This window comes from Paramormyrops kingsleyae, chromosome 25, assembly GCF_048594095.1.
Source record: "Paramormyrops kingsleyae isolate MSU_618 chromosome 25, PKINGS_0.4, whole genome shotgun sequence".
NCBI classification, from domain to species: Eukaryota; Metazoa; Chordata; class Actinopteri; order Osteoglossiformes; family Mormyridae; genus Paramormyrops; species Paramormyrops kingsleyae.
The window spans coordinates 3,922,058-3,983,005 of record NC_132821.1 but is presented as its reverse complement, the minus strand read 5'-3'; the positions used below and the strand labels follow the sequence as shown (position 1 = coordinate 3,983,005).

General features: G+C 45.3%; 2 long non-coding RNA genes across 2 annotated transcripts; one reads left to right on the top strand and one right to left on the bottom strand.

The window, feature by feature from the left end:
* Window positions 1-575: 575 nt before the first annotated feature.
* Window positions 576-1,882, bottom strand: LOC111835562 (uncharacterized). The gene is made up of 3 exons (XR_002836256.2): window positions 1,589-1,882; window positions 1,292-1,392; window positions 576-1,048 (listed from the first exon to the last, which is right to left on the bottom strand). It is a non-coding gene; the product is annotated as an uncharacterized lncRNA (long non-coding RNA).
* A 15,103-nt stretch (window positions 1,883-16,985) lies between these two features.
* Window positions 16,986-19,188, top strand: LOC140582973 (uncharacterized). Its single transcript, XR_011985777.1, has 3 exons — window positions 16,986-17,389; window positions 18,190-18,282; window positions 18,535-19,188. It is a non-coding gene; the product is annotated as an uncharacterized lncRNA (long non-coding RNA).
* The last annotated feature ends 41,760 nt before the right edge of the window (window positions 19,189-60,948 follow it).

Here is a 60,948-nt window from a genome sequence, read left to right as displayed (position 1 = left end):
GACTCTACATGACAGGTCAGCTCCTTGCTCATGGAACAAATTGCTTAACAACCTAGTCGTAGGAACTCAATCATTAAAAGAGTGTCTGTATCTATAACAAATTGTTCAGTTTTTCCTCTACACAGAGTTGTCACATCAATGTTCACATTATTATATTGTAATGGGAAATGTTATTTGTGTTACTATCTGCTCTGGCCTGCCCTGTCCTATTCCGGTTAGGGCCAGTAGATGGCACTGCTGGTCCTCCTACACCCTCCTTCCCAACCTGACCAGGAGGACATTCCATGTCTGTCCCTTATCCCCTCATTAGTTGGGTATATAAATGCAGGCTTGCCACTACCCCTAATAAAGCTCCCCTTTGGAAATGAAATGAGAAGAGCTGAGTTCTGTCTTCCTGTCCTCACCTGCTGGCATAAAAATTTGTGGTTAAACAATTATAGCTTATTTTTACTATTATCTTAATATACTATTAATGTTAATATTGATAAACTACAATGGATTTAAGTGTATACAGCCCTGTTAAAATGCCAGGTTTTTGTGATGTAAGACAATTAGACCACAATAAATCATTTAAAAACTTTTCCCACCTTTAATGTGACCTATAACCTGTACAATTGAAAAACATATCTTTTGGGGGACAATATAATAAAAGAAAAAACGTACAGTAAGTTGAATAAGTATGCAAGGGTTAAGGGTCTAAACAAATACTTTGTTGAAGCACCTTTTGATTTAATTATAGCATTCAGTCTTTTTGGGTAGGAGGCTATCAGCATGTCACATCTTGACTTGGCAATATTTGCCTACTATTCCTTGCAAAAAATTGCTCCAGATTGCGAGGGCATCTCTTGTGCACAGCCTCCTTCAGGTAACCCCACAGATATTTAATTGGATTTAGGTCTGGGCTCTGGCTGGGCCATTCCAAAACATTCCTTTTCTTCTGGTGAAGCCATTGTTTAATTAATTTGGATGTATTCATAGGGTCATAGTTGATGGTATTAGGTCAATTAAAGGTGAAAATCCTCTTCATCTTCAGCTTTCTAGCAGACACCTGAAGGTTTTAGGCCATAATTTTAGCACTTGCCCCTTAGTTAACATTCAGACACATGTGTCTGAACAACTAACGGAAAAATGACATTTGATAAATCAAACTGGTCTGTTTGTCAATAATTACCAAAAACAATGCTATGCATGTCATCCAATTTAGTTTGTGGCTGATTTGTGCTGTGTATAAAAGACTAATTAGGGTCAAAACATTGCTAACATAGACATGACATTATATATCAGTGCTTACCAGGAGGGGGGCATCATACAGTCAGGCACCTTGGTGCTTCTCTCATCTGGGATGCTTTTTGGCTCCTGAGCACAGACATCTACTCCCAGTCGAGCTGTCATCTGTTCATCAATGATGTTTTTTTGGTTATTTTAAAGTTGTCCCAGTTGAAACGACTGGGGACAGTACCCATCTTTAATCGAGCACTCCATTCAATATAATCAGCAGCCGCAAAGTGCTGACTGCTGACCAAGATGCTTCCCTTGCAAATAACAAAATTAACCTTTTCATCTCTCTTGATAGCTTTCACTTACTTACTTCTTTGATCCTCAAGGGTTTGAAATTCATAAAAATTAAGGTAAAGCTGTTTCTGTTTTGAGTTCCCAGAAACTCTTGATCTTGGACTGCGCCATTGTTTATATACATCGAATGTCATCACAGGAAGTAGTTTTACCCAGAAATGTAAAGACGACTAATTATAGGGCATACAGGAAGAGTCAGATTACTGCAAAATTAAGAGATGCTATTCTATCCTAGTTTTTGCACCCGGGACTAAGTGAAGAAAAAAAAATCACCCTCCTTGTCTCACCAGCCAAGGTTGGGAAGGAAACTAGCTAGGTCTCAAAAGGAAAGTGAAACTCCTTATCTCACTGGCCAAGGCTGCAAAGGATAGGAAGTACAAGAGAAGATGACAGCACTAATAAAGGCAATTTATGGCAGACAGTCTTTGTATTCCTCAGTGTTAATAAACATTCCTCAGCCTTCTGTTTTGTTCCACCCAAGACCCCTGGAGCCACTTGGGGCAGATTCAGAGAAAGGAATGCTCAAAAAATGTGAAATCATGAACAATTCTGGACATTCCCTCTGTGGGGCACTCTCTTGGAGCACTTTTAGCCTCTGGCTCATCCCACCATGGTGCGTGTGCTAAGAAATGCTACTGAGGATCCTGCCAACCTGCCAACACCAGGCACTACAATAGCTCCTCCCGCTGTGTCAGCCCTCACCCCCAGCCATAACACATGCCAGGGCAGCATTGCATCTGTGAAGCAGTTAGCACTGGACTTTACTTTAATTGTGCATTTACCACTGGTACATTTTTTATATTTATTTCCTGATTAATATTCTGTTTACACTGTAAAAAGTGTTACTTAGATATAACTTGAAAAAAATAAGGCAACATTTTCCAAGCATTTTTTGCAAGTTTAGTGAACTAGTTGGTATTTTGAGTTGGGAAAACTTAATAATATGCATTTCGATGTATGCTATTAGATTAAGCACAATTTGCAGAAAACAGCCAAAAATTGATTTCAACCAATTTAAAAAAATGTCAGCATATCAAACACATCAGACTTAATTAAAATAAGTAATATTTACATGAACAAATAAGAATTCGAGTTGAATGAATTCATGTACTCTATCAATAGATTTTTATGAATCTGCCCTTTGTTTTAAGAGCTGAAACTGCTTCAAATAATTAGTTAGGATCAATATAACTTTAACAAATAATGAGAGATATCAATTTCCAGCATTTATTAAATAATTACCATATGCAAACAATGGCAATAGGCTGAAAAGTTGTTCAACATGAAAAAGTGCTGCCTTCACAGTGTGTGTATATAACATTTTAACATCAAATTAAAGCTTTTGACCTTATAAAGGGCAGCCAGAACATTCTTGAACAGACAACATACAGTTGTGTTCAAAATTATTCAACCCCCAATGCTGTAAAGGGTTTTAGGGAATTCAGTGTACATTTGTAATTGTGTTCAGAATGAAATCTTACAAGGACTTTTTAAAGAACCAAATGCAACTAAAATTACATCAATTGTTTTTGTAATACAGTATTAAATGTTTTTTTGTCATTTCTTCATTGACACAATTATTCAACCCCTTAAAGACTACCACTCTTAAGAACAGAGGTTCATTCAAGTGTTTTCGATCAGGTATTGAAAACACCTGTGGATGTCAATGAGCAGCAATCAAGCATAATAAGCACCAATTAGGCAGATTTAAAATGACTGTGATACTCAGCTCCTTCTAGACATTTACTGGTGTGTTTACAAACATGGTGAAGTCAAGAGAATGGTCCAGGAAGCCAAGAGAAGAGGTGATTTCTCTTCACAAGAAGGGCAATGGCCATAAGAAGATTGCAAAAATGTTAAACATTACAAGAGACACCATAGGAAGCATCATTCGCAAATTCAAGGCAAAGGGCACTGTTGAAACGCTACCTGGTCGTGGCAGAAAGAAGATGCTGACTTCGACTGCTGTGCGCTACCTGAAGCGCAAAGTGGAGAAAAGTCCCCGTGTGACTGCTGAGGAACTGAGAAAAGATTTGTCAGATGCGGGTACTGAAGTTTCAGCTCAGACAATAAGGCGCACACTGCGTACTGAAGGCCTCCATGCCAGAACTCCCAGGCGCACCCCCTTACTGTCTCCAAAGAATAAGAAGAGTCAACTGCAGTATGCCAAAAGTCATGTGGACAAACCACAAAAGTTTTGGGATAGTGTTCTGTGGACTGATGAAACAAAATTAGAACTGTTTGGGCCCATGGATCAACGCTATGTTTGGAGGAGGAAGAACAAGGCCTATGAAGAAAAGAACACCTTGCCTACTGTGAAGCATGGTGGGGGGTCAATCATGCTTTGGGGCTGTTTTGCTTCTGCAGGTACAGGGATGCTTCAGCGTGTGGAAGGTACCATGAATTCTCTTCAGTACCAGGAGATATTGGAAGAAAATGTGATGCAGTCCGTCACAAACCTGAGGCTTGGGAGACGTTGGACCTTTCAACAGGACAATGATCCCAAGCATACCTCCAAGTCCACTAGAGCATGGTTGCAGATTAAAGGCTGGAACATTTTCAGTCACCAGACTTAAATCCGATTGAGAACCTCTGGTGGCCATCGCAGTCACCAGACTTAAATCCGATTGAGAACCTCTGGTGGGACTTAAAGAAAGCAGTTGCAGCGCGCAAGCCTAAGAATGTGACTGAACTGGAGGCTTTTGCCCATGAAGAATGGGCTAAGATACCCGTAGATCGCTGCAAGACACTTGTGTCAAGCTATGCTTCACGTTTAAAAGATGTTATAACTGGAAAAGGATGTTGTACTAAGAATGAATGTCACTTGGGGGTTGAATAAAACTGATAATGATGTGAGCACAGAAAAGACATTTGTGGTTATTTCATTATAAATGTTATGTTATATTTGTCTGACTTACAAGTGCCTCTTTGATTTAATTGTAAACAAGATGACTGAAATGATCAAAATCAATGTCAAACTGGCCAAAACACTCAATTTCAGTGGGGGTTGAATAATTTTGAACACAACTGTAAGTAAGTATACAGAGCTGAGGGTCAGGTTTGAGTGCCTAGGCTAGAAGCTTGTTTTTAAGTGTCATGAACCTGGGGGTTGGTTTTGGGCTCAGTGTGTCGAGTCCCACAGAAAAAAGTCTTTGAAAGACCTCAAAGGTTTTGGCAAGTTTGGTTGGATACTGAAGATTAAGTGCATAAATCACCCTGAGGAATAGGCTGCATGCTTTGGCCAGCTTGCAAAGATCAGTAAGCACTGGGATTCCCTCAATGATGATGCCCACTGCATCTGGCTCATGGGAAACATAGATCCTCATGCTGGCAGTGCTCAGGTCCTCATGCACACTGGTCTCTGCTGTTCCCTGTGACATAGAAACACAATAATTAATACAAAAATCTCAAACTGTCTCATTTGAAAAATAAATTAAAATTATGTAATTTAATTCAGATAATGACAGCTTTTGTGAAGACCATTTGAAAAGTACAGACAATCCTAATATGAGATCTTGTACGCTATATGAAAAAAGGTGCAGTTCCAAGCACTTGGTTTTATTCACATTTTCAATTTATACATAAAAAATGGAAACCCCAGAAATAATAATAAAAAAAAACTTATAACTAGGAAGTTTTAATGCTCATTTATGGTGGAGTTTTCCCCCCATCTAATTCCATTATATGTGTGCGAGATATTGCTACAGCAGTTCTCTCCAACACTACAAGTAAGAGTAAAAATATGGAGTTTTGATTTTGGGATGTGAACGGCCCCTTTAAGAAAAGATGTCAGTAGCTACATTTCAAGTTCTGTATGGAAACCTTTCCCATCAATGAGTTTTGCACAACACATTAATGCAAATGTTTCACAATAAAATCCATAAAGAAGTCATAAATAACTGAAATGCTATAGAAAACAAAACAATGAAACACAAAACAGAGGCGCATCACTCTGTGGTGTTGTGCTAATCAGCTATCCCAGGGCTCCTGTTAAGTAGTTGCATGCTGCTATCTCTCTCCACCTAAACCTGACAAATGCCTGTTCCATCGGTTAACATAAAATCAACCCAATTTAAGCATGTACACCAGACCGATCCAACCAGGCTTTAAAACAATACTTACATAATAGTCAGAGATGAGCTCCAGTCCACTCTCTCCCACATACTGAATGAGACATCTCAGAGTTACATCTCTCTTTTTCGCAGTAGAGCAGGGGTGCCCAAACATTTTCCCTTAGTGGGCCAAAATGAAAATCTATTGGAGGGCCGCGGGCCAAATGTAATATTTTACACAAAATACAAACACTAATAGTAAAGTAAAGTACTTTTATTTATCAAACAGTTATCTAACCTTCCTTTCTGTGTAAATAACATTAAACAAAATATGACAAATAAGTCATATATAGGCATTTAGAGCACGTCTAAACTTTTGTAATCACATGTAGTGCAAAATGTCAAAGAGTGCATGTCCAACAGCAACACAACAGTAGCAACAATATAAGCAAAGACTCATGGGACTTTTTGCAAATTGTTAAAATATGACTATTTAAGAAGTGTGGAAATGTACATATGTGCACACTGCACAGATATTCTCTACAATACCCTTATAGTTGCTTGTATTTCAATTTTAGTCTTAGATATTTCAAATGTAATCAAAGCACCACGAGTGAGGACTGTATAATATACAGTCGAACCCACTTATCTCGACTTCGACCAGAGCATGTGAGCGGAGCGTGAGCGAGGAGCGGAGTGGGCGGAATTTGGTCAGAGCGCGGAGCGGTTTTTTAATTAAGGCTGGAGCGGTCGCTTTGTCTCGTTCCAATTTCGCTCCGATACCGCTCACAGTACAATTCTGAGGCGTGCCCAAATCTACCCAGAATTCATCTGTACAATTATCAAGACTGTTACACAAATTGGCCGAGATGGAATTCGCAAAGTATTTCACAAAGGAAACTGATAAATCATACAAGTGTACTATTCTTATCAAACGTACAGATGACAAGAATGTACAGCAAGAACAACAATGTGGTGAAACTGTTTCAGTGAGTAAAGATTCACTTTGGAATCACTTTTCTCAGAAACATGAGTGTGCTACGCGAACAAGCGGAAGCCAGAGCAAAACGCGTGCAAGTTTTATATGGTTGTAGCATATCAAGTCTACAAAGTAAATTAAAGTATAAAAGCCTATAAAGTAAATTAAAGTAAAAAAGCCTATAAAGTAAATATTGGTAATCAAATAAATTTTTTGTCATTGAAAGTAGGTCTAATAAGATTTTTTTTTATTTCACGTAACGTAAAATTTTATTTTAGAGACGTGCTGCATCAACAGAAAAAAATTGAGGAATTTAAAACGTGTCTGTATATTCTTTAGGCTATTAAGCCCACTGATTCCTTTATTTTTAAGCCTATTTTTGTGTGGAATGCCATTTCCAAACCTGTCCGTTGTTGCCGATAGGTTGCTTAAAAATAAATATTTTCTGTTCTGACTGGCAATGTTGCCGTTGCTCATATTTCTTTATGACATAAGGCTTCGGTTTAAGGTGACATTTGTTAGGCATGCAGATTATTTGTCCCTCTTTTAAATTGGAGCGAGCGTGGAGCGATTTGACTGGAGCGGGAGGACATTTTAGTGGAGCGGTGTTGAGCGGAGCGGCTTAGTGCGAATTAGAGCGGAGGAGAGGGCGGATCCAACAGCCTCGTGAGCGAGGAGCGGAAATTCTCACCGCTCCGCTCCGCTCACATGCTCTGACCTCGACTAACTCGCCAACCCTATTAAGTCGACGTTTTTGAAGTGGAACCGCCAAATTCCCTTATTGCAATAGCATTTCTCATCGGTTATGTCGATTCTTTTATGTCGCCGAACCCTAATATCTCGAGCACGAAAGAGGGCCAAAATCGCCACTTAACATCGGTTATCTCGATCCCCGTGACTAATCGCCGGCTTTTTAAAATGTATCACAAGTGCTAAACAGCGCGTATTCAAATCGCATTCGCATGGTAATTCGATCGCTGAACAACGCAGGTGAAACGCAATCTAGGTAAATCCCCATCAAAACCAAAGCCAAGCATATCTGCATGCGGCAATGACAACGAAGACGAAGAAGATGCGGACGAAGATTTGGAACCAATTCCCTCTGCCGGTGAGGTGATAGAAATGCTACAAAAAATTCGACAGTATGGTTCTTTTGTAGGGGATGGACTGTTTTAGACAGCATAAATAATATCGAAGCATTTGTTTTCAAGAAGACTGTTAAAGGCAAAAAGCAACAAAGCATTTTAGACTTTGTAAAGAAACCATATTAACTGCGTGTACGATAGCCTACATTTCAGAGCTGTCAGAGCGAAATTACTTATGAATGTAATTTTGACACTGCAGATTTGCTTTTTGTAACAACGGACTACACCCCGCAGGTTTTTTTGTGATTTTGTGAGCGATCTTTGTGTTTGCAATGTTGGATAATATAATTAAAGGTTTGTATCGAGAATCGACGGTGGTTTTTATTGTATACTGGTAAATCTCCGCTTTTAGTTGGTGCACATAGGGCCTATGGCTTTTGTTGTTAGCCGACATGTATGTGCATTTTTATAGCATGCCGATCGCGTCATCAAACAAATCACGGCAACGCCAAAAACCCGTGCATGTACATTCTAATTTATTAACGCACATAAATACATTTCAAGCATATCTTAATACAGTATATTGCCGCCATATTGGTTTTTGGTTATCTCGATCATCGGTTATCTCGACGCATTTTGGCAACCCCCTAGGCCGGCGACATAACCGGGTTCGACTGTATATTAGTTAGGCCAACGTATACACTAAAAAGTAAACGCACTGATAGCTACACTGGGATTCTTGCTTTAAGAATTTTTGAAACAAATTTTAGTACAGTATAATTTAAAATTTTAGATATTCATTGGCGGGCCAATCTAAATAGTACGGCGGGCCAACCTTGGCCCGCGGGCCCCACTTTGGGCACCCCTGCAGTAGAGGCACTTGGGTCCTATAGAGGTAATAGGAGAATGAATAATATATTAATTATTCTCACAGGCAATGTCACTCCAAACCTGGAATGCCATTATTAGGGTGGATCTGTATTACTTATTCAGTTTTTTTATTTAACTTTAAAATCTGTTAATAATCTTGAAACTATTTTTTAAATAAAAAGTGCTACATTCTAAAGTCATCCAGAAAAGGAAGATACCTGAACAACAAACTATTCAATTAAATATTGTACTTTAACCTTTTTATCAATTTTACCCCACCTGTATAAGTTCCATCAACAAGTTCTTGATGCGCTGGCCAGCCGCTCCTCCCTTCACACTGAACAGTTTCAGGAGCTTTGGAGTATACCTGTCCAGCCTGGACATAAACGTTGATTCCAGCTGAACAGCAGTGCACCTTCGGAACTCCTCATTTATCTATAGGAGAACAAATGTTTGGCTGTTACTTGAGATATTTAGGAGGTGTAAGGATAAGCAACCTTTCAACATAATGCAATCCAATGCTTCTTCAGAACTTACAAACACGTGACAAATTGTGGGGCTTCAGTACATGACATGTTGTTAAGCAAAAAGTGAGTCTAGTATCTCAAGTACAAGTCAAAATGACTTAAGTTCACATCTCTGCTCTGTAGTGAGCAGTAAATGGAGACTCTGGAAAACTTGAATGATATAGTATTTACCTGGAATGGTTCAAAGAGGGCCAGCCATCTTTCCTTAAATTCAGCCATGGCAGGGGACTGAACAATCACTTCCTTTCTTCTCCAGCTGTATGTCCTGACCATCATGTAATTTATGTTCTTTGCACTGTCCTTCTTCTGGCTGGCTGCAATTAGGTCAAGTCTTAGATTCTCAAGGGTGTCGTCTGTTTCACCAAGTGGGTGTGAGGGCATGTAATTTACTTCTGCCCTCTTCAGTTTCTTGATATTTTTAGCAGCTTTTTGCTCATCCTCTGTTTTGTGTCTCAGTGAGTTTATTAGGATTTCTGGGCTTCCCAGTGCTTTACGTTTTGTCCTGTAGTTTCCACATTTGTATTTCAGGCTTTGCTGCCACCCATAAATTCCATTAAAAGAACCAGGCTCCTTCAAGCGGGGATGTTTCTCTACTAGTGCTTGTGCCACTGCAGATCTCTGGGCATCATTGGGGTAAACTGTGTAAGAAAACATGGTGTCATGGATCGCTCTGGGGAAGCCCCTGTGACATCACGCAGGGTTCTCCTTACTTTTCCGTCAGCGCCCCCTTGACAGAAGATCTTGCCTTTGGGATGGACCCTGCGGATCGGCCTGACATACAGAATCTCACGGAAGCCCTGGGAAAGCAGGGCATCCTGCTTGGGCGACATGAGACTGCGCTCGCGGCGATCAGCGATTCTCTGGAGTCTTTTAACGCCGGGCTGATGGATCTAGCAACCCAGGTACAACATTCTTTATCGGTTCGTCCTTCCGCTGTCACCCCGATCAGCGAACCCCGATTGCCCCCGCCTCCGCAGTATAACGGTGACCCAGGAACCTGTCGCTCCTTTCTATCGCAGTGTTCTCTTATTTTCGGGTTGCAGCCTTCTGCATTTCCTACTGATCGCACCCGAGTCGCCCTGTTGACCGGACCCGCTCGCGAATGGGCGACTGCAGCGTGGGATGCCGGAGCGCCTATTTGTATTACCCTGCAGGGTTTTACTTCCGAGATGAAGCGAGTGTTTGATCGTTCAACACAAGGCAGAGAGGCGGCACGCGAATTACTGCAGCTCCGTCAAGGCGACCGCTCGATTTCTGATTTTGCCATCGCTTTCCAAACACTTGCGCTGTCCAAGGGCTGGGATATGCAGGCTCAGTTCGATGCTTTTTATAACAGACTATCTGAGAGCATAAAGGACGAATTGGCATCCAGAGAGTTACCGGCAACAATGGACGAATTAGTAAGCCTCGCAATTCGCGTGGACAACCGCTTCCGTCAGCGCCGCAGGGAACGTCACAGACTGTTGGACCTGCCCGCCGTCCGAGAAACAGCTGGGGTGAGCTCTCCTGAGTCCCACGTTGAAGCCATGCAGGTGGCCCGTACTCGTTTGTCCCCTGCGGAACGACAACGACGGCGGACTGCCAATGCCTGTCTATACTGTGGGCAGGTGGGCCATTACATCTCTCGATGCCCAGTAAAAGGACGCACCCACCAGTGAAGAGGAGGGTCCTGGTGGGTGTAGCTCCGATTTTTCCCTCCTCCATTCGACACACATTCCTTCCTGTGCTGCTCTTCTATGGGGATATCCAGCAGCCGTTGGCCGCCCTGGTGGATTCAGGGGCGGATGATAATTTTATCGACACTACGTTGGTCCGCCAGTGGGGTCTGCCTACCACGCCGGTCCAGACGCAGTTGACAGCACATGCTCTGGATGGACATCGAATGGCCACCATCACCCACGCTACGCCTCCGGTGAGTCTTGCTATTGGGGGTAATCATGTGGAGGAACTGTCTTTGTATTTGATTGATTCTGCCCAAGCACCTATAGTATTAGGACACTCCTGGTTGGTCAAGCATAATCCTCACCTCGATTGGAAGAAGGGGTCCATTATGGGTTGGAGTCCTTTTTGCCATTCACAGTGTCTCCAAACAGCGCTCCCTTCTTTGGTTCCGGAGGAGAAAGAGGAGTTCCCTGACCTGTCTTCGGTTCCCGCTGCCTACTTGGACCTGAAACAGGTATTCAGTAAGGCCCGGGCATCCTCTCTTCCTCCTCATCGTCCTTCTGACTGCGCGATAGATTTATTCCCGGGTACCTCGCCCCCTAGGGGATGCCTTTACCCCCTATCTGCCCCTGAAAGGAAAGCTATGGAGGATTACATTAATAGTGCTTTAGTGTCTGGTATAGTCTGGCCGTCGTCCTCTCCTGCAGGCGCAGGGTTCTTCTTCGTAGAGAAGAAGGATGGGTCTCTCCGGCCTTGCATTGACTACCGTGGGCTGAACCAGATCACCGTCAAGAACCGATATCCCTTGCCCCTGTTATCCTCAGTCCTTGATGTGCTTCAGGGGGCTAGCTGGTTCACAAAACTCGACCTACGAAGCGCCTATCATCTAGTTAGGATCCGTGAGGGGGATGAGTGGAAGGGTGCCACTACGAGTATCTCGTTATGCCTTTTGGTTTGACTAACGCACCGGCCGTGTTCCAGGGGTTGATAAATGATGTTCTACGAGATATGTTACACAAGTTTGTTTTTGTTTACCTGGACGACATTTTGATATTTTCCCGGTCCGAACAGGATCACGTTATACATGTGCGTGAGGTCCTCCAACGCTTATTGGTTAATAAGCTGTTTGTCAAGGAAGAGAAGTGCGAGTTTCACCGGCAGTCGATCTCCTTCCTGGGGTTTATACTCGGGGAGGGTTCGATATGGATGGATCCGGAGAAGATCATAGCCGTGGCAGAATGGCCCCGTCCCCTCAACCGGAAGGAGGTACAACGTTTTTTGGGATACGCAAATTTCTACAGACGTTTCATTAGAGGATACAGCACCGTTGTGGCTCCTCTTATGACTCTCACCTCCACCAAGGTCCACTTCCAGTGGTCCCCAGCAGCTGAGCAGGTGTTCCTGGCGCTTCGCAGAAGTTTCACCTCTGCTCCTGTTCTCCAGATCCCCGATCCCGCTGGGCAGTTTGTGGTGGAGGTGGACGCATCCAGCACTGGTGTAGGGGCCGTCCTTTCCCAGCGAGTCGCGACAGACAAGAAGATGCATCCTTGTGCTTTCTTTTCCCACAAGCTTACCTCTGCCGAAAAGAACTATGATATCGGTAATCGGGAGTTGCTGGCAGTCCGTCTGGCCTTGGAGGAGTGGCGGCAATGGCTAGAGGGCACCAAGGACCCTTTCCTGATCCTCACGGACCACAAGAACCTTGAATATCTTCAAACGGCTAAGCGACTCAATGCCCGCCAGGCTAGGTGGTCACTGTATTTCAACCGCTTTAATTTCCATATCTCCTTTAGGCCAGACTCCAAGAACCGCAAGCCTGATGCCCTGTCACGACAGTTTGGAGAAGAGGGCTCCCAGGAGTGCCCGGGGCCTATTCTGCCGGAGAGCCGCTTCATCAGAGCAGTGTCCTGGGTAGTTGAGGAGGCTATCCAGGCTGTCCAACAGTCCATCCAGTCACCAGGGGGTTGTCCGCCAAACCGGCTTTTTGTCCCTGACTTCCTGCGTTCCCGGGTACTCCGGTGGGGACATGACTCCCTCTTAGCCTGCCATCCTGGCATACATCGCACCCGGGCACTTCTTGGACAGCGCTTCTGGTGGCCTTCCATGCTGCAGGACATCCGTGGGTATATCGCGGCCTGCCCGGTGTGCGCTCGTAATAAGACTCCTTCCTGGGCTCCAGCAGGTCTATTGCAGCCTCTTTCTGTTCCCCGACGCCCCGGTCTCATATCTCCTTAGATTTTGTAACAGGCCTTCCCCCGTCCAGGGGTTTCACTGGAGTTCTCACGATTGTGGACCGCTTCTCTAAGTCCGTACATTTTGCTCCTGTTCCCAAGCTGCCTTCTGCCCAAGAGACGGCTCAGTTATTAGTGGACCACGTCTTCCGGTTGCATGGTCTACCTTCCGACATTGTTTCTGATAGGGGACCACAGTTTGTTTCCAGATTCTGGAAGGAGTTCTGTAGGCTGCTTGGTGCCACCGCTAGTCTGTCCTCCGGATTCCACCCTCAGTCCAATGGACAGACAGAGAGGGCCAACCAGGACCTGGAGCGGATGTTACGTTGTATGGCCTCACACTCACCTGAATCTTGGAGTGGTTTCCTTTCTTGGGTGGAATACGCCCATAATTCCTTGCCTGTCTCCTCCACGGGTATGTCTCCATTCCAGTGTTGTGTTGGGTATCAACCTCCCTTGTTCCCGCCCCTGGAAAAGGAGGTTCTGGTCCCATCCGTCCACCGTTTTCTTCGTCGTTGTCAACGGACCTGGAACAAGGCCAGGTCCATCCTGCTATGTACCCGTAAGCGCATGGAGGCTTATGCCAACCGCCGCAGGTCTCGGGCTCCTGCTTTCCGTGTGGGACAGAGAGTGTGGTTGGACGCTAGGAACCTTCCTCTATGGGTTCCGTCTCGGAAGTTGGCACCCCGGTTTGTTGGTCCCTTCCCCATCACCAAGGTTGTTGGTCCCTTGGCGTTTCGTCTTCGTCTTCCAGTGAAGACCACTTCTCCTGCTTTGCCTCCTCCTCCACCCAGGTTAGTCGACGGCGGGGAAGTGTACACTGTCCGTCGCTTGCTGGACGTCTGGTGAAGGGGTCGTGGCCTTCAGTATCTGGTCGACTGGCAGGGGTACGGCCCCGAGGAACGGTCCTGGGTTCCGGCTCGGCACGTCCTGGATCCGTCTCTGATCTCCGACTTCGAACGTCGTCCTGCCGGAAGTCCTGTTCGCCCGCCGGCTGGCGGTTGGGGAGGGCGGGGTACTGTCATGGATCGCTCTGGGGAAGCCCCTGTGACATCACGCAGGGTTCTCCCGCCACGCCCCCAGGATTTCCCTAGACGGAATCAAGCAAGCGGCCGGAGCGCTTCTCCCACACCGATCCCGTGAACCGGCAAGACCGGTTACCGTATGCCCTCCTCCTCCAGCTGATACCGATCGGAGCGATTAAGAGGTTTTTTATTCGCTTTTGGCTCGTCAGCCAAATGCGAGATCTTCAGCCTTCGTTGCGAATTTCGAGCGTTTATTCCCTGCCTGTCTGTATCTCTGCCTGCCTGTATCCCTGACCTCCGATTCTTCGCCTAGCCCTCTTACTACCGACGCCGATCGCCTGACCTCCTGCCTGTCCCTGGATTTCGAGCCCCGTCTACTCCCCTGTATACTGACGCCAATCGCCTGACCTCCTGCCTGTCTCCGGATTCCGAGCCCTGCCTATTCCCTGGATACCGACACCGATCGCCTGATCCCTGCCAGATATATCCCCGTTACTTCTGGACAATAAAGCTTTTCCCCTTGGGCAGATCCGCTTTCGCGTCCTCCTTGCTTTTCCGTCAGCACCCCCTTGACACATGGCCTCTGCCAGGTGCTCCAGGATGTCTGATTTGACACTTGGTGATGTCATTAGGGTTCCTTCTCTTAAATAAATCTCATTGCCTTGTCTCAAAGCCAGCTCAGTGTTGGGCGAGAAAGTTGGAATGGGAAACACAGTAGGCCATGGCTTCTGCCTTTCAGAAGGCAAGGGATTTACAGTCCACAGAGAGATTCACTGACTCGCATAAAGAGCTCACATCAGAGGCACCAGGGGTGCTTTCCTGGGGAACAATTGTCAGCATTAAGTTTAGCGGCACATACACTACTTTAACCCCTTGGGACCGGCGATCCCGCCGGCGGGATCTGACAGAAATTTCGCAAAACCGTTTAATTAACTCCGCGAGTTTTTGTCATATACACATTTTAAAAATACTCTCAGAAACCTTGGACGGTCTACTTTTCAAATATATATAGGTAGAAACTAAATATATTTTTACAGCTTCGTGATACGAATTGAAAGAACAAGAGTGACTGACTTAAGCGTCTGCGTCTCGAAGCGGCTCTGATCACCCACCCACTTGCAAATCGCGCTATTTGCATGATAATAACATGATAATCCGACAGTTAGTATTGGGTAAATAAATATGTGAATACGCCCACTGTGACCGAAATAAACAAGAGCACATGTCTGGGTAGTGTTTACACTGATCGGCTACAATATAGCACACGGATACGTCTCTGCCGCTGAAGCTTTGCGCCAGTGTTGCCACTTTCAGCAGCGAAGCTCATACCTGTGTTCATAGCTCAGTGGGCTAAGCCTGTGTGCCTGCAATCACGTGGTCGCCGATTCAAACGCAGCGTATTTAGAACGTGATTAGCGATCTTCCGCTGAGAGCGGTCCTAAACGCTCCCGACGCAAGTAAGACCAAGTAAGGTGACACGATTTGCTTTTTTGCCTATTTAACCTAATTTTAAAAACTTTAATACTTCTGACAATGGAAGTTTTGAAAAGAAGACAGATAACAGATTTAGTCAGTGTTTTTTTCATGATTCTACATAATGATTTCAGCGAGATATAAACTGAAATACACGAGAAAGATACGCGGTCGATGATGCCCTCGTCCCCAGAGCGTCAATAATAGTCACTGCATCATATTTATCGCTTTCTATATTTATATAGTCACAGTTTTTCATTTTTCATTCCATCTATCAATAAACTGTGAAAGGGATTTTATTGTTGCTACTTTTCTTGCGTTTCAAACTGCTTTTCCAAAGTGATGGGTGTGGGGTGCAGTGACATTCCAGACTGATGGGCCATTGACAGCATGCAAACTACTACAGGTGTGAGGACACCTATCTCATCAATATTCATTTTGAAGGCCACTGACTTTGAGAAAAAGAGTGTCACTCTAAAGTACTAACACTTTAGTAATCAAACTACATAAAATTTCAGAATGTCACTTTCACCTATGTGTAGCCAACCCCTGTGTCTATAAGTTTCACACCTCAAAAGTCTTACCTAGAAATGTCTATAATGTGATTTTTTACAATTTCTCAGCATGTCTGAAAATAGGTTTTTGAAAAGTATATGTTTAAAGTTGATTTTAACAAAAAATAGAATAATAACATTCTAAGAGGTCTCAGATTATTGGTGCTGAGTTTGTGCTGAATAAAAGCAAATGTATCACTTTGGGATAAATGTTTTTTAGATAGGTGAAATATTTTAAAATGTCAAGGCATGTCAGACTACCTCGAAAGTGGAAAAAAGGCCTCAGGGCCCAGGGGGTTAAGTGTGTCTTTATCTTTCAGTTCTTTTGTAGAGGTTAGGGTGAAGAAATCATCAAAGTCCTCATCTTTGTATTGAAGACATATCTGTGGAGATGGAAAAATTCTCTTTCACAGCTGCCACCAACTCATCCACCGTTGAGGGTAAGTTTCTTGACTTCATGATCAATGAGAACCCGGAACCTCACAGCTTGTTCCATGTCTAGCAAGACAGAAGACACAGAGGTATGTTACAATGATGCTGAACACTAGAGGCAGATGTGGTGCTTCAATGTCACCATGCGCTTTCCTGCAACAATATAGGCAGACAGAGGACATACATCACTTAGGCATTGTTGTTCAACAAGAGCTATGTGGTCTGTATACTCCAGATGATATCCACGAGTGTTCATCATACCAGGATATCTGAGTTCTCATGATAAAATGCACTCGTTCGCCAAAAAGTGCAATTTGAACAATTTCTGCAAAATCAGGAAGGCCTACAGTAGAACCATAGACCACAATCATGCCTTTTGAGTACCTTGTTCCCTGATAGGTAACTGTGTCGGCCAGCTGAACTTGAGTCTGAGAAGGAGAAAGATGCCTAACTGACTCCTGAACGTCTACATGCAGGACCTCTGTGGAAGTAAAATTGGACATTAGTACACTGTTAACCCGAAAGTTCTTTCTATGCAAACAGTTTGAGTAAATATCACTATAAAAAAATAGTTTTGTTGCATTACTTAAACAGTATGAGTATGTGAAGAGTGTTTGAGACAGTCATTGGGTGTACTCATTTTTTATAAGTTTAACTAACTTAAACTATCAATTTTTACCTCAGGCCACAGTGCTGCCCTGTTGTGATTGGCTAAAAACTCCAGACAAGTCTTTGCTTGTCCGTTGGAGGATACAGAAAAAGTTGTGCCATTTTCTTATAATTACAAAGCAATTTAAGGTCTGTGCACTTTGTATGCTCCTTGGACAATACATTTTCTCTCTACATTTGTCTGTTTTTCTTAAGTTTGGACCCTTTTAAAGGAATTTTGCTTGCGGTAACGAGGAAACCATTTTGTGGATGAACAAGGTGAGTTGTTTTCTCTGTTCAAATACTACTAATTAGAAACTGCTGGAACATTTGTAGTTTGAAACGTGCATTTGAATGTGTGTAAATTATGAGGTCGTCTTAAGTGAACAGTGAGCATTTGATACTTGCAGCATTGTGTTTTTAGAGTATCTCTCTACTTGTGTGTTCTCTACATAGAGTTTTGCAAAAGTAATGTAGAATTCAAATTATTTCAATGTAGGTTTGAAAAAGTAAATACCCACTTTTAACATATGCCAATTTTTTTTGCACTACTAGTTTTGTTTAAAGCCACCTTAAAATAGGGTGACCAGACAATCCATGTCAGGGAGGACACTTTGAGCTACTTTGGGTTTTACAAACTACTTTCTAATTGAAAGGCTCCTGTGCTCGGCTAAATAGTTTAGCTCTTCTTGTGCTTTGACTGGTTTGTTTCCTTGACTGAAAGACTCATCCAGCTGTTTCACATTAGCATTAGTGACACATGCACATACATTATAGGACTGACCAATCAGCACACAGCAAGAGCTGAGTGCTCAAGTGAAATCCAGGTCCGTTTAATTGAAATGGTAATTTACAATTCCTGTCCTAGCTCAGAGTGTCCTCCCTGACATGGATTATCTGGTCACCCTACCTTAAAATGCTTTGGAAATGCAAGTACTGCCCTGCCATCTGCGAGAAGAGAGCACAGCTTTTTAAACATTACAGGCTAAAACATGGAACTTATGCAAGAACTGAGCCCTTTCCTTGCTTGCATCAGGAATGTATGTGTACATTCAAGTGTATTTTATACCTCTTTGCAGAGCACAGAGCCAACAGCCATTAGATGCCTTGTCCTGAGAGGACTTCCAGTCATTCTTGGAGATGACGCATCTATGTTCTTCAAGAGCAGCTTGGTGAGTAAACCCTTTCTCCATTTGTACCATTCAAATATCAAATTGTGCAATATACCACCTACTGTCACAACATGAAAGACACCTATATATAAACACACACAAAATGACTCTATTAGCTTGTTTACAGTACCTAAAATAAAATCACATTGAATTATAAAAATCATAATATTAAATAATTCTATACAGCTGATTGTAGACAAATTGCTGTTAACCTGAATATTCTCTTTTTGTCTTGTTTCTTGCACTTTGTAGTGTCTTACTGAGGGAGACTCCGTGGACATCCCAATGGGAATCCTCTGCTATGAGGACAACAGTGCTGCAAGTCCAGCATTGCCACAACTCAATCCCTCAAGAGTGGGCATCATCCTAGAGGGCAACCTTGCAATGGAAGCACTCACCAACCTACCTCAAGCAATGTGCCTTTTGTTTGGCTCTACCTATGCACTCCATCTGCAGTACCCAAAGTGCTTGAAAAACACTTTTACCTTCATTCAGCAGGTAATGCTAAATTTAGGTCGAAGTGAGCTACCTCCAAAGGTTCAGAAGCTGAAGAATGAGCTAGCAGGGTTATGGCACAGCTCTTCATGTCTGTGTCTGGATTGTTGCACAATTACTTTGCACTGATTAGAGCAAATAGACTTGCAGTTGTTCATTTTCTATCTGATTTTTCTTGTGCTAGATGTGTCTAATATTGTATTTTAAAAAAAAATATTTTACAGAGGGCACATTTTAGAAAAGTTGCAAGTTTATTTTTACCAAATCTGATCCTTACTGCATACTGTAGTTGTAAGCTGATGTTCTAATGCCTGCTTTGTTGTGTAGCACACAAAGCCTACAGTGTTTTTTCTTTTGCACATGCAGTATATGCTGCTACATGGTCAGTGGGTTTTTTTTATGTTTTTTTTTTCCAAGCTTAAAAATTGTTCATAGAGCAAACAATTAAAATTCTGTGCTCTGATTGTATTTGGACTGAAATCGTTTAATATTTCAATACACATGTTCTATTTGTTGCATTATAAAAAGGTACTGTAGTAAAGTAATATCTGCAGAAAAAAACATTAATCACTGTTATTTTGGATTTTCATCTGGTCTTTTATACAGAGCATCATTGTTAACGCATTTGTTGGTTTGTTGTGTGTTTCAATAAAATAAATTAAAAGTGCTGCATTGTGTGGTCATTGACAAAAGAATTTCATTGGGATTTTCTTATTCCAAATATTTTAATTTGTATTTTAATAAGACTAGGATTTTAAGTGTATTTGACTTATTATATTAAGTTCTGACTATTGTACTTTTAAGTAGCCTCCAATTTTCTTTTCTATTGCTGATTACTTAAAACATTTAAGTGTATATAACAATTTTTTTTAATTCTGACCATTGTACATTTAAGTTGACTATACTTGAAGAAATTAATTTTTTCTACTGTCAATAACTTAAACCATTTGAGGCAATCACTTGACGAAAATGGTTTAAGTACAACCAACTTATCCGGGTTTACAGTGTAGGCCCGGGAGGGGAGGCATATTGGGTCTGTTATGTCTTAGGCCTTAGGCAAGAAGAGATTGTTTTGAATACTGTGTGACCTCGCTTTGTGACAGCTGCCTGCAGTTGGCTCCACAGAAGCTCGGACCTTGGAGAGGCAGACAGTGGAGAAAGGGGGGGAGAAACTACTTGTAGGAAGAGACTCGAAGCCGCCCCAACTGGTGCACAAAGAGTTATAGCTTAATAAAATAGTTGTAGTAGTCAATATATAATATGTTACGCAATTGATCGCATCATGTTAATCATACTTATGTTAATCATACTAATCATATGTTAACCATGTATTTTCAGTGATTCAGTGACAATACTTCAATGTGTTAATCATTAATCAATGGAACACCCAAACATTAACAGTGATTCAATGTCATATAATTAATATCTATATACATATCTCAAGTAGAGTCTAGAGGCCGAGGCTGTCTCCAGTAAGTTGCGTATAATGGGTGGATTTTACCTTGCTATCAAGGTGAACCAATGGAGCAGGAGAATTGTGTTTGTTATACGTTTCAGCTTAGTTTGTTGATGTTTTGTGACCAATCAGGACTTAGAAGTCCTGGGAGTTATGGTTTATCTACTGGTTGCTCTGTGTGCTGGGTGTGACTTGGTACCAAGTGCCAGAGTGTGATGGGAGCGCTTCGCTGAACTTGCTGGAATAAAAGAGATTTTCTTTACTCACCAAACTAAGAGGTGCAGACTTTTATTCTAAGTGCTTCATTTATAATTTTTATACCACACCTCCAATGGTACTGATGTTACTCTTACAACACTAAGAGCAGGCAAAACTGATGTGGAATGCAGGTGGTGACTTATCGTAAGCTGGTGCTTCGTAGCCAGAGACAGGAGTATGTTCTTAAAGTTGCCAGTATGCCTTACAATCCGTTTAAACTGACTGTGTTTTGCTTCAAACCTCATTGTCCAGAAAGAAATGACAGGTCCAAAAGCTTTTATTAATGCAGGGTAGTGTTCTAAAAAGTGGTGCTTTGGGATTAACACTTCATTAGGGAATACTTCCTGGAATCTGTGTCGGTGTTCAGAAATTTTTGAGTCCAGATATGCAATGCTTTCTTCATTATGGACTGGAGCAACACCTAGCTCAATTATGTCTTTTAAAGACATTAGCAGAAGCCAGGCTGGATCATTCAAAGGTATTGTGTCCAATAATGAATGGCAGCAATCATATGAGGGCCCAATTTTCATGTGCGTTTCCTCTAATCTTTTTTTGGGAGGAGAAGGTTGCAGGCACTGGCTGAGGACAATCAGTTTTGTCAGCCCATTTATACGGAAACTGTAAGATGGCACTATTAAGTTCACTGAATGTGAAATGTTTCTTGGAAATGAAAACACTAAAGCACAGACCCAGTTCCAAGGGAACAATACCCTCAAAAGTATCGTGCAAAATGTCAGGTGGGTAGCCAGTAACAAAGTAGAAGTAGCTGAGATTTTCAGTCAATAGGCAAGCCTTTTTTACACCGAAACAGTGTATCAAAGCAAGTTTTTCTTTAACGGTCAATACATGAGTGGTATGTGCTTCTTTGGTACGAGCAAGAAATGCACCAGACCTCACCTCCTTTCTGATCGCTGTCCAAGACAAATTCTGCAGATGAATGGTCTGGAAAAATTTTCCACTAGTCCAAGATTGTCTGCAGCTACACAAAACACATTTCCTTTCACATTTTGTCCAACAGTGGAAATATAGATGCCATCACTCTCCAAGACAGCAATATTTTTTAACAAAGGGGCTATATCATAGCCAAATCTTTTTATGTCAACTGCTTTACATAAAAGGGCCAAATATGCTGAGTTCAGAGTGGATTGAGAGTGAGGGATGTTGTCAAACACCCAGTATACAGCCGTGATCTTATGCTTCTTTCTTGATGTTCCCAGAGGATTACAAATTTGTACGAAGTTGTCAATGTATAGGACAAGTGTAATTCTTAGTTCTTCAGAATAAAAATAATTCTCTTTATAAACTGTACCATCTTGATAGGATTCATATATAGTAGATGACAACTTGTCCTGTTCTTTACTCAGAACTTTTTCTCTAATAATTTCTTTACCCAAAATCTGAATCAAAGATTGAAGAATTGGGACATACTGGAAACTTCTCTTCTCATTTGGGTCAAGGATGTATTCAACAGGTTCATCAACTTCAAATTTTTATTTATAATACTGCCGTCTGATGAAGACAGAGGACCAGCACTACTGAGAGCGGTGCTTAGGGGATTGGATTTGCACAATTCATCCACTAGAGATGTAACAAACGTGTCATTAATAGTCTGGTTATTTTTCTTTAAATGTGAAACAACAATACCTTTAACTGAAGATATGGCTGCAGAACTTGCTATGAAGTGAAGATCATCTACCAATTCATCAATGCAGCGAACTGAAACATTATGAACACTTTCTAATTTCAATAACAGGGACGCTATATACTCTTCAACCACACTGCTTCCAACTTCCTCTTCACACTGTGCATTAGTGGCAGTCACTTCATAATTATCTCTGTGATCATTATCCTCTTCAGGGGCTTCAAAACCAAGTGGTTCCTCTGCTAATTTTAACTGACTTTGACAGATAATACCTGGTTTGAAATCCTGTGAAGTATGCGGAGTATGCTTCCTGTGTTTGTGTGTTGCAAAAGTTCCATAAACATTTGTTTGGTGATTGCACCCTACATAGACACATTTCACAGTTTCTTTATTCTTCAGATGATGACCTATGTGTTCAAAAAATTCCTTTTCATTCAGAAATCCAGGCTTTTGACATAAACAGCAGGTGAATGAAAAGGTTACTTTTGATGAGTTAAGAGATTTAACTTCTGGGTGCCTTCTTGACAAGTGAGAGCGGAGGGAACTCCAGTTTTTAAAAGAGCATGGGCAATCTACATGTATACAAGGCAACACATTACTTTTTCCAAAGGTTCCGTGAAGCAGTCTATAATGCTTTAAAATATCAGTCTTTGCTGGTACAACAATGCTGCATAATTTACAGGGCCATCCCATCTTTCATTGAAAGGGACAAAAATTTTCAGGTCATCCTTTTTTAAGTAGCTAAAATACATCCCTACTTCAAATAAACCAGAGACATTTATGTCAGTCTTACTCACTTGGTTTCTTACGTAATGTGTATCTGAATGACACAAATCTTTGTAGTCAAACTCCTGCTCTGAGGGTGATCTGAAAAAGAATTATACATGAAATAATACAGGTAGTTAATTTATGATAATATCAGGATGAAGGATGTTGAAGCAAATAAGTTAGTCAAGAAAATTCTTTTACAAATAGTTTTAAAATGTATCAAGAAAGTTCAGACAAATATATCAACAGAATAAGGTCAGGCATTTGCAGGCAACAAATACATACAGTGATCCCCCGCCTGTCGCGGACAAGGGCGTAGCACCAAATTCTGGGACCTATGCACAAACAGTGCCCATGCACCCCCCCCCCCCCACAAAAAAAAAGCCTAATCACACAAGACTTCACTGGAATTTGGTTTTATTTGTAGAATGATTAAAAGCTATAACAGGAAATGTCACCAAAGGTAGCCTAACATGAAAATGCATGAAAATTTAACACGATTTTGAAATCGTTTCAACGCTGCGTTGTTCATGAAGTTACCAGGCGAATGCGATTTCAATAGGGACATTCTAAAACGCATAATGTGAAAAAGCTTAATGTGGTTTAATGTACCAAGAGAGCCACCAAAAATCACTATATTTCTCACACATATATCTGGTCATAAACACTTTCACCTGACAAAAAATCAAAACCTAAATACAAGGAATATGGACTTTATCATACGTTAAGCGTTTTCCCCTCTGTTACGGTCCCCAGTCTAGGGTCAGGGACCGCCAGAAAGGTAAGGGACAGGGAAAGGGGAAGACAAGACAACCAGGGAATAAGGGAACGGGAACAAGGGACACAAGAGGTTCTTTTTTTATGGTTTTTTTTTTTTCACAAAGACGTTCACAAACACGAGGTGCAACGAACTTCGGGAGTGATCTATGCCAAAACAACAAACAAAAACAGCTAAACGAACACGTCCCAACTAAGCTAATTCCTAAGTGAAAACAAGTAAACAAACGACAAATACTACGCCTGACTCCCTAACCAAAAAACACACAATAACCACGATCCGCAAAACCAAAAGGCAATCACTCCTTACGCACCAAAATGAGACAAACAAACAGCCAGTACACAAGGACAAGAAATCACGGTATCCGAGGGGGCGAGCAAAGGAGAATAGTCGAGAGCCGGGCGAGAGATCAAAACCAGTAAAGCAAACAAACCAAAGCGACAGTACCGAGAAGGGGAAAAGCGAAAATCGTAGTCCAGAAAGAAAGCAGTCATACACAATAGTCCAATAATCCAAACAATCCACAAGCAAACAATGAGCAGAGCTCCCGAGGTAACTTGTTGTCCGGCTTTTCACTCCGGGAACCAGGAAGTGACACGTAACGATGGGGCGGGGTCCAGTCGAGGAGGCGGAGCCAAGATGTATCCGGCGAATGTTGACTGAGGCGGGAGGTCCGGAGAGTCGGCTGGGCTCCTCCTCGAACTTACATCACGTAACACCCCCCCACACAAGAGCGAACCCGGCAGGTGTTCGCAATCACAAATATCAAAAAACCAAGACACCCCACTTGCGGCAAACAAAGATAAAAGTCAAGCACGGGAGAGAGCATCGGCTACGAGATTAGCAACCCCTTTTTTGTGCTTAATTGCCAGGTTGAAAGACTGAACAATCAGAGCCCAGCGCATAAGGCGCTGGTTTGTGTTACACATTCGATTCAGGAACACTAAAGGATTGTGGTCCGTATAAACGAACACCGGTTGGACGCTGTCACCGAGGTACACCTCAAAATGCTGTAAGGCCAACAAGAGGGCGAGGGCCTCCTTTTCGATAGCGCTATACGGTAATTGGTGCTTCACGAACTTCCTAGAGAAGTAGCATACGGGGTGATCGAGACCGTGGCAATCTTCTTGCAGGAGGACGGCACCGGCGCCTATGCCACTAGCGTCCACCTCCAGCTTGAAGGGGATAGAAAAGTCTGGGGCAGCCAACACAGGGGAACTACTTAATAGCAGTTTCACAGCCTCGAACGCGGCCTGACATATAGGAGACCAAATGAACTTCGTGCCTTTGCGAAGCAAATGGGTAAGTGGGGAGACAACATCAGAGAAGTTCCGGCAGAAACACCGGTAGTAGCCGGCCATTCCCAGAAACCGCTTCAATTCCCGTGACGTCTGTGGGACGGGAAATGAGCCTATGGCCTGGACTTTCACGTCCAGGGGCTTGACCTTCCCCTGGCCAACCATCTTCCCGAGATAGCTGACCGTACCTTGACCGGACTCACACTTCTCGAGGTTGAGCACTAGTGAAGCCTTCCGTAACCGGGTGAATACTTGCTCCAGCAACCGAATATGCTCCTCCCACGAGTCCGAATAAACAACCACGTCATCCAGATAAGCCTCACAATTAGGGACATCAACAAGAACTTTGTGCATAAGCCTCTGAAAGGTAGCTGGGGCGTTTCGTAACCCGAAGGCCATCACGGTGTACTGAAGGAAGGCGTCCGGGGTAGCAAATGCAGAGACCTCAGAGGCGCGGGGCGTAAGGGGAACCTGCCAATACCCTTTTAACAAGTCTAACTTAGTCACGAATTTCGCAGAACCAATGTGATCAACACAGTCCTCCATACGAGGAAGAGGGTACGCATCCGGTCGAGTCACGGCATTAAGTTTTCGGTAATCTGTGCAGAAACGAAAGGTGCCATCGGGCTTGGGGACAAGTAGGCAAGGTGAAGACCACGGGCTCTTGCTGGGAACAGCGAGACCAGTGTCTACCAGGTAGGTGGTTTCTTGGGACAACAAAGCCCTTTTCCGAGGGTTGACACGATAGGGATGTTGCTTAATAGGGAGATGATCACCAACATCGATGTCGTGCACAATCACAGGGGTACGCGACGGAACATCGGCAAAAAGGGACCGGAAACATTCTATCAAAGACGTAACATCACTCTGGGCGGACCGAGGTAAGTGGCTGAGCTGGGACGTAAGGTTTCGCAGAGCCTCAGAGTTGTGGAGACGAGCACAAGGAAGACAATTCTGACCTAGGTGCAAGTCGTCACTCTCCGGAGAATACTGGCTCAGAGACACGATGCCTGCAGGAGTGGGGACCGGAGCAGAGACGGCCGAAGGAGTGGAACCCAAGCGAACAAGGTAGGGTTTTAACATGTTAACATGACATATACGAGATTTCCTCCTGCGATCAGGAGTCTCTAACACATAGTTAGTGGGACTAAGTTTTTCCCGTATTACATATGGACCCGAGAAACGAGCGCGCAGGGAGGACCCGGGCAACGGCAGAAGGACTAGAACGCGTTCCCCTGGGTGAAAGCACCGGGTCTTTGCAGACTCATCGAAACGGCCCTTCATCTTTTCCTGCGCGATTCCGAGAGACCGGCGAGCTAACTCCCTAACGGCCGACATTCTCTCACGTAGGGAGGTGACGAATTTGGACACATTATGCATCGGAGACGACGCATCTGGGGACAACCACTGCTCCTGTACAATTTTTAGGGGACCCCGAGCAGTGTGACCGAAAACTAGCTCAGCAGGACTGAAGCCGGTGGCTTCTTGTACTGCACCACGTATAGCGAATAGGAGAAGGGGCACCCCCTCATCCCACTCCTTCCCTGCGTCCAAACAAAAAATACGCAACATGTTTTTAAATGACTGGTGAAATCGTTCCAACGCCCCCTGGCTCTCAGGGTGATAGGCGCTGGAGACCGTATGGCACACACCCAACTCGCGAACCACCTGAGCAAACAGCTTGGACATAAAATGTGTACCCTGATCTGATTGTACCCGCCTAGGAAGCCCGAAAGTGGTGAAGAACTTAATCAAATGCTTGACTATAACCGGGGTTCGCAAACTACGAATAGGGGTGGCTTCCGGAAACCGAGTAGCGGTACACATAAGGGTAAACAAATAACAATTCCCTGAGCGAGTCTTTGGTAAGGGGCCTACACAGTCGATGAGAACGTGCTCAAAAGGTTCTCCCATTGCAGGAATCGGACGTAGAGGAGCTGGGACGATGGTCTGATTTGGCTTGCCCACCACCTGGCAAGCATGACAAGACCTACAATATCTTTTCACATCAGCATTCACTCCACGCCAAAAAAAGTATGCCAGAAGCCGAGTCAACGTTTTCCTAACCCCTAGATGACCCGAACACGGGTGATCGTGAGCGAGAGATAACACGTACTCCCGATATAACCCGGGGACTACCACCTGAAATAACGTAGCCCACTCAAAAGGTGAGTCCGGAGGGGCCCACTTCCGCATCAGCACTCCGTTGCGATGATAATATGCGGTGAGGTGGTCCTTTAACTCGCCTTTGTCAACAGTGGAAGCACGACAAGCCTCCAAGGAGGGATCATCCCCCTGTGCCGCGATCAGCGCATCAGCAGTGGAGGGAACCTCAGGGGACACAGCAAGTTTCACAGGAATCGGAACGTAAGGATCAATATCAGACGAGGGAGTTGGCAAAGCGGGGTCGGACATAAACGTGTCTGCTAAATCGATGTCTGCAAGCCGGCGCCGCTGAGCACGAGTAAGTACACAGGCAGGGAACACCATCGGAAGCTCTACCGCAACATCATTTTCACATACGGCGGGGTCTGGGTTGACCTCAGGAAGAGGCACAAGCCTCCCACCTGCGATGTCGTTCCCTAGTACAAGCGTGACACCGGACACAGGTAACTGTTTTTGTACTGCAACGCGCACATATCCTGAGAAATCAGGGGTTCTCAGGTATACAGTGTGCAGGGGAACCGCGGTCACACAGAGGGCGATACCTTGCACTAATACATCAGTACCACAATACGTAGTCTCATCTAGAGGGAGAATATCGTCAACTAAGAAAGACTGCGCAGCACCCGTATCCTGTAGGATAGTTACAGGATGTTGTACATGGGTTTCTCCGAGCGAGACCGTGCCAGGGAACACAAAGGGCTGAAAGGTGGAGTCAACCGTAAGAGCTGGCGAAACAGCCTGGTCGACACAAGCAGCGAGTTATACCTTTCGGGTAGCAACCCGAGCATTCTTCCGCTTCAGAGCGGGACAGACCGAGATGATATGACCCACCTCATGACAATAGTAACATTCCCGTTTCTCCACAGAAGGTGGAGTGGCAGCTGAAGACAAAGGAGGCGTCAGAGGACGGAGACCAAGTCTGCGAGGCATAGGGGTTGGGGTGAACACAGTCTTATGGGTCAGAATAAACTCATCCGCAAGGGTGGCAGCTTCGGACAAAGAAACAGCTTTTTGCTCATTCAAATATACCACCACACGATCAGGGATATGATAGAATGTTTCCGGCCCTTCATCTTTTCCTGCGCGATTCCGAGAGACCGGCGAGCTAACTCCCTAACGGCCGACATTCTCTCACGTAGGGAGGTGACGAATTTGGACACATTATGCATCGGAGACGACGCATCTGGGGACAACCACTGCTCCTGTACAATTTTTAGGGGACCCCGAGCAGTGTGACCGAAAACTAGCTCAGCAGGACTGAAGCCGGTGGCTTCTTGTACTGCACCACGTATAGCGAATAGGAGAAGGGGCACCCCCTCATCCCACTCCTTCCCTGCGTCCAAACAAAAAATACGCAACATGTTTTTAAATGACTGGTGAAATCGTTCCAACGCCCCCTGGCTCTCAGGGTGATAGGCGCTGGAGACCGTATGGCACACACCCAACTCGCGAACCACCTGAGCAAACAGCTTGGACATAAAATGTGTACCCTGATCTGATTGTACCCGCCTAGGAAGCCCGAAAGTGGTGAAGAACTTAATCAAATGCTTGACTATAACCGGGGTTCGCAAACTACGAATAGGGGTGGCTTCCGGAAACCGAGTAGCGGTACACATAAGGGTAAACAAATAACAATTCCCTGAGCGAGTCTTTGGTAAGGGGCCTACACAGTCGATGAGAACGTGCTCAAAAGGTTCTCCCATTGCAGGAATCGGACGTAGAGGAGCTGGGACGATGGTCTGATTTGGCTTGCCCACCACCTGGCAAGCATGACAAGACCTACAATATCTTTTCACATCAGCATTCACTCCACGCCAAAAAAAGTATGCCAGAAGCCGAGTCAACGTTTTCCTAACCCCTAGATGACCCGAACACGGGTGATCGTGAGCGAGAGATAACACGTACTCCCGATATAACCCGGGGACTACCACCTGAAATAACGTAGCCCACTCAAAAGGTGAGTCCGGAGGGGCCCACTTCCGCATCAGCACTCCGTTGCGATGATAATATGCGGTGAGGTGGTCCTTTAACTCGCCTTTGTCAACAGTGGAAGCACGACAAGCCTCCAAGGAGGGATCATCCCCCTGTGCCGCGATCAGCGCATCAGCAGTGGAGGGAACCTCAGGGGACACAGCAAGTTTCACAGGAATCGGAACGTAAGGATCAATATCAGACGAGGGAGTTGGCAAAGCGGGGTCGGACATAAACGTGTCTGCTAAATCGATGTCTGCAAGCCGGCGCCGCTGAGCGCGAGTAAGTACACAGGCAGGGAACACCATCGGAAGCTCTACCGCAACATCATTTTCACATACGGCGGGGTCTGGGTTGACCTCAGGAAGAGGCACAAGCCTCCCACCTGCGATGTCGTTCCCTAGTACAAGCGTGACACCGGACACAGGTAACTGTTTTTGTACTGCAACGCGCACATATCCTGAGAAATCAGGGGTTCTCAGGTATACAGTGTGCAGGGGAACCGCGGTCACACAGAGGGCGATACCTTGCACTAATACATCAGTACCACAATACGTAGTCTCATCTAGAGGGAGAATATCGTCAACTAAGAAAGACTGCGCAGCACCCGTATCCTGTAGGATAGTTACAGGATGTTGTACATGGGTTTCTCCGAGCGAGACCGTGCCAGGGAACACAAAGGGCTGAAAGGTGGAGTCAACCGTAAGAGCTGGCGAAACAGCCTGGTCGACACAAGCAGCGAGTTATACCTTTCGGGTAGCAACCCGAGCATTCTTCCGCTTCAGAGCGGGACAGACCGAGATGATATGACCCACCTCATGACAATAGTAACATTCCCGTTTCTCCACAGAAGGTGGAGTGGCAGCTGAAGACAAAGGAGGCGTCAGAGGACGGAGACCAAGTCTGCGAGGCATAGGGGTTGGGGTGAACACAGTCTTATGGGTCAGAATAAACTCATCCGCAAGGGTGGCAGCTTCGGACAAAGAAACAGCTTTTTGCTCATTCAAATATACCACCACACGATCAGGGATACAGTTCTTAAATTCTTCTAACAGTAACAACTCCTTAACTCTTTCACTGTCGCCGCCTAGTGGTTCGGACGCATACGTCCGGATTTTCAATAACAAAAAAAAATGACGTTCAATAAAAGAAACAAATGTATCAAATCAACCAAAAACGGCTTGTTACACTACAAAAAACCTTTCAGATAATATCTGTAGAAAGTTGCGCAATTTTTGTGCCATGGTTTTTTTGTAACAAGTAAAAATAAAATGACCATGGTAGCCATCTTTAAACGGGTCGAGTGTCAGGAAGTAAAATATAAGTGTTAATAAAATGAAAACCAAGCACTTCAAACTATTTCTTTCACGGCAAATACTTCATAAACCGTCACAGTATTAAGACAAAACACACATTTTTCCATAAATATGACTGTAATGCTCTCAAATAGCTTGCTCACTCATCGCGGAAAAATGTCAGTCGGCATTCTGTACATTCGTGCAATGTTTTTCATCTTCGGAGTTTTAGAAGAAAACCAATGAATAAAATGACAAAGTTACCCTCGTTTGAAAGCTTGATCTCTTATGTACATAAATCAATCACTGTAATCCTTCATTGTCAAGTATTTTTTCAGATATATGCTCTGCTTCCCTGCTAGCACATTATTTTTTACGCACTGAACCTTTGACCATGGTTATGTTTCACCATAATAAACTTTTTACATGAACATCAAATTACAGTGTCATTTGCTTCATCCAATAGAGGTGTGTCTAAGGTTTGCAAAATGGTATGGGATGTGCTGATTGGGCATTGTTTTTCGCGCTGGGGACATGAATGCCAACTTATTCTCTGCAGGTGCAGTATTTGTGGGAGTGTCTCGATTACGCATTGCGCACGTAGTCTCCGTGAGTTTACCCAGTTATTTTCGGACAACAACTTTTTTGACTGAAAAAAAATGGCTCGGATGACTTTCACTGTTGAGAAAGCACAGAAGATGATTTTGAAGAGTGGTTCGGGGGAAGAAAGTGTCGCTTTTATCCATTGATTCGATGAAGGAGGACGCTTTTTTGCGCGGAGAGGATGCAACGCTCGACATAAGTACATTATTTACAGTTTACATTTTACTCTTTTATTCTATAGATTTTTATAATTCCGTGAGTCAGCAAATTACAATTAACATTTGCTTTGGTAACACTTGTATTGTGGTACATTGGGAAAAGTTCCGCATCGCCTTTGTCAAGCTTTGAAGTGTGCAAAGTAATGCAGCGCTTTTGGCTTTCACTTGGGCAAAGTTACGCGGGGCTTTGTTTGGGCAAAGTTATGCGGGGTACTTGTCGGCCTTGTTTGAGCAAAGTTATGTACAGTACTTGTCGGCTTTGTTTGGGCAACATTATGTACGGTACTTGTCGGCTTTGTTTGGGCAAAGTTATGCGGGGCACTTGTCGGCTTTGTTTGGGCAAAGTTATGCGGGGCACTTGTCGGGCTTTGTTTGGGCACAGTTATGCGGGGCACTTGTCGGGCTTTGTTTGGGCACAGTTATGCAGGGTTATGGTTAGAAACAAAATGTTTCTTATGACCCATAAGTGGTAATGCATTTAGAAAGAAAGACGCTATCCCAAAACACTGCTAGTTACACTGCGGCCATTTTGGATAGGTTTGGCACAAGTCGTGTGAATAAAATATAGATTTTCCTACAAATGTGTGGTGATTTTGTGTGACAAAATGTTACTTATGACCCATAAGTGATAATGCATTTAGAAAGAAAGACGCTACCCCAAAAAACACTGCTAGTTACACTGTGGCCAGTTTGGATAGGTTTTGGATAAGTTTGGCACAAGTCGTGTGAATAAAATATAGATTTTCCTACAAATGTGTGGTGATGATGTGTGACAAATTGTTACTTATGACCTATAAGTGGTAATGCATTTAGAAAGAAAGTTGCTACCCCAAAAAACACTGCTAGTTACATTATTGCCATTTTGGATAAGTTTCAGATTAGTTTTGGATAGGAAAAGCTCCCAGTTGCACCATTTGCTCTTTCCTCCGTAAAACCTGTTGGGCTGCATCAAATGATATGAAATTGGGCACACATGTAGAAAACAAGTTTGGGAACCAGAAATTGGACCTATTCCATCATGTAGTTTTTGAAATATTTACAAAAATCCAAGACACAAAGACAGATTTTGTATTTTTCCAGCTGTTTTTGTTATATTCGCATGTCCATAAATTATACACAGGTTATTCATTTCGTTATTGAACTTCCTACAATCAATTGTAAAAGGGTCAACTTTGATTTTAGGTATCAGGCATGTGTCTGTGACTTTTATATCTGAAGTTATAAGGTAATTATTCCAAAGAGGGAAGAAATGCCCCCCATGCAAGGGGCCCCTGGTGCACTCCATAGGGTTAAGTTGGTCGAAATCAGACACACCACATGCAGCACACCACTTATCGAACAGCACAGTTTTTTCACGGGCAAACTCAACGTAGGTTTGGCTGGCGGATTTACTCAGGGACCTAAAGTTCTGCCGGTATGCCTCAGGAACTAGCTCATAAGCCTTCAATATGGTGGCCTTCACGATCTCATAATCGAGACTCTGATGTAACGCTAGAGCCGAACACACTTCCTGTGCTTTTCCCACTAACTTGCATTGCAAAAGCAACAACCAAAGATGCTTGGGCTAGTCCAAAGTCATACCAATACGCTCAAAAATAGAGAAATAGGCATCTACCTCATTCTCTCGGAAAATAGGAACAAGCCCAATATGGCGACTAACATCAAATCCAGGTTGTCGAATTTCAACGCTGCGGGGAGCTGGCGAACTCACAGGAGAACACGGACGAGGGCGAGGAGCGTCTTGGGCATCAACAGAGTCTCGGGGTGGTAGGCCAGCCTGAGGGGTCGTACCTGGTGAGCGAGCCTTCCGCGGAAGGGGCACAGGCTTTTGGTCAGCCAAGCTCATCCTGAGTAACGCCACCTCCTTCTCCGCTTCCACCTCCACAGCCTGGACATGGAGAAGCTGTGCCTGGTACTCCTGCTGCTTAATCTCCAGTTCCAGCTCCCGTAGCTTGATAGTGAGCAACAGCTCCTCCCGAGCCGAGTGAGGATCGCCGAGATCTATGCCGATCCCCAGCCCTAGGTCATCGCCGCTGGCCTCCGCTGCAGTCGGCAACCGCAGGGGTGTGGACGCAACACGCGGCGAACCGCCCAACTCGGGTAGGATACCTTGCTGCATCAGAATGTCCTGTAGGACCTGCTTAATCACCCGTTTGGCAGCCTCAACGGGGACAGACACATGGAAAAACTCCGCTATAGCCAGCAAGTCATCCTTGCGGCACCTATCGAATTTCTCGAGCGTGGGGTGCAGAGTGAAAGCTACGAGATCGAACTGGGCCATATTTGCTACCACTAACACAACCACTACCGCCCCCCCACAAAAAAAAATCCGCCAGACAAACACCAGAAGGAAGAAAGAAAGGACAGGACGAGCCCCCAATTTCTGTTACGGCCCCCAGTCTAGGGTCAGGGACCGCCAGAAAGGTAAGGGACAGGGAAAGGGGAAGACAAGACAACCAGGGAATAAGGGAACGGGAACAAGGGACACAAGAGGTTCTTTTTTTGTGGATTTTTTTTATTTTTCACAAACACGTTCACAAACACGAGGTGCAACGAACTTCGGGAATGATCTATGCCAAAACGACAAACAAAAACAGCTAAACGAACATGTCCCAACTAAGCTAATACCTAAGTGAAAACAAGTAAACAAACAACAAATACTACGCCTGACTCCCTAACCAAAAAACACACAATAACCACGATCCGCAAAACCAAAAGGCAATCACTCCTTACGCACCAAAATGAGACAAACAAACAGCCAGTACACAAGGACAAGAAATCACGGTATCCGAGGGGGCGAGCAAAGGAGAATAGTCGAGAGCCGGCCGAGAGATCAAAACCAGTAAAGCAAACAAACCAAAGCGACAGTACCGAGAAGGGGAAAAGCGAAAATCGTAGTCCAGAAAGAAAGCAGTCATACACAATAGTCCAATAATCCAACAATCCAAACAATCCACAAGCAAACAATGAGCAGAGCTCCCGAGGTAACTTGTTGTCCGGCTTTTCACTCCGGGAACCAGGAAGTGACACGTAACGATGGGGCGGGGTCCAGTCGAGGAGGTGGAGCCAAGATGTATCCGGCGAATGTTGACTGAGGCGGGAGGTCCGGAGAGTCGGCTGGGCTCCTCCTAGAACTTACGGCACGTAACACCCTCCATTGACGCCCATTATAAGGGACAAAAGCATTTAAAAAGACAATAAAAAATGTAGTGGATTATAAGATGTTCCCATAATATTTTTTTTTCATTTTTATTTGCAAACGCCCTCTTCTGAATACAGCAACCTCTATTTAGGAATTAAAACCCCTGGACTTGTGCATTTCGGTTTAGATTTTTTGTCAAGTGAAAGGCTTTATGACCAGATGTGTGTGTGAGAAATTTGGTGATTATTGGTCGCTATTTTGGTACAGTACATTAAACCACATTAAGCCTTTTCACATTAAGCGTTTTAGAATGTCCCATTTCAACACGCGGAACTGCGGCTGTTTAGAAAGTGAATAGCGATCTGCACGCGAAGGCGGTACTACACGCCCCCCATGCAGGTAAAACAAAGAAAGGTGACATGGTTTACTTTTTGCCGATTTAACCTAATTTTTTAAACTTTAAATATATCCGACAATGGACGTTTTGAAAAGAAGACAGATTACAGATTTAGCCAGCGTTTTTTCCCATGATTCTACACGAATATTTCAGCGAGATATAAACTGAAATAGACGAGAAAGATACGCGGCATCGCTGAAGATGCCGTGGAACCCAGGGGGTTAAGCAAACGAAAAAAAAAAAATTTGACTTATCTATATACTACATCATGTTAAGCTATGTGTAATTTCGCTGTTGTATTGAAGTGTTTAATAATCACAGGTCATTTAATGTAGGCTATTTGCTTTCACATTTGGGCTCACCTTTCTTGGGAATAAAGTTTGTAAGCAGTTGCTTTCCCTCATTTCTTTTTTTGTTTCTTTCCTGCCTCTCTTTTCTTTTTTGAAAACCGGGTTTAGCTTTCTTTGGCATCATTTTGTTGTTGACATTACAAAAAAAGATACAGGTTATTCCTCTGATATCTAGTCTGAACTCGCTCTGGGCATTTTTGGTAAAGATAATAAAAAAAAAACGTCATTGGCTGTGGGCCATATGGACTCAAAACCGGAAAACGGTTTAAGACATTTAGTTCATCAAAAAGATACGCATGACGATGAAGCAAAGAGGCGAGAGGGGAATGAAAAAGATGATGAACAGTCATCACCACAGAGTGTTGTTGAAGATGATGCACAACAACCAGATGATGACTTGTCCCAAATAGAGGCGGATGATTAACAGTTATCACCACAGAGTGTTGTTGTTAAAGAGTATGAACAACAACCAACTGAAAAGCCTGACAAAGAATATTTGAGAAAGCTGCCATTTACATAAAAAAAATACAATTACAGTGAATAAAAAGAAGTGGAAAGAAATTGCTCCACAATATGGTTCAAAATTGAGGCAACCATGGACCTATGTGTTGTACAACAGTTTTCGGAAAAAAAATCCCTGTTGTACCCTTGCATTTAAAAGCCAGCATGTGAAGTCTCGTTACAGTCGAAAAATTAACAGCTCTTACTTTTAACATTACTGCAGTCTGTACATTCCCTTCCTGCAATGCAAGGTATGTGTTTAAAAGAAAAAGAGAGCCAACAGGTGGTTGTCAGATAAATATTTCTATGCAGCAAATTGGAAAAATTACTCACTAATAGAAGGAGAGGAAAAATTGCAAGAGCTCTGCACAAAGGAGTCAGCCATCTGTTTTACAGAAAATAAAAAAAAATGCCTGCAGAGGAACAAATGTCAGGAAATATAACCCATTGTCTCAACAAAACCATCCTGAAAATGATAAGTTCAGAGATAAGCAAAGGAAAATGACTTCATGATGTGCATGGAAATGTACCTTACGCAAAACATACTAAAAGAATGTGATTTCACATCCCACAAGATGCTGGGCTATATACAGCATTTACAAGTAGATCCATTTGGAATACATATGTATACAGAGACAGGAATTAACATACTTGTCCAGTATCTAAGAAGGAAGACCCCTATGACCTTACACCTCAATGTTACAGGGAATGTTGTCTGCAAAGTTCCAGGTCAAACAAAAAGAGTTCTGATTTATGCAGTTTGTCTGGAAACTGTCCCAGGCTACCAAATTGAGAGTACATCAAATTGAAACAGACTACAGCTGGGCACTTATCCAGAGTGTTCAGGGGGGTATTCCAGAAAGCAGGTTATGTGACATACCCGGGTAAGTTTAAGGTTAAGTTAGTGGATAACCTCAACTTTCGGTTCCAAAAACGGAGGTTAACTTTCTGGGTATGTACGTAACCATAGCAGCTTACTCTCTGAAGATAACCTGCTCAGTAGCAGGTTATGTTCCAGGGTCAGTTTGTTGCAGAAGGTTACTGAGCATGGCGTGCCCTTTTGATGACGATCCTGTGAACGTGAGAGGCATAAATTATACAATGTTTTTTTTGGGAGAGAGTTATAAGACCGTGTATTGATGTCTTTGAAAAAGCGTTATCAGTTTTCAAAAGAATCGTTCATTTACTTAACATCTCTTGAAACCGCATATTGCAAATGTCACAAACCCAAACCGCGGGTCTGCGCTTAGCACAGAAAACATTCTGTGCATAGCACTTCGGTTTTTTGCGTCAGGGCATTTTTTGTACAATATGGGCGACGCAGAGCATATAGGAAAGGCAACTGTGTGTAGAGCCGTTCGCACAGTATGTCTGGTACTTAACACACGTTTATACAGTTCCCTGTCCATAAAGCTCTGCGTGTTATTAAAGAGGAATTCCACAGAGTGGTAGGTTTGTCCTTTGTAGTAAAATCTATGATGCATATTTAATATATAGTCATACTATTTATATCTATAGCCTACATGTATTCATCCTGCACACACACACACTTGATACTTCCCTATATGACTTTCTATTTCAGGGTTTCCAAATGTAATTTGGAATACATGTAATACATGTATAGTGACAATAAAAGGCATTCATTCATTCATAATTGGGTGCATTGATGGCACCTACATTCCTATTAAAGCTCCTTCAATAAATGAGGGAGACTATGTTAATAGATAGATAGATAGATAGATAGATGTCTTTATTGTCACTATACAAGTACAGCAAGATAGCGTAGGAAATCTATTCATAGTATCAATGTGCAGGTAACTTGATTTTGTATCCTTAATTTTTTGCCTTGTTAAAATCATCAAACTCATTACTTTTTTCCACTAACTATAGGTAATCATTACAGGACAGTACAATGCTGGTTACCACTGGTTGCCCTCAGATGGGGTGAGGGGAGGTGGTGGTGGGCCCCCGCCAGTTAGACGGGCTTCAGCCTTTTTTCTATTAGCTACATGACAGAAGGAATATACTAAATCGTGTTTAATAAATAGTTAAGTGATCATGTAATCAATTACCTTTTTGCAGAATGTTTTTGTGTTTCATTTTGACTTGGCTCAAAGTTCTTCTGGCTCCAGAAGGATTACACCTTATTAAATAAGAAACCATATATTCCTAGTCGATACACATTGTTATTTTAACCTAAAGAAATGAATGGCAGGAAAAGTAAATGCTTTCATAGTAATTTAACAGTCAAAAGGATGCGGAAGGGTTACGTGTTTAATTATTTTTCATTATAATAAAAGGGGAGACGATGTCAAATTTGCAATTTAATACACACGCATTTACTCTGTCCGTTATTTTTTGCCAAGCCAACTCTTTCTTTAGCCGATGCAGCCGTATTGCTTTTTTTCATTATTATTGGCTTGAATTCGTCATATGCGTGCATTAAAACTTCCAACTCCGCCTCTGTGAAGTATGCCGCTCTCTTTTTTTCATTTTGATTTTCCATTCTGACTCGTGAAATCGGCGATCAATTGAAAACGTCTTTATTTATGCACGGTGCACGCGCCTTAACTCTGGGTAACCAATAGGAGGTTGATTGAACTTACTCTTCTCAGGTGTTTTGGAACCGACATACTCATGGTATGCGGGTTTGGCGTATATCAACCCAGAGGTTAAGATTTACCAAATGGTAAGTTAACCAAGCTTTCTGGAATACCCCCCAGATGTCATTTAATAGGGAAACCATCAACATTTACCTTGACAGGACTTTTGCCATTGGCCAGAATGAGAACACTTGGACAGACATCAGGCTGTTTACTGTGCTTCATATACACTCACCTAAAGGATTATTAGGAACACCTGTTCATTAATGCAATTATCTAATCAACCAATCACATGGCAGTTGCTTCAATGCATTTAGGGGTGTGGTCCTGGTCAAGACAATCTCCTGAACTCCAAACTGAATGTCAGAATGGGAAAGAAAGGTGATTTAAGCAATTTTGAGCGTGGCATGGTTGTTGGTGCCAGACGGGCCGGTCTGAGTATTTCACAATCTGCTGAGTTACTGGGATTTTCACGCACAACCATTTCTAGGGTTTACAAAGAATGGTGTGCAAAGGGAAAAACATCCAGTATGCGGCAGTCTTGTGGGCAAAAATGCCTTGTTGATGCTAGAGGTCAGAGGAGAATGGGACGACTGATTCAAGCTGATAGAAGAGCAACTTTGACTGAAATAACCACTCGTTACAACCGAGGTATGCAGCAAAGCATTTGTGAAGCCACAACACACACAACCTTGAGGCGGATGGGCTACAACAGCAGAAGACCTCACCGGGTACAACTCATCTCCACTACAAATAGGAAAAAGAGGCTACAATTTGCACAAGCTCACCAAAATTGGACAGTTGAAGACTGGAAAAATGTTGCCTGGTCTGATGAGTCTCGATTTCTGTTGAGACATTCAAATGGTAGAGTCAGAATTTGCCGTAAACAGAATGAGAACATGGATCCATCATGCCGTGTTACCACTGTGCAGGCTGGTGGTGGTGGTGTAATGGTGTGGGGGATGTTTTCTTGGCACACTTTAGGCCCCTTAGTGCCAATTGGGCATCGTTTAAATGCCACGGCCTACCTGAGCATTGTTTCTGACCATGTCCATCCCTTTATGACCACCATGTACCCATCCTCTGATGGCTACTTCCAGCAGGATAATGCACCATGTCACAAAGCTCGAATCATTTCAAATTGGTTTCTTGAACATGACAATGAGTTCACTGTACTAAAATGGCCCCCACAGTCACCAGATCGCAACCCAATAGAGCATCTTTGGGATGTGGTGGAACGGGAGCTTCGTGCCCTGGATGTGCATCCCACAAATCTCCATCAACTGCAAGATGCTATCCTATCAATATGGGCCAACATTTCTAAAGAATGCTTTCAGCACCTTGTTGAATCAATGCCACGTAGAATTAAGGCAGTTCTGAAGGCAAAAGGGGGTCAAACACCATATTAGTATGGTGTTCCTAATAATCCTTTAGGTGAGTGTATATATATATATATATTCAGCCAAAATTTTTTCAGGTCACATTTGATGACTATGATGGAGTCACTGGATTTGTCAACATAAGGAATGTGCACTGGAAGTTTGTCGTGAGTACAGCTTCACATGTTCTTTGTGCCTTTACAGATTGTATAGCTTCTATATCATGAATTTCTCATGCATTTAAAGGTTACATGCCTTACAATAGCTTAAAAGGCTTACCTACAACAATTCTTCAGGTCATTTATATAAATAAAATAATTTATTGTACTTTAAATATATAACTGACAGGCTTATAATGTTATTACTGCTGCACCTCACTCGAGTCCGAGTCAAATCCGAGCACAAAAACATACAACTCCATGTCAAGTGCAAGTCTGCTGCACCATGGACTCGAGTCCAGACTCAAGGTCGAATGCGGACTTGTGTACTCCAACTCTAAGTTTTTAATCATTATCTTGTTATTTTTTTTTGTATAGTACATTCATGCCTGTTTAAACCACATTTATGTGGTTGATCCCATGCAAGGGTCAGATGAGTTCAAGGACTCCAGAGATGCTGGCTACAAATTTGGGTAAATAAATAGGACATACAAAGGTTAAACAAACAAGTTTATAAAACATAGAGTAAATGCAAACTATAATAGGTTTTCTTGTCATCCTCTACAGAGAGTATCTTAAGATGCACCGAAACAGACTTGGAAAGTACGACTGCGTTAACATCAAGTGGCAGCCTGGCAAGATAAACCACAACTTCCAGAAAGATCGCAGCAGTTGTTGGATATTTGTGATGCAGGTAATTAATGTGTGCTGTTGCATGTTTTTTATAATAGTTTTACAGAAGGGATGCACTGATTTTTTTTTCTTGAAACTCTTCATTGACACGATATACAAACAAAAATAAACCTCTGATTTTGCTAATAAAATAATGATTAAACTTTACAATTCAAACTAACATATGCCTACAAAAGCTACAACATATGTGTCACGCCCACCTCGTTACCTCGTGTGATTCCCGGATTGTCAAAACCTGTTTCTTGTTCTGTTCGCCCTTTCCTGTGTATTTAGTCCGCGTCTGAGTACGTCTGAGGAGATCAGTCATTGCATTCAGGCATTGTCGTGATGTCAGTCCATGTCTCCCCGGATCTCATGAATAAACCCCGTTCCCTTGAAGAACCTCGCAGCCCTGCGTCTTCCTTCTCCTTTAATCGTGACAGAATGACTGATCTCCCGGAAAGCACAAAGCAGCAGACTGAGCCGGTGGAATTTGGGTACTGGCGTTCCCAACCAGAAATTGAGGAGGATCCCTTAGCCCTGGAGTTGGCCAACCGGGGCACGGACCTCCTCGGGAAGGAGCGCCCACCAGGACAGGACTATCCCCTCCAGAGGGCAAGCAGAGTCCTGCAATGCCTGCGGCAAAGAATTGCGGAGCAACGGGACGAACGCCTTGCTTGGAGCCTGGGCAACGCATCGGGGCCGGCTCCGTCCTCTACCCCCAGCAGCAGGAAAAAGCGGCGAAAGCAGCACTGAGCGCAGCATGAGGGAGACTCCGCGCTCTTCCTAGGAGCCTGCTCCATAATGCCCGCTTGGGAGGACGCCGCTGAAGCCGGTAAGCCTCACATTGAGGAGAAGCCACCTCCATTAGAGACTTACCATTACCGGCCAGCGCGCCTGGGTGTAGGAGGGATACGCGCCGTAAGAGACGCAATTCCCCGGATCCCCAAGGCCCTTAAAGAGGCAGCGCCTGCTCGCCCGGCGCCCATCCTGGCGCCTGTTCCAGACCTGCTTGCTCCAATCCTGCCTGTTCCGGTCCAGCCCTGTGGCCCCCGCCTGCTGCTGCTGCCGCCGCACTGCCCGCGGCGCCACCTGCAACGCCTGAGGTGCCCGCCGAGGCACCCCCTGCTGGCCACATGCCGAGGTGCCGCGGCCCTGCCTGTCCAGCCCAGCTCACCTGTCCCGCCTGGTTCGTCTGTCCTGCCCGTCTCGTCTGTCCTGCCCTGCTCGTCTGTGGTTGAGGCTGCACCACAGGCAGCCACCCCAACCACGTCCTCGCCGGCCATCTTCCAAGGAGAAAGAGCTCCTGAACCCCCAGCACTAGACCCAGTCCCCGAGGAGGTCCCTGACAAACAGGACCCAGCTGCTTTCTCCAGTGAGGAGGAGGAGCTTGAATGGGACCCCTCGGGGACCTCCCTATGGACTCCCGCTCCCTTGCCCTGCCGGGACCAACAGCCCTCAGGACCCCGCCTGTCAGTGTCCCGTAAGGGACGGGGACACAGGCATCGGGTCCGTTTCCCGCCTGCCCTGTCCCCTGGCTCGCCCGTTTGGCCCCTGGCTATGGCTTGGTGGATGCCTGCGGGGCCCGCGCCGTCGGGTCGGCGGTCGCCTCCGGCTCCGTGTCGGTCGCCTCCGGGCCCCCCTACTTCGGCAGGCCGTCGGAAGGCGCCTTCGCCGGCTCCGGTTTCCCCTCCACCTGCTCCGGCTTCCCCCTCCTGCCTGCCTCTGGTCCCTCCGTCTCTCCCTCGTCCCGTTCCCTCGGCCCCTGTGTGGTTTCCTCGTGTTCCCTTCTCCCTTCCACCTGCGGCCCCTCTGGCCGCTGCCTGTCGCCCGCCTGGGTTCCTTCGGGCTCCCCTTTGTCTTCTGTCCCTGCCTGTCTGGTCTCCCCTGTCTGCTCCTTGTCCTTTTTTTCCTCCTGTCCCTGCTCCACGTCCCTCTGTCTCTCCTGTGTTCGCTCCTCTCCCTGTGGTTCCTCCGTTTTCTGTGCCTTCGGTGTCTCCCATTCAGGTGTGCCTGTCCGCTTTCCCTGTTCTTTGTCTGGTCCTGTCTTTCTTTTTGTCCTTGTTCCTGTTCTGTGTCTCTGTCCTGTTTCCGGTGTCCCGTTAATGTTTTGCTTTTGTTTTCCAAGTTTGGTTCCCTCGTCTCGTCCGTCGCCTCCCCTCGGGCGCGCCCAGTGTGCGCGCCTTTGGGGGGGGGGTTCTGTCATGCCCAGCTCCGTCCGATCCTCGTGTGTGCCACACCCACCTCGTTCCCGGATTGTCAACACCTGTTTCTTGTTCTGTTCGCCCTTTCCTGTGTATTTAGTCCGCGTCTGAGTACGTCTGAGGAGATCAGTCATTGTATTTTCGTGATGTCAGTCCATGTCTCCCCGGATCTCATGAATAAACCCCGTTCCCTTGAAGAACCTCGCAGCCCTGCGTCTTCCTTCGCCTCTAATCGTGACAATATGAGCTTTGTGTCTTATTTATTCAGTTCAGCTGTGAGTATTGCCTGAGCATCACCAGTCGGTGGGTTTCCTCCTTTATTAATGCTCTGCCAGGCCTTGACTGCAATGGCTTTCAGTTGCTGTTTGTTTGTGGGTCTTTCTGTCCGAAGTTTAGTTTTCAGCAAGTGAAATGTGTGCTCAATTGGGCTGAGATCAGGTGACTGACTTGGCCATTCAAGAACATTCCACTTCTTTGCTATAATAAACTCCTGGGGTGCTTTTGCCGTATGTTTTGGGTCATTGTCCATCTGAACTGTGAAGCGTCGCCCAGTCAACTTGGCTGCATTTGGCTGGATTTGAGCAGACAGTATGTCGCTAAACATTTCACAATTAATCTGGCTGCTTCTGTCCTGCGTCACATCATCAATTAACACTAGTGTCCCAGTGCCACTGGCAGCCATGCATACCCAAGCCATCACACTGCCTCCGCCATGTTTTATAGATGATGTAGTATGCTTTGGATCATGAGCTGTTCCATGTCTTCTCCATACTTTTTTCTTGCCATCATTCTGATAGAGGTTGATCTTGGTTTCATATATCCACAGAATGTTGGTCCAGAACTGGCTTTTTAAGATATTTTTTAGCAAAGTCCAATCTAGCCTTTCTATTCTTGAGGTTTATGAGTGGCTTGCACCGTTCAGTAAACCCTCTGTATTTGCTTTCATGAAGTCTTCTCTTTATGGTAAACTTGGATATTGACAGGCCTACCTCCTGGAGAGTGTTCTTCATTTTGCTGTATGTTGTGAAGGGGTTTTTCTTCACCATGTTAATGATCCTATGATCATCCACCTCTTTTGTCTTCCGTGGACATCCAGGCCCTTTCACGTTGTTCAGTTCACCAGTGCTTACTTTCTTTCTCAGAATGTACCACACTGTAGATTTTGCCACTCCTAATATTCTGGCAATTTCTCAGATGTTTTTTTTCTGTTTTCGCAGCCTAAGGATGGCCTGTTTCACCTGCATGGAGAGCTCTTTTGACCGCATGTTATATATTCACAGTAAAATCTTCCAAATGCAATACCTGTAATCAACTCCAGACCTTTTATCTCCTTAATTCATAATGAAATAATTATGGAATTACCCACACCTGTCCATGAAATAGCTTTTGAGTCAATCACTTTTGGTCCCTTTAAAAAGAGGGTGGCCCACATTAAAGAGGGGTGTAATTCCTAAACCCTTTATTCAATTTGGAAGTGGATACTCTCAAATTAAAGCCGAGAGTCTGCACTTTATGCATTTATATCCATTAATTCACTATAATTTGAATATGTTTGAGTTAACAGGTGAAATAACAAAAAATGTGTCAGTGTCCAAAATATATATGAACCTAACTGTATATGCGAGAGAGATCAACCCATCACTGAAAATCAGCGAATTCCGATCACTGGCCAATCGATCAGTGCATCCCTACTTTACAGTACAAAATCATACAAAGTAAAAGTAAATGCTCCTTCTGTGGAGAAGAGGATCTGCGCAAAACCACTTATGATACTGGTGACACAGTTTGGGTGAGACTTGATGTGTTGTTTTATAATCTGAATTGTAGATAATGTGCAGAGAGTATGAATTAAAATACCATCCTTTTACAGTCAGTTTTTATAATGTGTTCATTTTCTCAATATTTATCCCCTTGTAGATCCAGTGTGGAACTTGGTTCCATACACTCTGCCTTGGAATGACAGCAGCACAAATGCCAAAAGAAGATATATGCACAGATGAATTAATTAGATGACCAACATCACCTGTGCCAATGCTCCACCCTGCAACACAAAACATGACAGGAAACAGCCCAACAGAAGGCAATGATGGACAGGCCCGTAACAGAAGGATCTGGACTTTTAGTTTTATTTTGGAGCACAGAAAATGCATAAAAATATGGTTAACATTCAATATAAGAAGCCATAGCAAGTCTTTTAAATATACTGTGTTACGTGCCGTAAGGGATAAGTGTCGTAAGTGTCTGGTACGTGGCGTAAGTGTTACGTGCCGTAAGTTCAGGAGGATGCCTGCAGGTTCTTCAGACGTCCTGCCCACTCGCCAATTGGTCAACTGCTCTCTCGACTCCGCCCTCTGGACCTGACCCCGCCTCCCTTGCCTTCGGAGCAGTTCCCGGTTCGTCGGCTGAAGAGATTGCCGCTTCGTCTCTTCGTCTGCCCGCTACTTGTTTCTCGCCTGCTAGCTCGCTCTTCGTTCGCTTTGCTTTGGTTTGAATGCTTGTGTATGACTGTTTTGTTCTTGACTTCCACTTTTCGCCTCATCCTTTGACTCTTGGATGTCCCCTCTGGATTCCTTTGCTTCGACTGTGTGTTTCGTGTTCCACTAGGTGTGTGTAAGGAGTGTCTGCCTTTTTGTTTCTTCGTCAACGTGGGGATTACTGTTTGTTTGGGTAGGGAGATAGGCTTAAGCATTGTTGTTTCGTTTCACCTTTTTGTTGTGCTCACTTAGGATTAATTTAGCTTGTCGTTGTTTTCGGTAGATGTGTTTTTGTTTGTTTCTTTGGCCTTTGTCACTCCTGACGTTCGTTGCACCTAGTGTTTGTACAGTGTCTGTGAAAAACTATAAAAAAAAACTATAAAAAGACTCCCTTTGTGTCCCGTGTTCCCTTCTCCTACTCGTCCTTCCCTATCCCTCCTTCCCTTTCACTTTGTTAGGCTCCAACCTTAGACTGGAGCATAACAACTGTTATAAAAATTATCGGAAGTCTCTATGTTTGAAGGTGATTTTATACCTTTATGAAGATGATGGAGGAGAGATATCAAGGCAGAAGGGACATAGACATGATGGCAGACTACTGTTGCAGTCACCAACGTGATTATCCTGATGACATACATAAAAGGAAATCGCAGAAACAGCATTTTTTGAAGCATTGACATTAATAAAAAATAATTTATATTGTATTAATTAATCAAACCATACATAACTTTTTCCTGTCACTGTTAGATATTTTTAATTTCTTTTTTGTATGATGTTAGACTGTTTACTTACTAGTTAATACATATTGTTGCAATTCTGAATGCTTTTCAAACATGTTGCGTTAATTAATTAATTAACTATTAAATATCTCAGAAACTAGAGCCAATCTGGCAAAAACGAAGTCATATTCTTAATCAGCACCATAAACTTAATATAAAACCATTCAGACATCGTTGGCACCAAAATCACTGTATACCAGTTATTAATGTGTTATTAATGATTATTTATCTCCATAGCAAAGCCTACATGTATCTACCACCTAGCGCTAATGCTAACCAGGCGCTAGCGGAGCTGTACGACTCCGTGAACAACCTGCAAACTGCCCACCCGGAAGGGTTTTTCATAATCGCATGCACTTCCTGTTTCGAAGCCGAGTGCACGTAAAAACAAGAAAAACTGTCAGAATCGTGGGGAAGGACGAGGCAGGAAGGTGATAATCCACTGACAAGCGGGTTTATTAAAGGAAACATGGGGCAGACGGCAACGAACCAACATCAATGACGGACACCCAACTAAGGAAGACGTGGACTAATATACATGAAACAAGCCGAAATAACAGGTAACAGGTGATCACAATCGGAGATTAACACGAGGTAACGAGGTGGGCGTGGCACACACAAGGATCAGACGGAGCTGGGTGTGACAGAACCCCCCCCAAAGGCGCGCCTCAGGGGACGCGACGGACGACACAAGACCGGGGAAACAGGACCTGGAAAACAAGAGCAAAAACATCAACGAGGGACCGGGAACAGAACAGAAACACAAAACAAGCAAAGGGGCAAAAACCAAGACAAAACCTGACAAAGGACGGGGAACGCGGACAGGCGGAACAAAAGGGCCAGGAGTGAACGAAGGAACCAGAGGGGGACGAGGAGCAGAGACAGGAGGCAGAAAGAGAAAGGGAGGAGGAACCAGGGGAGCCCAAGGGAACCCCAGGGGGCGAAAAGCGGCAGCAGGAGGAGCCGCGAGCGGCCAAAGCCGGAGGGGATAACGATGGGGCAGAGGAGGAAGCCGGAGGGACCAATGGAGGAGCAGAGAAGGAAGCTGGAGGGGGCACCAGCGAAGGCAAGGAGGGAGCAGAAGCCACAGCAGGCGGAGGCGCTGTCCACCGACAAGCCAGAGTGGGGAGACCCGCAGGCAAGCGACGAGTCGGAGCGGGGGAACCCGCAGGCGGCCGCCGAGGCGTCGGAGGCGGGACCACCAGTGGCCGACGAGGCGATGACGGGGGACCCGCAGGCGACCACCGAGCAGGAGCCCGGGGGACCCGCAGGCGAGCCGGGGGGCAGGGCAGGCGGGACCCGACCCCTGCGCCTATGTCCTCTCCCTTTCCGGGACACCGACAGGTGGGGTTCCAGTCGGGCTTGACTGCGCCGGGGTGAGGGAAGAGTAGTCATTAGGGAGGTCCCTGAGGGGTCCCACTCGAGCTCCTCCTCTTCCAAGGAGGAAGGAGCGGTGGTTGGTCTGTCCGGGACCTCCTCGGGGTCGAGGGCTGGACAGGCATGACAGGCATAGACGACGAGACAGGCAGGACAGGCGTAGCTGCAGCTGGGGCTGTCTTTGGCAGAGCGGTGGCCGCAGCAGGAGCCACCTCGGGCAGAGCGGCGTCAGCCAGCGGGGCCGGAGCAGGGAGTGCCACAGGCGTAGGTACCACAGCCGGCAGGGGCGGATCTGCAGCAAGAGCAGGCAGGACGGGCAGAGTGGCAGCGGGCATAACTGCCTCAGGTGTGGCAACAGCAAATACCGCCAACTCTCGGCCAGCAGGGGTCGCTGTAGCAGGCGTAGTGGCGACAGCGGGCACTGTCACCTCATGACCAGCAGGGGGTGCTGGTGAGGCGGACAGGGCAGATGAGACAGGTGAGGCAGGCATGGTGGCGGCAGCGGGCAACGCCGATTCGTGGCCAGCAGGGGGCACCTCAGCAGGCAGCGACAACACACGGCTGGCAGGGGTGCCGCAGCAGCAACTGCCCCAGCAGGAACCTCACCAGGTGGTACGGCAGCCATCGGACGAAGCAGGACGGACAGGACAGGTGGCGCCGGCGAAACAGGCAGATCAGGCGCCGGCAGGACAGGCGAGACAGGCGGATCAGGCGCCGGCAGGACAGGCACAAGCAGGGCCGCAGGCACAGCGGCAGCATCAAGCAGGAGGTCAAGCACCTCAGCCAGGGCTTCCAGGATCGGTGCTTCCGGGCTGTGCGGCGTCCCTTTAAAGGATCGCAGGACCCGCGGGATAGCGTCCAGCACTGCCCTGGCCCCTTTAAGCGCCAAACGAGTTCCCCTGAAGGGGGAAGCTGCCTGCGAAGGCAACTTCGTGACGGGGGTGATGTCCGGGGCGATCAGGGACTCCCCCCGATGACTGGCAGGGAAAGAAGCTGGGGGGAGGAAGGCAGCTCCCAGGTGGATTGTTGGGGCTTCTTCCAGTCTCTCTTTAGGCTTCCTTCTCTTTTTTCTCCGGCTCGCGGTTGTGGAGGGAGGCTGCATTGTCTCCATAGGGACAGGTAGCAGCTCCCTTACTTCGGCTGCGAGCGGCGTGACCAGCATCAGCCTCCTGTCGGTCACGCGCTGTACTAGGAGCCGGAGGTTTTCATGCACCTCCGCCATGAGGTGCATGTTCTCAGGCAGGGACATCTCCATCAGGAGGTCGCTGCTCCGACTGGCTAAGTCCAGTGCCACTGGGTCCTCTTGGACCTTGGGCTGGTTCAGCCAGAAAAGCGCTTCCTGGAGCAGACCGAGGCATCCTCGGTCCGAAGAAGCGTTCTTTCTTTCGGGTCCGTCATTCTGTCAGAATTGTGGGGAAGGACGAGGCAGGAAGGTGATAATCCACTGACAAGCGGGTTCATTAAAGGAAACATGGGCCAGATGGCAACAAACCAACATCAATGATGGACACCCAACTAAGGAAGACATGGACTAATATACATGAAACAAGCCGAAAAAACAGGTATTAGGTGATCACAATCGGGGATTAACACGAGGTAACGAGGTGGGCGTGGCACACACAAGGATTGGACGGAGCTGGGCGTGACAAAAACACGGAGCGCATGTGTGCCATATGATTTTTGATGATACTTGCTGCTTGAAAACCAGGACTTGCTCGGTTTCCAAGTCAAAATTTATAAAAAATCTTTGCTCGTCTTGCGGAACACTCGTAAACCGCGTTACTCGTAATCCGAGGTTCCACTGTACTTTTAACTTGATAGTATAACCAAGATGTCTTGTTAGATTATCAATGTATCGTCGGCTAACAGCTGCTGTAACTGGCCCTCGAGATCCTGCAGATTGGCACTAGCCCTAAGTTGACATCCGAGTTGATCCCACACATGTTCGATTGGGGAAAGATCGGGGGACCTGGCTGGCCACGGGAGGATCTCAACATGATGCAGCCAGTCCATAGACACACATGCCATGTGTGGAAGGGTGTTATCTTGTTGAAAGACTGTACCCTGTCTCAGCAGGGGTAAGACATGCAGACACAGAATGTCACCGACATAGCACTGTGCCATCAGGGACCCCCAAATCGCTACCAGAGATGACCGGACATCATACCCTATGGCTCCCCACACCATGATGCCAAGAGTAACACTGGTGTGTCTCTCCACATTGACAGGATTGGTCCTCTCCTCTCAGCGCTGCCATACACGCACACAACGGTCATCCATGGTAATGCAGAACTAAGATTCAACACTGAAAGCCACTTGTCATCAGTCCATGCCTCCTGGTTTAGGCACCACTTCCCTTGGTGTGGTCTGTCTTGGGTGATCGGAATCTTCATGACATATGTGGGTACCCTCATGTGCCCTCTGGTTCCAACATCTGGCGAATGTGACATCAGCATGCCCCACATGCCGGGCAATTACACGATATGACCACCCAGCCTCATGCAAACACACAATGCCACCCCTATCAAACTCCGTTAAGTGCTGGTATACTGTCTAATGCGCTTACAAGGCATCCTCTGTGTCTGGTGACTAGACGTGCCAGGTCCTTGCAAATCGAATCATTTACATACATGTGCGTGTCCAATGCTCATCTGCACCAGTACCAAATTACCAAATTGAACTTCTGGGTGCTTTTTAGTCTCTGAGTAGTGATATGTTTTCTTAACCAGCATGATTTTATTACCACAACAAATCGACATATTTAGCTCAAATGGTGATGTTATATTAATTATAACTCTATGTAGTTCCTCTACCAATGAATATGCGGTCGATAAAACATATCCCTTTTGAGATTAATATACATCCTTTTTAACATTCCGTGCACCTTAAAGCGTGACAGAATGACCGGACTTCCAAACAAGACACCATACCTCGACCTCGCGGATGAGGTTCTATACTGGCTACGCCAGCCCGAAGTCTGGGAGGATCCCCTGCTTCTGGCTATAGCCAGCCGGAGCAGGGATGTTTTAGAGGAGACGTCCCTAGCTGGGAGGTGCGCGACAACTTGTGACAGTTGAGACACGGGGTAGCGGAGGCAAACATGCGGAAGGTAGCCCTCGTCAGCGGACTGCCATTTGGTCCGCTCTCTGAGCTAACGGAGGTACCCCAAACGTCGCCGCCCTCCACAGGAAGGTGGAAGAAAAAGCGGCGAAAACGCGGGCAGGAAGACACGCAGGAGGTGTGTCTGGGGGCTCTCTCTCTCTCCGCTGCTTCCCCTGCTGCGTGTCGGGATTCTGGATCCGGCGGTATTCAGGCATGCCGCCATCGCCCCGCCTGAACAAGCGCCATACAACATGTCCGCTGTGTGGAAACATTTTACGGTCGAAACGCCGCAAAGTAAGACAGCAACGTGCAATGTTTGCAAAGCCGTTGTTCCGAGAGGTGGAACCTCCGTCGCGACGTTCAACACTACAAATATAATTAAACACCTGAAAAAGCACTGTGTTGCTGCCTAGTGGTGATTTATATCTGTGCTGTTTAATTCATATGACAGGGTTTGTTTCTTTGATGGTGTATATTGCACTAGTATCTAGTAATCCTGTCTTGAAATTTAAATAAATATCCATTTAAACCCTTAAAGTTGCATGTTTGTTTTCAGGATGGGATTTCTGCCGTTTTCTAACCTCATTCATAGACTTGCTTGTAGAGAAGTTTATTACAGCCTCATAAAATCAACAATAATGATAATAATCATAGTGATATTAAAGCAAATAGAGCTCTGGTATCGGAATAGTATTGGTAGATATCCAAATTCAGGTATCGGAATCGGATGGGAAGTGAAAAAATGTGGATCGGTGCATCCCTAGTTCACGGCTGGGTAGCCGCCTCTCGGTTTCTCAGAAAGGAAGGGGGCACCGACGTCGGAGTAAACTCCCGAAGCCCCCCTTCCTCCCCCAGGCTCCGGCTAGGCGGTTGGCCCCAGCCTCACCCAGGGCACCTGGTAAGCTGGCCATGGCCCGACTGCCGCCGTCTCCTCAACATCCTGCGTGGCTCTCCCCTCGGCTCCCTCCTCGCCATCTCCACCACCCCCTTTGCCTGCATCCTTGCCACCTCCAGCCCCTGTTCTGGTCCCCAGCGTGCCCTACCTCACGCTCTCAGAGGGTCCCCTCTGCTCCCCATTGCCCTTAGCTTACTTGCCCCCTGTGTTCACTCCCCATCCTGTTTCACCATCATTCCCCTTGAGTTCCTTTGTACCCTCCATGTTTACTCCTCGTCCCTCTGTGCCTTTGCTCCCCTTTGTGTCCCCTGTGGTTCCCCCTCATCCCTCAGTGCCCTCTGGTCCCTTTGTGGCCCCCGTGTTATCTCCCCATCCCTCTTCATCTTTGGTTGGTCCCTTTGTGCCTCCTGTGTGTCTTCCGTGTCCCTCTGTGCCCTTGTCCCCTTTTGGTCCCTTTGTGCCTCCTGCGTGTCCTTCCCGTCCTTTTGCGTCCACGTCCCCTGCTAGTCCCTATGTGTCTCCTGTGCGTGTGCCCTCTGGTGTGGTCCCTCCGTTGTCCCCTCCTTAGGTCCCATGTTTCCTTTTTTGGTGCCCCTGTGTGTGTCTGCGCTCCCTGTGGTGTGTCGTCTGTTGTTCGAGTTGGTCTCTTTCTGCCAGTTTTGTGTGTCCATACTGTTCCCTGTGCCCCGTTGAGTTGTTGTGTTTTTGTCTCCCCAGGTGTTGTCGTGTCCCCAGTCCCCGTCGCTCTGCTCCCCTTAGGCGCACCAGGAGTGCGCGCCTTTTGGGGGGGGGGTCCTGTCATGCCCCGATCGTCCGCTCCTCTCGTGTGCCACGCCTCCTCATTAACCCCATGTGGATTACCCGTGTTTACCAGCTGTTCCCGATCATTGTCAATTAGTCCATTGTATTTAGTCCGCATTTCTGTTTCTTTCCCCAGTCCGGTCATTGTTATGTCAGCCCATTTTGTTGCCTGATCCTTTTGTTGCTGCCTCTATTAAATCGCATGTTTGCCCCGACTTTTGCCATCCTGCACCCTTTTTTACATTCCGTGCGCCTTAAAGCGTGACAATCGGTATCGATATCAGCCCTGAAAAACCAACATCGGTCGACCTCTAGTCTAATCCTAAAGTGTCATACACTGCATAATTTTCTGAGTAATATATTTTGACTTTGCACAGTCTGCAATGAATTTTCTTTTGCTATCAAACACTTGCATTATTGATGGACTAGTGTTATTCAGCTGCACCGCAGCCTCCTTCATTGTAAAGGATTTATTTTTCAGAAACTTTTTATGCTACACTGTCTTGACTTTAGTAATTGCAAGTGACCAGGAGAGTGTACATAATAGTTTCAGAAGCAGTGTTGAATAAAACAGTGCTATGTTCAGACATGGTGCTTTTCAGGACACTCTCAGAAGATCCTCAGCACTGCTTTACCTGGCCGAAAGGTTCTGGTGTGTGTTTATAGCTGTGTGTAATAATGCTGGATTGTAAGTACTGTGCTGTTTATTAGGGCTTGCCGATGACTTGTGCCATGTGCTTGATTAGTGCAAGGAGGTCCTTGCAGCATTTATGTAACTCAATTAGAATTCATCTTCCATCCATCTATTCAGTTTTAGTCTTGGTGCTCTCTCAAGGAATTGCCTGAAATATTTTGTTTTTATTGATTGAAAAAGCTGTCTGTTGTGTTTTCAGGGTAATTGTGAGGTTCAGTCTAAGATTTTGTCTGTGACACCCAGTTCCCTCCACCCTGATGAACGATGCTGAACAGGTATGTTTCAGTCAGTAAAATGACAACCTGTTTTATATACATGTATTGTAGGATATGTGCAACATAGCTAGTATTAATTCTGACGTTCAACATTAAAATTACTCATAATACTAATATGAAAGTTAAAATATTGCTTTTTCTTGGTCAGCGAAACATCATTGGTCTTGGAGACTATGGCACTCCATGAAAGGCGTTGAAAAGTCTGTTTAGGAGAAATGTTAAGTGACACAAGAAATATTATAGTGGACCTACCTCCTAATCAACAATACTTATGTCGACCCATTTAAAGCAAATGTTGTTTTTGTTCCTTCAACTTGCTAGATGTTTGGGGCTGTGCCTTCTGATGGAAACCAAACCAACAAATGTTGGAGGTGGTTTTTCTGCTGAGGCTGCTGCGATTGCTGCACTATGCAGGAGTGGTGTAGACGCTGTATGCACTTGTGTTGTGTTCTGCGCCTATTGAAGTGGTTGACTGGAATTATTTGGAAGTATATTTGACTGTGTTTGTGTGCCGGTACGGTTACGTGGGTGGTTGTTGTTTCATTTTTTATTTTTATTTAAAAAATTTTCTCGGTCTGTGTGAGTACTTCTCTGTCCTTGCTAAATGACAATGTGAGTGTTATCAATAGCGGCGGGTGTAGATAGCAGCGTTTCTGTCCACGTACCTTCGCTACAAACACCCGCGGGGTAATATTATCTAACGTCGGTAACATCAACTAGGAAAAGGACAGTTGCTCCTGAGCTTTGCTCGGTCACCAGTCAGGGCCAGGAGGACATTTTCCACTTTTTTTTCCCCACTCCCACGAGTGGAGTTAAACATGGTTCAGTTAGTCTCGGGTAGGTAATTGTTAATTCGATTATTTTAAAAGTTTAATTTCTAAGGTAATATTATCTAACGTCGGTAACATCAACTAGGAAAAGGACAGTTGCTCCTGAGCTTTGTTCGGTCACCAGTCAGGGCCAAGAGGACATTTTCCACTTTTTTTTCCCCACTCCCACGAGTGGAGTTAAACATGGTTCAGTTAGTCTTGGGTAGGTAATTGTTAATTCGATTATTTTAAAAGTTTCATTTCTAAGGTTGTTATCTCTGACTATATCGCATACATTAAAAAGCTCAGTTTTAACGCGTCTTTATTTAGTGTTTTATTGTACTTGACATTTTATTATATTAACCCTCTAGGTGTTATGTTCGCTGCACGAGCGGGTAAACAAATTCAGGAGACGGGAATCCCAAAAAAAAACGGGGTTTTATTCAACAAACGGCAGAACAAAACAAACGTTAATGACAGATCTGGGAAAAATGGACTCAGACGCGGACTTAATACACTACGGTCAAGCTATCCACGCTTCGCCGAAATACGGTCAAATCATCCGCGCTTAAAATGTGTGCTGCGCACATAGACATGACATTACGGTATCAGCCGTACATTACAGTTTAGGAAAATAACAGACTACAAGCGATCGCGCATAGGAAAATGGTGAGTACACGTATGTACAAAGTACAGGATATAATTAAATGCAATTAATGTCTTACTTTCCCATAATGTATGAACAAGTCATATGGCATCTGAAAGGCAACGTTCAAAGCTATTTCCTAAACAAATCTGGTCAGATTTAATATACCACTTAAAAGAATGCACTTTGAAATCCATATAATTTTATGTTATGAGCCAGGTTTGACAGCTCATTTCTCAGGATTATCCCATAAGGTACAAACATATCTGGTACCCCCTGAAAGGCAAGAGCCTACACTATACCTCCACGAAATCTGCTCAACTTTTACTGTAGCATTTTAAAGAAAATCCACTTTGAAATCCATGGGTTTACAGTATATGCCTTGGGATATATGACCGAGGTTTGACAGGTAATTTCTCAGGATTATTCCATAAAGTAAAAACATCTTTGCTACCCCATGAAAGGCAAGGCCCTACCCTATACTTCCACCAAATTTGGGCAACATTCACTCTAGCATTTTAAAGAAAATCCACTTTGAAATCCATGGGTTTACAGTATATGCATTGGGATATATGACCCAGCTTTGACAGGTCATTTCTCAGGATTATCCCATAAGGAACAAATATATCTGGTACCCCCTGAAAGGCAAGGCCCTACCTGTGACGCCCGGCTCGTCCGATCCTCGTGTGTGCCATGCCCCCTCGTTACCTCGTGTTAATTCCTGATTGTACTCACCTGTTGCTTGTTGAATTCAGCATGTCTTGTGTATATTAGTCCACATCTGCCTTTGTTTCCCATGTTTCATTATGTAAAATCATGAAAAAAAACACTGACTAAATCCGTTATCTGTCTTCTTTTCAAAACTTCCATTGTCAGAAGTATTAAAGTTTTTAAAATTAGGTTAAATAGGCAAAAAAGCAAATCGTGTCACCTTTCTTTGTTTTACTTGTATCGCGAGCGTTTAGGACCGTTCTCAGCGGAAGATCGCTATTCATGTTCTAAATACGCTGTGTTTGAATCGGCGACCACGTGATTGCAGGCACACAGGCTTAGCCCACTGAGCCATGAACGCAGGTATGAGCTTCGCTGCTGAAAGTGGCAACACTGGCGCAAAGCTTCAGCGGCAGAGACGTATCCGTGTGCTATATTGTAGCCGATCAGTGTAAACACTACCCAGACATGTGCTCTTGTTTATTTCGGTCACAATGGGCGTATTCACATGTTTCTTTACCCAATACTAACTGTCGGATTATCATGTTATTATCATGCGAATAGCGCGATTTGCAAGTGGGTGGGCGATCAGAGCCGCTTCGAGACACAGACGCTTAAGTCAGTCACTCTTGTTCTTTCAATTCGTATCACGAAGCTGTAAAAATATATTTAGTTTCTACCTATATATATTTGAAAAGTAGACCGTCCAAGGTTTTTGAGAGTATTTTTTAAATGTGTATATGACAAAAACTCGCTGAGTTATTTAAACGGTTTTGCGAAATTTCTGTCAGATCCCGCCGGCGGGACCGCCGACCCCAAGGGGTTAACACACTGACTTTAAGGGATTGTTGCTGTTCTGTTGTAAAATGATTTAGTGATGAATACCATTGTTTAACAAATATACTGTATATTCCTATTATTTGCTATATTTTTGTTTCTCCAAAATTGTCCTAGTAAAGCCTGAAAAGTCATGCCAGACTCATACTTTCTCATAATGACTGAAATATTTTGATACCACAGTTATATAAAAAGGTGAGACTACCTTAATTACATGTATTTGTTTTCAAGTTTCACAAAACATGACATTTAATCTCATATCATTGAATAGGCAAACAAAAAAATACTTAAAACATTTTTAAAATGAATGTAGATTTTAACTTTATATATGTAAATGTTTACATTTACCATCCTTCGCTTATCATAAAAATATTAGCATTAAAGGCAACATCATAAATACACTTCCTAAATTTCAGAAATTTAGAGACAGTAATTCTAAACATTGGTTAGATTTAATGAGGAAAAACCAAAGTAAAATGCACATATTAGGCCAAAAGGACATATTCCATATAATTTAAATTTTTTATTGTTTTTTAAAACTTCCATTGTATTTCCAGTCCAGTAAAAAAAATAAAAAATTCAACACTGCATTCAAACTTTTAGCAGTTATACGCTTAACTTTAAAATAATTCAAATAAGTTGTGCTAGCCCTGTAAAAAAAAAAAAACACCTGAAAAATAAATATTAAATAAACACTAAATTTAAACATGGATCAATCAATAAATAATTGGTTTATAAAGTGCACTTTTTCTTTATTTGTGCTACTCATTAAGTTTGGAAAATCAAAATATATATTTTATGGATAGCCCAGTTAATAAAATACAATTGGAGAAAAAAAAAAACTAGATTTAAACTTGAATTAGAACAATAAAAATACAAGCCAAAAATAAATATATTTCAAAGAAATTAAATATATCTGTAATAAACGAATAAATGAAAATAAAAATCGTTAAAACTATTCAACAGTTTTACTATTTCTATTTTTCTGGGGTTTTTTCTATCTTTGTGCTACTCTTCTTTATTGCAACATGGGCACAGCCACTCTTCGGCTGTTTGCAAAGCAATCTTTGGAATGCAGGCACATGTGGGATGAAACCAGCCCTTACAATGTGAGCACTGCACCATTACTTCCCCATTATATGCAGTTTGACACAAACAGTGAACCTTCACTTTTGTATTCATTGTTTTTTTTTTCCTTTGTAGGTTTTAGCCTAGGCTTGATGTCAAATTTTGTTTCATTTTAACCCTCTGGGGCCTAGGGGTAGGAAACACACTTTCACTGACTGGGGCATGATCACACATTTCTTCAAATATCATAAACTTAATTCATGGCAAATAAATTATTTCTTATATATTTGTTTTGCCATTACACATCTTTATTTTAATATATATTGTAAATATGTCAGATTTTTGTTAAGTTTGAAATTTGACATCAAAGTATAGACATTGCAAAATGCAGTTTGGAACACTTGCAGAAACATTATAAAAGTACATAGTAAGCAATGCTGGCAATTTGTTTTGATCCCAGATATCTGATCACCAAAGTCTTGGCTACATGAAGATGACTAAATGGTGTAGATGCAACATTAATTTGGATAAATAAATAAGAAAAACCTAACTCATGTAACTATTTCTGGCTCCTTTCATTGAATATGTAGCAACTTTCATGTGTATGAATGAGCCATTGTCACCTGGCCACGTCCCCAACCCCCTTTTATGGCGCTGAAGGGGATGTATCTGGATCGCGTTTCACCGTTGCGCTGTTAATCAAATTACCATGCGAATGCGATTTGAATACGCGCTAATGCAGCTATTTAGAATGTGAATAGCGATCTTCGGGTGAGAGTGGTACTACACGCCCCCGATGCAGGTAAAACAAAGTAAGATGACATGGTTTACTTTTTTGCCGATTTAACCTAATTAAAAAAACTTTAATACTTCCGACAATGGACGTTTTGAAAAGAAGACAGATTACGGATTTAGCCAGCGTTTTTTTCATGATTCTACATTAAGATTTCAGCGAGATATAAGCTGAAATAGATGGGAAAAGTACGCGATGTCGTCGACGAAATACTCGACCCCAGAGAGTTAAGCCAATGATGCATACAGCTGAGCTCTGATCCGCTTTTCTGGGATATAACATTCCTCTGGCTTTAAACCTCTGCAGATAGCATCAGCAAATACAAGGGCAAAATACCCACATGTATTTGTCTTTTGTTGCTGCACATCTGGATGAAGCACAACAAAAAATGGATTTTGAGGCCTCAGCATCCACGAGAGTGCCTGTTTAGCATTGTTGTCCAGACTGCGCATTTGGCTATCATAGACACACAATTCATTTTGTGAGCTAAAAACATTGCTGACAGTAACCCAGTGATTGTCTACATTATTTAATATTTGCGCAGTTCCCACAATTACACCATTTTGAAGACCACCATAAAGCAAAACAGACTGTAGTCCATCTATTTGCTGATATTCACGGGCTAAGTAATAGCAGGCCAAATCAATTTCATCACTGGTGAGCCAGTAATCTGCATGAAAAATATTGCTAAGTTCACTAACTATTGGTGCTTTTAGAAGTCTGGTTGCTGGAATTTTATCCATAGGGCTTAATGATTGGCAATCTGGACCAATGGCATTCTGCTTATTGTTGCGTTCGGCAACGGAGGCGAACAGGGAAGCAGGCGAATCAGCCAGGACGTCAGGCAACGGGGATTTATTGGACTGACACGCACAAACACGACAACAATACAATGATGGATCTGGGGAATACAGACTGAGACTCGGACTAAATACAAAAGACTATCCAGAAATAACAGGACACAGGTGATCACAATCGGGGATGAACACGAGGTAACGAGGTGGGCGTGGCACACATCAGGATCGGACGGAGCGGGGCATGACAGAACCCCCCACAAAAGGCGCGCACACCGGGTGCGCCCGAGAGGAGGCGACGGACGAGACGAGACCGGGGAACAGGACCTGGAAGACAAGAACCAAGACATCAACAGGGCACAGGAAACAGGACGGAGACACAGGAACAGGGACCAGAAGAAAGACAAGACCTGACAAAGAACGGGGAACGCAGACAGGCAGACCAAGAAGGGGCCGCAGGCGGCCGAAGCCGGTGGGCCCCCGGGCGACCGCGAGGCAGGAGCCGGAGGGAACAAGGACGGGGCAGAGGAGGTGAGCTGGAGGGGGCACCAGCGAAGGCAAGGAGGGAGCAGAAGGGGAACACGGCGAAGACAAGGACGGAGGGGAAGCCGCAGCAGGCAACGGCGCAGCCAAAGTAGGCGGAGGCGCCGTCCACCGACGAGCCAGAGCGGGGAGACCCGCAGGCGAGCGACGGTTCGAAGCGGGGGAACCTGCAGGTGACCGTCGAGCAGGAGCCCAGGGGACCGCAAGCGAGTCGGGGGGCAGGGCGGGCGGGACCTGACCCCTGTGCCTATGTCCTCTCCCTTTCCGGGACACCGACAGGCGGGGTTCCAGTCAGGCTTGACCGCGTCGGGGCGAGGGAAGAGGAGTCATTATGGAGGTCCCCGAGGGGCCCCACTCGAGCTCCTCCTACACCAAGGAGGAAGGAGCGGTGGTTGGTCTGTCCGGGACCTCCTCGGGGACTGGGACCAGGGCTTGGGGAACTGTAGTCAGGGCCTCCAGTGAGGCAGCAGGCATGGCCGCAGGCGGTGCAGCCAGGGGCGCGGGCGGTGCAGCCAGAGCCGCAGTCAGGAACAGGCGGGTCCGGAGCAGGCTGGACCAACGAACAGGGCTGGACGGGTCGAACAGGCAGAGCCGCGGGCACAGCGGCGACCTCAGGCAGAGCCGCGGGCAGGGCGGATGTGCGGCCAGCAGGGGGCGGCGCAGCAGGCACCTCGGGCGCGCGGCCAGCAGTGGGCGTCGCAGCAGGCACCTCGGGCGGTGCAGCAGGGGGCACTGCAGCAACCACTGCTCCAACAGAAGCTTCGTGTGCAGTAGCAGGAGGCGCGGTAGCTTCAGGCAGGAGGGCCTCAGGCAGAGCGGCAGCCTCAGACAGAACAGACGAGACAGGCAGGACAGGCGAGACAGGCAGATCAGGAGGGGGTGCCTCGGCAGGCGCTTCGGGCGTGTGGCCAGCAGGGAGTGCCTCCGCGGGCACCGCCTTCCCGTGGCCAGCAGGGTGCGCCTCAGCCAGCGCCTCGGCCGTGTGGCCAGTAGGGGGCGCCATGGGCAGAGCGGCTCCCTCAGTTCCTGGCCAGGAGGAGGTGCCCCCGCCATCACGCGGCCAGCAGGGGGCGCATCCGCGGCCACCTCCAGTAGTGCCGCAGGCAGAGCGGTGGCAGCTGCAGGAGGCGGTGCAGCTGGAGCTGCGGGCAGGATGGGAACGGCGGCCTCAGGCAGGGCTGTGGGCAGGACAGGAACGGCGGCCTCAGGCAGGGCCATGGGCAGAGAGGACGTGCGGCCAACAGAGGGCACCTCGGCGGGCGCTGCCGTCACGTGGCCAGCAGGGTGCACCTCAGCAGGTACCTCAGGCGTGCGGCCAGCAGGGGCGCCTCGGCGGACGCCGCCTTCACGTGGCCAGCAGGGGGCGCTGCAGTAGGCACCTCGGGCAGAGCGGCGACGGCAGCTGCAGCAACCGCAGGCCGGACGAGCAGGTCAGGCGCCGGCAGGACAGGCGAGACTGCAGCTGGAACCTGCTGCAACAGCAGGGAGCTTTGGTGATGCGGCAGCTACCACCAACTCGGATTCAGCAGGGGGTGCCTCGGCATGCACCTTGGGTGTGCGGCCAGCAGGGGGCGCCGCCGACACGGGGCCAGCAGGGGGCGCCTCAGCAAGTGCCGCCGACACGTGGCCAGCAGGAGGCACCTCAGCGGGCGCCTCGTGAAGAGCAGCGGCAGCTGCAGCAGGCGGTGCAGCCGGAGCTGCGGGCAGGACGGGA